Source organism: Rattus norvegicus, chromosome 13 (assembly GCF_021556685.1).
Source record: "Rattus norvegicus strain SHRSP/BbbUtx chromosome 13, alternate assembly SHRSP_T2T, whole genome shotgun sequence".
NCBI classification, from domain to species: Eukaryota; Metazoa; Chordata; class Mammalia; order Rodentia; family Muridae; genus Rattus; species Rattus norvegicus.
The window spans coordinates 96,568,248-96,640,336 of NC_141546.1; the positions used below are offsets into that span (position 1 = coordinate 96,568,248).

At 44.2% G+C, this 72,089-nt stretch overlaps 1 protein-coding gene across 1 annotated transcript; it reads right to left on the reverse strand.

The window, feature by feature from the left end:
* Positions 1 to 21,155: 21,155 nt before the first annotated feature.
* On the reverse strand, positions 21,156 to 46,627 carry Fbxo28 (F-box protein 28). Its single transcript, NM_001107203.3, has 5 exons — positions 46,346 to 46,627; positions 34,491 to 34,600; positions 30,617 to 30,755; positions 22,395 to 22,590; positions 21,156 to 21,928 (listed from the first exon to the last, which is right to left on the reverse strand). The coding sequence occupies exons 1-5, from the start codon at positions 46,610 to 46,612 to the stop codon at positions 21,534 to 21,536; spliced, it is 1,107 nt and encodes a 368-aa protein (NP_001100673.1). The 5' UTR covers positions 46,613 to 46,627; the 3' UTR covers positions 21,156 to 21,533.
* Between the last annotated feature and the right edge of the window lie 25,462 nt (positions 46,628 to 72,089).

Below are 72,089 nucleotides of genomic sequence, written 5' to 3' on the forward strand. Positions count from 1 at the left end.
TTGTGTATAGACAGGAAACAGCCATTCATACATAACTCAAGGAGAAAGATCTGTAACATTCACCTCTCACAGCCTCGCAAAGCCACCAAGCCTGCTAACCCCTCGATTTCTCAGCTTAAACTGGGAGACAGTACACATTGTAACAGGCCCCAGACCTTTTTTTTTAATTTTTTTTATTGATTTTTATTTATATGAGCACACTGTAGCTGTCTTCAGACACACCAGAAGAGGGCACCAGATCCCATTACAGATGGTTGTGAGCCACCATGTGGTTGCTGGGAATTGAACTCAGGACCTCTGGAAGAACATCCAGTGCTCTTAACCACTGAGCCATTTCTCCAGCCCCCAGGCCCCAGACCTTAGCACATCTGACTCCAAGACGGGAGCAAGCCTCAGCACACAGACAGCACCGACTGCCAAAAATGAAAACAAAGACTTAATTCATCAAAGTCCATAGTACTGGGAAAGTCTCTAAAGGAACTAACCTTGCTTCTTGGCTTCTGTAGTTGTTCTTATGAATAACTGTTCTTGCTAAATGAAGTATGCGGATACTTCATAAATTCTGTGCTTAGATACCTTGAGAAAGGCTTGGGGCTACTGGGGATCCTGAATACTCAGTGTATTCTACAGCTGCTTAACTAAGACTTTGTATTGCTTAATTACATGTCTATTGGCTTAAATCCACATCTGAGTAGTCTTCTCTGGTGGACACCCCACAACAGTATCTGTAATTTAAATGGTGACCTAAAAACCAGCACATACCTGTAACCTGTCACCTCTTCCTAATACTTCCAAATGGTCTTATTGAAAGAGCCAGAGTTGGGGGTCAATCTAAAGCCAGTGGGAAAATTCCACCACAAACCTTCAAGCACACAGACCCCTCCCTGGAAGGGCCAGTTTAGTTCCTGGAGCAACTGCAAGCCAAATGGTCAAACAAAGCCACCTGTGACTCCCAACTGCCCCCCCCCCCAAAGTCCAGAATGGTCCACTGAACACGAGTCAGTTTGAAGGTCACTTCACCCCACCAATAGTACCCTGCCTAGTTACGAACTGTTTGATTTTGCCCCAATTGTTTGCAAGGTACATAACTAGCTTTAGAGTCTGCTCAGGGTTGCCCCTCTCTGAAAGGGAGTTGACCCTAACTTGTTGGAATAAAGCTCCTCTTGCTTTTGCATCAATTACTGCCTCTGTGAGTCTCACTCAAGGGGTCCCGGACAGGGGTCAGTTCAGACCTCACTTTTTTTTTTAACCTTGATTCAACAGTAAACATGGCTTATCAGCTGAGAAAAAGGTATAGCCAACTCAGATGAGTCTTTAAGAGATGTCACAGTGAATAAGAAATGCTTCTCAGGAGGGGTTTGTGCAGCAGATATATAACCCATTTGTGAGCATCCTTTCCTGTTGTGGTAGAAATTAAAGAGGATCGTTTGCTATCTTTTCCCTCCAGCCAGATCTGCTCACTCCGGCTGCTACTCTACCACTCAATCTGCAAGCTGCCCTCTCCGAGTGGTAGTTACCATGTACCATGACACACACACACACACACACACACACAGACACACACACAGACACCTCGTTCTTCGGGCCCTTGTGTGTTCTCACTCCATGTAGGCAACAGAACTGAATTCACACAACCCAACTGCCTCTCAGCCATTTCTTCTTCTTCTTTTTTTTTTTTTTTATTAACTTGAGTATTTCTTATTTGCATTTTGAGTTCCCTTTCCCGGTTTCCGGGCAAACATCCCCCTAATCCCTCCCCCTCCTCTTCCTTATGGATGTTCCCCTCCCCATCCTCCCCCCATTGCCGCCTTGCCCCCAACAATCTAGTTCACTGGGGGTTCAGTCTTAGCAGGACCCAGGGCTTCCCCTTCCACTGGTGCTCTTACTAGGATATTCATTGCTACCTATGAGGTCAGAGTCCAGGGTCAGTCCATGTATAGTCTTTAGGTAGTGGCTTAGTCCCTGGAAGCTCTGGTTGCTTGGCATTGTTGTTCATAAGGGGTCTCGAGCCCCTTCAAGCTCTTCCAGTTCTTTCTCTGATTCCTTCCTCTCAGTCATTTCTTTCACACACTGTCCTCTTTAGTCTGGTAAAATCAAAGTTCCAGAAACTTGCAATTTAGCAATTAGATTTACATGTTAATTTCTCAACCCACAATTCATTCACACAACAAATTCACTGCCAATTGATAAAGATATAAACTGCTCACCTAGACGAGATAAAATCTATCTAGTTCGCCATCCTCCTCCGTAGGCTCCATCTTGATCTCCCTCCTTCTCTCTCTTGCCTATAAAAAACTTTGTCCCTGCCCCATTCTCTACTGTTCAATCATGTATCACCTTGACATCAACCTACACTTTCCCATCTGTGTCTAGCTGGAAAACAAAAGTTAGGGATCCTTAATAGGGTACTTGTGTGAGGAATTACTGATAGCAGAGTGTAGAAAAAGACCATTGTATTTTCCACATGCATTCCTTCCTGTCAGTCCTTTAAGAATCTCTCTCTCTCTCTCTCTCTCTCTCTCTCTCTCTCTCTCCCTCCCTCTCTCTCTCTCCTTCTCTCTCTCTGTCTCTGTTTCTCTCTCTCTCTCTCTCTCTCTCTCTCTCTCTCTCTCTCTCTCTCTCTGTGTGTCTCTGTCTCTGTCTCTCTCTCTCTCACACACACACACACAAGTGGGTCAGAGAAATCCTCTTAGAAGGTTCTCGATGTACCTCCTACTCTATAATTTTACCTCCTACTCTAGTAGATAATGTGGAGATTGTAGACTGATACCTCTGACACCTCTCCCAGCTGCTGTGCTCTTGCACAGAAACCTCCCATGCATTTTTAGCATATGCTTGAAGCTGGACTTATGTGGGCCCCATCGTTCTCATTTGCTCACAGGCTAGGGGAAAAGGGGAATTCAGACTTGCTGTGGAATGCTTGGCAGAGTCCGTGAGAACATTGCCAGGCCACAAGTCTATGTGTGTAAGTCTAAATCTATCATATGATTGGATTGAACTTTGGGTTTCTTTCTTGTTTGCTTTTCTTTGGAGGCTTCCCAAATTATGGACATTGGGGCATAGTAAGCATTCTCAGTGTCTCGGTCTATGTGGGTGGTAGAGCGAAAGGCCTTGAATGAAGCAGTGCATTGAAGTCAACATTTATTTCTCATGATTCTGGAGGTGGGAAGGCTAGATGGCAGCCAGAGCCTGGTGAAGGCCTGCTTTCCACAATGTTTGGAGTCTGTTTGGCCCTTTGTCTTTGTGTGCGTTTGAAGTTTGTTGTTGCTTTTGTTTGTTTTTGAGAAGGGCTATTACCATGCGGCACTGGTTGGCCTTCCCATGCCTCAGCCTCCCAGGTGCAGGGATTGTAGGCATGTGGCACTGTGCTGGTTATGGGGCCTCTTTCATAAAGTCATTGCATTGATGCCTTAAAAGGAGAGTGGCAGTCCTCACGCCCAGCCATGACTTCCTTTCTCTCCCTGTCGTTATATGATTTTTAAATCAAAGAACTTTTACTTTGGCCTGTTCAAACGAACAAACAAACAAACAGAAAGGAACTGTAGTGATTCAAGTTTAAAAATTGGTTGGATTTGGAAACAGAAAAAGTAAGAGATAATAATTGGAACTAATGAGGAACTGTGGGTTTTTGTTTTTTGTTTTAATAAGGATGTTTCTGTTCAGGGTGACAGAATTTTATTGGTAACAAATAGGTGGTTCGTGTGCAAGCTTGTGAAATCCTTAATAGCACCAAATAGACTCCCTCTTTATTTTATTTTATCCCTTCTGTTTTGAGACAGGATCTTTCTACGTAAGCCTGGTTGTGCTGGAAATCATTATGTGGACCAGACTGGCCTTGAACTTGAAGAGTTGCCTCCTGCCTGCCTCCTGAGTGCATTACCACACCGAAACATGGTCTTAACGACAATTAAACTGGCAAAATAGGCAATTTCCTGAAATGAGCAAAAGATATGTAGGTAGTTCCTCCCTAAAGCAGATCTGCAGATGGCTCACCAGCATCCTGTTTTAGCTAGGGTTTCTACTGCTGTGACGAAACACCTTGGCCTAATGCAACTGAGGGAGAAAAGGGTTTCCTTGACTTACATATCCCCTTTGCTATTCATCATCGAAGAAAGTCAGGACAGGAACTTAAGCAGGGCAAGAACCTGGAGGCAGGAGCTGCAGCTGAGGCCATGGAGGGGTGTTGCTTACAGTCTTGTTCCACATGGTCTGTTAAACCTGTTTTCTTTTCTTTTCTTTTCTTTCTTTCTTTCTTTCTTTATTTATTTATTTTGGTTCTTTTTTTCGGAGCTGGGGACCGAACCCAGGGCCTTGCACTTCCTAGGCAAGCGCTCTACCACTGAGCTAAATCCCCAACCCCTAAACCTGTTTTCTTATAGAACCCAGGACCACCCAGGAATGGCACTACCTACGATGAGCTGGGCCCTCCCAACCAATCATTAATTAAGAAAATTACCTACAGTTTGTATCTCATGGAGGCATTTTCTCAATTGAGGCTCCCTTCTTTCATAAAACTCTAGCTTGTTCAAGTTGACATAAAATTTGGCAGCACATCAGCTATCTGATAAATGCCAATTTCAGATACAGTGGAATATGTAACATAGCTATAGTGGGCTTAAAAACACAAGTCCAAAGGTGGGCACACACACCTTTAATCCTAGCACTTGGGAGACAGCGGCAGGTGGATCTCTGTGAATTCAAGGTCAGCCTGCTGCTCCAGGACAGCCAAGGCTACACAGGAAACCTGGTCTTGAAAACCAAAACCAACCAAACAAAACCACCACCAAACCCACAAGTTCAAGATCCTGTGGTAGGTATCACTTTAAGAAACTTGCTCCCTGTGGTAAGGACTACTTTTAATGATGTGCCATTTTTACAGCACCTACCTCTGTGGCAACACTTGGATTGACTCCATAACTTATAAGGGAGGTCAGAGAAACCACGGTGCCATCGTTCCCAGCAGGTGCATACATAGTTAAAGGGAGAGTCACGTAGGTATCGGCAGATGGCAGAATTAAAATTCTGCTACAGTACATCTGTACTATGAAGTATTATCCATCAAGAACGCATGTCCATGTTAGAATCCAAGTTACACTGGATACGGGAGCTGTGTTGTCTAGTTTTGTTTTTGTTTTTTAATCAACTTAACACAGGTCAAGGTCATCTGGCAAGAGGGCATTGTTAATCCCCTTGAAAGACCACTGGACCAAACCATCATGGCCAAATTAATTAAAGCAAGCTTTTTAATTTATGAATATGTGTTGTCTTCCCCTAAGGCAGAGCTCCAGAGGGCAGAGTTGGATATGAGGGAGACAAGGTTTTTATAGCTCAGGGGTAGGGGTTTCCAAGTCTGGGGTTTGATAGGCAAAATAGGCAGGGTTACAGGGTGATAGGGTCTAGAGGTACAGGGTTACGGGGTACAGGGTACAGGAGATAAGTAGGTTGGTCATAAAGAGCTCCTAAAACTGAGACATAGTTGCAAGGTGGGCAGAACAAGCTGGTCGTAACACCAGGTAGTCATTGACCAAGTAGTCGACTTTTGGAAAAAAGGTAGGTTTCCAAGATGGTCATTATACCTTTTGAAATCAAGGCATGGGTGCTGTTTCTTGGAACAGGCGATATAGAACCATAGTAGTTCTGGTTACAGGTGGGGCCTAGCCCAATCCTTGAGAAACAGAGGTCGCATCATAAACAGGAATGAGCCTTGTTGGTCTTTACCAGAGCAGAGCTTTTAAATCTAAGACGAAGGCAGGCTGGCTTATCAGATACCTCAACTGAGAAAATGCCTCCATCATCAGATTGGCCTGTAGGCAAGTCGGTGAAGCATTATCTTGAAAACTGATTGTGCTGGCTAAATTTTAATGTCAAATTGATACAGACTAGAGTCACTTGGGAGGGACTTGATAAATGCACACCAGCAGATTGGCCTGTGGTGGAAGATTGATGTCAGAGTACCCAGCTCACTGTGTGTGCTGCTACCCATGGGGCGGTGGTCCTGGACAGTATAAGAATGCATGGTGAGCAATCCATGGTGGGCGAGCCAGGAACCAGCATTCCTCCAAGGCCTCTGCATCAGCTTCTGCCTCCAGCTTCCTTCTCTAACTTGGCTGGATGACGGACTGCAAGCTATAAAAGGAAACAAACGAAGTTGCTTTCGGTCATGGTATTTTCATCACAGCAATAGAAATTCTAAGACAGGGGCTGGGGATTTAGCTCAGTGGTAGAGTGCTTGCCTAGGAAGTGCAAGGCCCTGGGTTCGGTCCCCAGCTCCGAAAAAAAAGAACCAAAAAAAAAAAAGAAAGAAATTCTAAGACAGTGATTGATGAGGGAGGGTCCTGCAGGTGGGCTTGGGTTGTGTAAGAAAAAGGCTGGAAAATGGAAAATAAACCAGTAGCAGGGTTCCTCCATGGCCTCTGCTTCAGCCTTTTCCTCCAGGTTCTTGCTTTGAGTACCTGTCTTAGCTTCTCTCCATGATGGACTATGGGCCTGAAAGCCAATAAACTCTTTCCTCCCAAGTTGTTTCTGGTCTTCGTGTTAATCACAGCAACAGAAAGAAATCTAAGTCAAACAGGAGCCTTCCTCCACAGAGTACATGATCTCCACCTCCATCCACGAAGACCCTGGAAGGTCCAGTGGGTCTGTGCGGCGCAGAGAGGTGAGCTGCTATTCGAGGCTGAGGTAGGACTGGGAATCAGTGAGAACGCGGTGGTAGTTATGGGAAATTTTATAGAGGCAGAACGAAGAAAGTCATAAGTCAAGAGACATTTCGAATAAGGTGGTGGGCACGCTGGGCAGGCAAATAGTAACAAAATGGGGAACATCTGCTGGAGGCCAGCGTCCAGAGGCCTGCGTGGCTACCCGATGACTTCCTTAGCTTTTGGGGTTGGTGGAAGCTGGGGACCTGTTTATACATTCCAAAAGAACCTACCTAATAGTTACAGGATGTTAGATCGTAGACAGGGCCGGCAGTAATTAGCTCTTAGGGCCCATCTATAGCCCAAGATCAATTCTAATCAGCCTGTTATTTGTGATTAGGACTTGCACCATTTTACCTCTTCACAGCCATTAACATTCTAAAGTGTGAATCAGCCTGTACAGAGGCTTTAATAGTGGGTACAGTTTTGTTTCGGAAACTCTTGTTCACAGTACATAAAGAATGTCCTCATTTTATAGCTGCCTGATCTCTTGTCACAAGGACAGACCACATTTATTTAACCATTGAGGATTTCCCTCAGTGATGAACAGGGATATGGAAGCGTGAGTCACATAAATCCTTGCTTCCCCAATTTGCATTCAGACAAGGCGTTTTATCACAGCAAGCCTCACTCAGACAGTCAGAAAGGTACCCGTCACCACGGCTCTTAGCCAATGTTCTCCTGGAGATCTTGTTGGAATGAAGATTTCCACCCAGAATGAGGTCTGAGATTCTAGGTTTCGGAGACGTTCCTCAGTGACCGAAGGCTGCTGGTGTGCAACCGTGACTTGCTGTTGGTCTGCATGCTTTCTTCTCTTTCTTTTCAAAGAAAGAAGCAGCCACATGACTCACCAAGCTGCTTTGTGCAAGCTAATATCAGTTGTCATTGTCCCCAAGGAGAACAGCTTGTTAGAACATTTTTTTTTTTTAAAGCAAAGTTGGTAAACCAGTTTATTAACCTACTGAGTTAGTCATCTCTGGTGGTGACTTTTTCCTCAGTCCCTGACTCAAAACTGGTGGGAGTAATTTGCTTCGTAACCTCAGAATGTCTGTCCGGTGGTCACGCCAGGAGTCTCCAGAGAAAGCAACACAGAGGCTCAGAACCTTCACCACAGTGTTTTTTCCTTTCTTTTTCTTGAAGATGTCTCCAGGTTTTGGTGTAAACGACGATTCCTCCCATGGCCTGAATGTCTTTCTTCCATTCTTCGAAGCCATTGCTACAGGGCAGCTCCTTGATCAACTTGTTCCTCATGGGAGAGAACAAACAGCTGTGAGTCAGAAGGAGTGGAAAAAATTTGCTCAAGATGTACCCACAGGTTGGCTTGGAGAAAGCACTCCCAAAGCATTTGTGCCGGGTGCCTGGGCTACTGGGTTTACTTGAGAAGTTTTAAAATGACTTTTTTTTGTTTATTCTTTGATAAGTTTTATACACAAATACAATGTTATCCTGGCCACACTGCTGTCTGTTAGCTGTTTGTTTATTTTTTATGAGTCTGGGTGTTTTGTTTGAATGTATGCCTATTTATCATGTGCTGACTTGCCTGGTACCCACAGAGTCCAGAGATCCCACGAGACTGTAGTTACAGATGGTAACAAGCTGCCACGTGGATGCTGGGAGTTGAACCCTGGTCTCCTACAAGAATAACCAGTGCTTCTAACCACCAAGCCATCTCCTGCCCCTTGAATTCTTTTCCAAAAATCAGAGGGTCCTCAAGAGCAACAACATTCCTCAGGTGTGTGGGTTCCCGTACACATTAATGAGACCTCAGGAATATCCCATAACCTTTGTGGCTCTAGGATTCTGAGAGATAACAAAACTAAGACGAAAAGGAAATAAACTTTTCAGGAGTCTAAAAAATCTGTAAGAGTAGTTGTGTGGGCTGGAGAGATGGCTCAGTGGTTAAGAGCACTGACTGCTCTTCCAGAGTTCAAATCCCAGCAACCACATGGTGGCTCACAACCATCTGTAATAAGATCTGATGCCCTCTTCCGGTGTATCTGAAGACAGCTACAGTGTACTTATATATAATAAATAAATAAATCTTAAAAAAAAAAAGAGTAGTTGTGTGTGTGTGTGTGTGTGTGTGAATACACTTAGGTAGGGACTACCGTCAACCCATGTAGCATTTGGAGACCACTATCAGATGCCCGTCCCTGTTCCTGGAGTCGAAATGGGCCTGTATCACTACATAGCTTCTATTCTTCCTGTCATTTATCTATCTGCCCATTGACACCACGTTCTGAGTGGTGTAACTGCCTGACAGTCACCATTTCATTGTCCTCTGACAAACTGAGGTAAGCTTCACTCTCCAGCTACTTTTCAGGTAGAGGGAAGATTTGATCCTGGTGCCTAGGGTCATGGCACCTAGCTCTTTAAATTCTCAGGGTCACCCCTAGAGCTGTAATAGACCATCTCCCCATGGCTTTCCCTTCCCTCAGCCTCCAACATCAACAAGCATTCCACGTGAGCTCACCAACAGAGCAGACCTATAAAACAGACAACACATGGTCAACACACTCTCCAAAAACTAGAGAGGAAACGGAAATCAAGGAACAATAGGTAGGTAGCTGTGGATGAGAAGTCCAATAATCCAGTAGTTTCTCAGTCCCATAAGGCTGGGTGTTTCACCTGGTCTTCTGCATAAGCTAGAATCCTGAAGAAGTAGCTGTGATGGCAAGCAAGTGCAAGCAGGCAGAGAAGGAAGCCTTTCTTCTTCCATTGTCCTCATGTAGGCTTCCAGCAGAAGGTATGGCCAGATTAATGGTGTTTACCAGCACACCTGGACCTATGTTATTCTTCGGCTTTTTCCAGAGCTGAGGACTGAACCCAGGGCCTTGAGCTTGCTAAGAAGCACTCTACCACTGAGCTAAATCCCCAACCCCCAGACTTACGTTATTCTTTACTTGGAACTTGCTCTGTCCCAGGCTGGCCTTGAACCCAGAAATCTGCTTTCCTCTGTCTCCTGGAATTAAAGGTAGGTATCATCTTGTCTGGGCCTAAGCTTTTCATGGCCACTATGCCTCAAGATCCAGATCAAAAGCCTGTGTCTTTCAGCCTCAAGATCTGGATCACAGGCATGCCTTCCAGTTCTGGATCGTAGTTCATTCCAGATGTATTCAAGCTGACAACTGGGAGGAGCACACAAGCACCTGAGCCTATAATTACCCCAAACCCAGATGCCTAGACATCGGCATAAGAACACAACAATAGCCAAGGCAGCAGGTCTTGAATATTCCAACACAGCTGACAGCACAAGAAAAAGTCCATAAAACAAACTGTAAGAAGATGATAGAGGTCCTTAAAGAGGAAATGAATAAATCCCTCAAAGCCAAGAAAAAAACAAGAGCAGTTGATGGAAACAAATGAATAAAACCGTTCAAGACCTGAAAATGGGGATAGAAGCCCTAAAGAAGACACGATCTGTGAGAATCCCTGAAATGAAAAACTCAGGAGTGCAAACAGGAATTACAGAGGCAAGCTTCACCAACATCATACGACAGATGGAAAAGAGACTCTCAGGCATTGAAGATATGATAGAAGAAATGGAGATACTGGTCAAAGAAAATGTTGAGTCTAAAAACACTCCTGACACAAAATACCCAGGAAGTCTGGGACACTGTGAAAAGATCAAGCTTAAAAATAATAGAACTAGAGGAGGAAAAAGAATAATCCCAACTCAGTGGCCCAGAAAATATTTTGAACAATATCATACAAGAAAAAATTTCTAACCAAAAAAGGAGATGCCTTTTACAAGGTTGGATCAGAAAAGGAAGTCCCCTCACCACACTCAAGACACTAAACATACAGAATAAGAAAGAATATTAAAGGCTGCAAGGAAAAAAAGACCAAGTTACACATAAATTCAGACCTATTAGAATTATATTTTATTTCTCAATGGAGAGTCTAAATGCCAGAAGGGCTTGGACAGATGTGCTGCAGATGCCAAGCCCAGATTACTTTACCCAACAAAACTTTTAATCACCATAGATGGAGAAAACAAGATGTTCCATGATAAAGTCAAATGTAAACAATATCTATTTATAAATCTAGCACCTCCCTACAGAAGGTGCTAGAAGGAAAATTCCAACCCACAGAGGTTAGCTACACCCATGAGAAGGTAAGAAATAAATAATCCCACATCGGCAAAACCAAAAGAAGGAAAGTGCGTGAGCGTGCACGCTTGCATGCGCAAGCTCCTGTGTGCCAACAGCACTACCAACAAAATAACAGAAATTAATAATCATCAGTCATTGATATCTCCCAGATATCAATGGTCTCAATTCCCCAATAAAAGGACATAGACTAACAGAATATATAGGAAAACAGGATCCATTCATCTGCTGCATTCAAGACACACACCTCAACATCAAGGATAGACATTACCTCAGGGTAAAAGGTTGGAAAAAGATATTCCAAGTAAATGAATCTAAGAAACAAGCTGTCAAGGTCATTTTAATACCAGCACAATAGACTTTAAAGCAAAATTAAGCAAAAGAGATGGAGAAGGACACCACATACTCATCAGGGAATATCCACCAAGATGACATTTCAATTCCTAACATCTCCAAACACAATGCTCCAAACACAAGGGCACCCACTTTTGTAGAAGAAACACTACTACAACTTAGACCACATATTGTCCCTCACATACTGATACTGGGAGACTTCAACAGCTCACTCTCACCAAAGGACAGATCGACCATCCAGACAAAAACTAAAAGGAGAAATACTGGAGCTAACAGATGTTGGAAACCAAATGGATTTAAAGGATATTTACAGAACATTTCAGCCAGACACAAAAGAATACATCTTCTCTTCAGCATCCCACAGAACTTTCTCCAAAACTGATGGCTTACTTGGACACAAGCAAGTCTCAGAAGATACAAGAAAATGGAAAGAACTCCCTTCATCCCTTCAGACCACCAAGGATATCCAAAATAGCAGAAAACCTCCAAGCTCATGGAAACTAAAGAGCTCTTTATTGGATAAGAAAAAAGTGTGTCGGGGTTGGGGATTTAGCTCAGTGGTAGAGCGCTTGCCTAGCAAATGCAAGGTCCTGGGTTCGGTCCCCAGCTCCGAAAAAAAAAGAAAAAGAAAAAAGTGGGTCAAGACAGAAATAAAGTAAGAAATTAAAGACCTTTTAGAATTCAATGAAAATGAATACACAACATATCCACACTTACGGGACACAATGAAGGCAGTGCTAAAAGGAGAATAGCACTAAGTGCCTATGTTAAAACAAAACAAAAAACAACCCAAAATTGTAGAGATCACATACTAAAAACTTAATGCATACTTGAAAGCTCCCAAATGAAAAGAAGTGAGCACACCCAAGAGGGGTAGATAGCAAGAAATAATCAAACCGAGGGCTGAAATCGATAAAATAGAACTAAATAGAAATAAAGAGAACAATACAAAGAATCAATGAACAAAAAGTTTGTTCATTGAGAAAATCAACAAAATTGACAACCTGTATCCTTAACTAAAGGATAGAGAATACTCAAATTAGTAAAATAAAAAATGAAAAGGGGGAACACAACAGAAACTGAGTAAATACAAGAATCATAAGGACATACTTTAAAATCCTGTACTCTACCAAATTGGAAAAGCTAAAGGGAATCACTAATTTTATCACTATTTAAATAGTAGTACATAAATAGGTAATTTACTGAACAGGCAACAGATCAGATAAACAATTTAAATAGATTGATAACCCCTAGTGAAATAGAATCAGTCATTGAAAGTCTCCCAATGATGAAAAGTCAAGTGTCAGATGATTTCAGCATAAGATTCTACAAACTTTAAAAGAAGAGTTAATCCCAATACTATTTAAATTGTTCTACAAAAGAGACACAGAAGGAACAGTGCCCAATTTATTTTATGAGGACACAGTTACCCTAATAACCAAACCACATGAAGACCCAACAGACAGAGAGAATTATAGACCAGTTTCCCTCATGAAAAAAACACTAAATAAAATACTTGCAAACAGAATCCAAGAACACATCAAAAAGATCATCCACCATGATCAAATAGGCTTCATACCAGAGATGCAGGGACGGTTCAGCATATGACAATCAGTAAACGCAATCCACTGTAGTGGTTTGGTTTTGCTTGGCCTAGGGATTGTCACCATTGGAAGGTGTGGTTGATGGACTAGGTGTGGCATTGTTGGAGTAGGTGTGTCACTGTGGGTGTGGGCTCTGAGACCCTCTTCCTAGCTGCCCAGAAGTGGTCTTCTGCTGCCTTCAGATCAAGATGTAGAACTCCCAGCTCCTCTAGGGCCAATGTGCCTGGACGCTGTCATACTTCCTGACATGATGATAATGGACTGAGCCTCAGAACTTGTAAGCCAGCCCCAATTAAATGTTGTCCTTTATAAAAGTTGCCTTGGTCATGGTGTTTCTTCACAGCAATAAAACTCAAATTAAGATATCCATATATAAATAAACTGAAAGAAAAAAAGGCATATGAGCATCTCATTAAGTTTGGAAGAAAGCCTTTGACAAAATCCAGCACTCCTTCATAATAAAAGTCTTGGAGAGATTAGTCATATAAAAGACATACCTAACTACAATAAAGACAATTTACAGCAAGCCTTTCTCTAACATCAAATTAAATGGAGGGAAACTCAAAGCAATTCCACTAAAATCAGGAATAAGACAAGGCTGTTCACTCTCTCCATAGCTAGTCAATACAGTACTTGAAGTTTTAGCTGGATCAGTAAGACAACTGAGGGAGATCAAGGGGATTCAAATAGGAAAGGGAGAAGTCAAAGCATCATTATTTGCAGATGATATGGTAGTATACGTAAGTGACCCTACACATTCTAGCAGGGAACTCCTACAGTTGAAAAGCACTTTCACCAAAATGGGTGGATTAAAAAAAAAAAATCAGTAGCCCTGATGTATTCAAATGACAGTCGGAGAAAGAAATCGGGGAAAGAGTACCCTTCCTTCGCAATAGCCTCAAATATTATAAAACATCTTGGGGGTAACTCTAAGCAAACAAGTGAAAGATCTGTATGGTAAAAACTTCAATACTTTGAAAGAAATTGAAGAAGATATCAGAAGATGTAAAAATCTCCCATGCTCATGGATCGTTAGGATTCATAGAGTGAAATTGGCCATCTTACCAAAAGCAATCTACAGATCCAATGAAATCCCTATCAAAATTCCAACACAATTCTTCACAGACCCTGAAAGGACAATTCTTAACCTCATAAGGAAAAACAAACAAACAAACAAACAACAGGAAAGCTAAGACAGTCCTGAACAATGAGAGAACTGCTGGAGATGTCACCATTGCTGGCTTCCAGTTGTACTATAGAGATAGTACATGTGATATTGGCATAAAGGCAGACACACTGATCAATGGAATCAAATCAAAGACCCACACCTAAATCCACAGAGCTATGGACACCTTAGTTTTGATAAAGAAGCCAGAAGTATGCAATGGAAAAAAGAAAGACCTTCAATGAATGGTCTGGTCAACTAGATGTTGGTATGTAGAAGAAAGCACATAGACCCATATCTAACCCCCTGCGCAAAACTCAAGTCCCAGGGAATCAAAGACCTCAACATAAAAAAGAGACACTGAACCTGACAGAAGACTAAGTCGGGGAACAGCCTTGAGTACATTGGCACAGGAGATGACTTTCTGAACAGAGCACTGGTAGCTTGGGCACTAAGACCAACGATTGATAAATGAAGCCTCATGAAACTGAAAAACTTCTGTAAGGCTAAGAGGACACCATCAATCTGACAACATGGCTCCCTACAGAAAGGGAAGAGTTTTTCCCCCAATCTACATCTGATAGAGGACTAATCTCCAAAACAAAGAACTGAAGAAACAGATGTCAGAAAGCCAAGTCATCCAATTAGAAGACAGGGTACAGACCTAGACAGAGACGTCTCACTAGACAATCTCGATGGCCAAGAAACACTAAAGGCATGTTCCATATCCTTAGCCAAGGGGGGAAATACAAATCAAAACTACTCTGAGATTCTACCCTAAATGGCTAAAATCTACCCTAAATGACTAAAATCAATAACCCAAGTGTCTGCTCCTGCTGGCAAGAATATGGAGCAATTCCTCCAATGCTGGTGGGAGTGGAAATCAACATGGCCGTTCATTAAAAAAAAAAAAATTGGGCATTGTTCTACCTCAAGATCCAGCTATACCACTCTTGGGCATATACCCTAGGGATGACAACAAGGACACTTGTTCAACTATGTTCATTGTGGCTTTATTCAAAATAGCCAGAAACTGGAAATAACCTCAACTAAATGTTCCTCAACCAAAAGATGAATAAAGAGGAGGTGGTATGTTATGCAATGGAGTACTACTCAGCTCTTAAAAAGATGACATCATGGGGCTGGGGATTTAGCTCAGTGGTAGAGCGCTTACCTAGGAAGCACAAGGCCCTGGGTTCAGTCCCCAGCTCCGGAAAAAAAAAAAAAAAAAAAGAACCAAAAAAAAAAAAAAAGATGACATCATAAAATCTGCAGGCGAATAACGCAACTATAAAAAATTATTCTGAGGTAGTCCAGAAAGACAAATGTGGTATGCATTCGCTTCTAAGTGCTGGCTATTAGCTGTTAAGTAAATGATAGTCAAGCTACAGTCTACAGACCCAGAGAGGTTAGGTAAAGAGGAGGACTCTGGAGGGGAAGCATAGACCTCCCCAGGAAGGAGAGTTAGATTTTATGGGTGAACTGCGGGCAGGCGGGGGCAGGTACAGGAGGGGGAGGGGATGGAGGGAGAGAGTGCACACAGTTTACTGAAGTGTAGAGAGCTCCAGCTGGTGCCTGGGTGGAACCCTCATCCCTGCTACTGGTCTCTTTGCACAGGAAGGTACTCTTCAGGCTATGGAAAGAGAAACCTGGACACCAGCTCAGCCAAAAAAAATCCCCCCTACAATCTGCCCTACCTGCAAGATGTGCTGGAGCAATGCTGGTGCTGTGAGAAACTGGCATCTGATCTAACTTGAGGCCCACTCCACAAGAGGGAACCCAGGCCTCATACTACCTGGAGTCTGGGTAGTCTAGAGACCCAGGATAGAACCAAACATGACTGGCAAAAACAAAACGAAAAGCAAAATCAAACAAAAAGCAAGCCAAACCAAACCATGAAATGACTTCTCATGACATTCTCCTATACTCATAGATCAGTGCCTTGTCTAGTCACCATCAGAGAGACTTCCTCCAGTGGCAGACGGGAACAGGTGGATTGTTGTGAGCCCAGGGTTAGCCTGGGCTACCTAGTAATGTGGGCTATAGAGACGCTCAAACAAATGTGGCCAAAATAAAACAAAAACCTTAATTGAGATTCCACCTTACCCACCAGAATGGTATCAAGAAAACAACAAGTGTTGGCAGGAATGTGGGGAGAGGGGCTGGAGAGATGGCTCAGTGGTTAAGAGCACTGACTGCTCTTCCAGAGGTCCTGAGTTCAAACCCCAGCAACCACATGGTGGCTCACAACCATCTGTAATGGGATCTGGTGTGTCTGAGGACAGCATCAGTGTACTTATATACATAGAATAAATTAAGTCTTTGAAAAAAAATGAATTTTTGAGAATGTGGGGAGAAAGAAACGTAACTGTTGGTGGGGATGTAGTCAAGCCCCTGTGGGAGCCAGCAGGAGGGGGTCTAGAGAGATGGCTCTATGATTAAGAGAATGTGGTTGAAAAGAACCTGGGCTGGATTCCTGGCACGCAAATGGAGGTGCACAACTTCCTGTTCTCATTTCAGAGGAAGTGCTGCCCTCTTCTGGCTGCCACAGGCACTGCATTGTGAACAGACATACATGCGGATAAAACACCCATACATACAAAAATAAAATCTCAAAAAACTTTAATTGAAAACACAACTACCATCCATCTTGCAATACCGCATTTAGTTGTACACCTGAGACACCCACGTTTATCTCACTTCCGCAAGAGCCAATAAATGGAATGGGCCTGGTGTCTGTCAATGGGTGAATAAAAGAACATACACACGGAAGAGCTTACTCAACAAAAAAGGGTGCAATTATGTTCTTTGCAGGACAACGCATCAAACCGGTAACCATGCTAAATGAAATAAACCAACCTCACAGCCATGTTTTCTCTTCTATGTGGAAATCCGAAAAACAAAGGACGGCAAATTAAAAGGGGGAGGCTAAGCACGTGAAGAGGTGAAGATGGGGGAGGATAAGATTAACACAGGGGTGAATACATCAACGTGTACTATATGTATGGAAACATCAACATGAAACCTCTGTATAAATTATACTAAAAGTGATCTGTACGGCCGCAGTTCATCAAAAATTCTATTTGGGTTGGATGCAGGAAGAATTTTGAAGCCTCAGGTAGAGCCCCTTACGGACTAACGGACGGTCACAGCGACATACAATTGTGACCTGTTAGTAGCCTTGGGCCTATAAGTCAATAAGTCTTTTACTTATAAACCTTGGGGATACGACTGTCGAAACAATCTGTTCCAAGCTGCCTGCAAGCCTAGCTCTTTCTCAGAATGTTGTAAATACATGCAAATAAGGAAGCCTCTTCTACAGCAGAGGGCTCTTCCCCAGGGCTCCCGGCCTCTTCCCAGTCAGTTCTGCCACTGGTGGGTTTACATGGCTTGCTTTTGAGTATCTAGGGCAACCACCCCACGTGGCATCTTCATGCTTCTTGCCTTTTTAGAAATGGAGTATGTCACTGCCAGAAGTACAAAGCTTCAGGCAGGTGGGTCCAGTTCGAATCCCACCGAGGTCGCTTCCTGGTCTAACATTGTGGTCATGTGGCTTACCTGTGCTAGACTACCCCCGTTCAGGTCAACCCTGCTTTTTATGGTGGCTCTGAGGTGTAAACACAGTGCAGTGGTTTGGGACAATAGCTACACTCTGAACCCTGGTGCATGAAATAAAGAAACGAGTGGGCCTGGTGACAACATGTTTATTTCCGTGTCCTGTTGTGTGACTAGGAGGTGCTTTTTATCACCTTCCAATAATTGATTAGGTCAAAACAATGAAAACTCCAGAAGGTAAACTAGTGGTTTATTGTTGCTCAAGAGCATAAGTAAACAGACACATGGTACCACAGAGAGCAGTTTTAAACACGTCTAACCTTTGGGCAGAATGAACCGCTAGACTTTGGCAACAGCCCGCCTGCTCAGATTCCTAGGCCTCTAAAGCTTGTGGCTATCTGCAGACACAATGGGAAGAAGGTGAATTTAATGCTTGAGCTTTAAAAATTGAACGGTTCTTAGGAAATTGGGAAAGGCCAACATCACTCAAGCCTGCCTTAGTTTTAATCTGTGTGATAGACGGCTACTCAGAGAGCAGCCGGTGGCCACACTCCACCGCAGTAGTTACTGGCTTCTGTAGTCTTAGCGTTTTGTTAAAGAGAATTTTCTGCAGATGGGCTCTACATGTGAGTAGTTTAAACAGAACCTCGTCTGCCCTAAAGGATCTCGTGCAGACCCCAAGCCAAAGCATTCAACGGTAAATTCAGCTTCCTGTTAAGACAGCCAATTCCCAGCAGCTGCAGCGCTCTGAGAGCTCCTTTTCAGGCCTCCTACTCCCACCTTCAAATCGTAGTGTCTGCTTTCTGAGGGGCTGTGACGAATGAATACATGTAACACACAAGTATTCACCACTAGAAGAGGATCTGTGACTGCATGGGTCACCATGGGTGAGATTTACATTACATCAGGATTCTGTGCTGTTGGAAATGGTCGAGACAGGAGTTCTCAGACCCTACAAAGTATTATGGCTAAGGAAGCAGAGAACTCAAATAAGGACGCCAGCTCCAGGAGGCTAACTCCGCAGAGTGAAATAAGTGACGACTCAGGGGTGAGCTCACTAACAAGGAACAGGCACCACACAGCGTTTCTTTGGAGGTCAAAGTGCAGGCTAGGAAATGGCGTAGAAAATAGTGCATGACGTAGTGCAGTCCCAGGTGCCGTCACTTTTGTCCATGACGCATAGCCTAGTTTTTTATGTCCATTTTCTCTAAAAAAATCCAGCTGTTGTGACACCTTTTGGCTTATTTATTTAGGCATTAAACTTTGTTTTACCCACTCTTGGGGCTACATAGAATATTTTACCATTTTAACACATAGAATATAGCGCATACATCTTGAAACTACTGAATTAAGGCAAGCCCCTGTGAGTTCGGTACTCCAAAAACCATGTTTTACCAAAAAAAGAAAAATGTTGACTCAAACCAGTGGCTTTAGACATGGGGTACCCAGTCAATCTTCACAACGGGAGTACTGCTAACTGCCCCCATTACCTCCCGGCTCTCTATACATCAGAAGGGAAGTTTCTAGTTTCTGTAACTCAAGATGGGTGGATCCCATGTGGGCAAAGTGTGTGGGGTAGGGGAGCAGGGCTCTGTCGGACAGGGCCTGTCCTCACCTCCCATCTGTCTTTTCACGTGTGTATGCTTGTGTGTAGTGTGTAGTGTGGGTAAACTTATGCACGGGGTGGCCCCTTCTAACAGGGGACTCTCTTCTGGGTGGGAATACTTTATGAAATGTGCTGTAAACCACCTACAGCACACAAGGCTCTGTTAGGGAATGCGAGCGGTCTCTCCCAGGAGGCTGGGTGAGTTTTCCCATGGCAAGCCAGTTTCAGCTACTAAAATAGTGATTTGGAGACTAAATACCACTATGCTCTCCCAGAGTGAGCGTTACAGCTCCCCGATAGCTGCCTTAATAAAAGGCGAAGACAAGCTTCTACCGTGTCAGCTACTCCGAGTGAAGCTAAAGATCAGCGAGGGGTAGAGCTTTATTCTCGTTACAGATACAAGTACAGCTCCATCTGATGGGCTGCAGAGCACAGGCTCGTGCTGTAGGCCCTCCCTGCTTACTGTGTAAGTGCTCATAAAAGCCATGTACGTAGACTGACTAATGGAAGACTAGAGGTTATACTTAGGCTAGTTAGATGTAGTTAAGAGAAATTTTGAATAATTATTGAAGAAATAATTTGAGGCTTATTTTCTTTGATGCATGAGGATTATACTTTGAAAACCTGTATGCTGACGCTTCAAAGTCTTCCTCTACCAGAACAGCAGACTGGCAAAGTCAAGCTCTGAGTGCTCAGTGGGCCTCCTCCAAGGCTACCGTGAGATGCTAGGATTGCAAAAGTGAGACCTGCTGAGAAAACGTGTTCCAGACAGGGACCTTTATGGTCCCTTGGCTTTATGACCTTGGCTGACAAATCTTTTTAGGAAACTGTTTATTTTAAAATTACCTTCCCAACAAACCATGAAACACCACATTACGGTTTCTCACTGAGGACACACTTTCAAAGTTAGATAGAGACTTGAACAAAACTCAAGGGCAGCATCACAAAAGGACAATACTAAGAATGGGTAGGAGAGTGTCACTTGGTAAAAGTAACCTCAAGGATGCATAACATGTCATATTGGACGGATGACAACCTTGTGCTTTTCTCCCGCTGTGGGATTTACCGAAGCCTTAGGTTTACTCAGGTGCCATGCCAGCTTTCCCGGGAAAGGGATAGTCTTACTATCTCACGCCTACCTTTACTATAAATAAACGAAGTCCAAAGCAACAGATGTTTAAAAGAACAAAACTACATAATTTAGTACATAATTAAAATAAAAACAGGACAGTGACAGTTGAATGTTTCAAATATACAACCGGGAGAGAGAACCATTTCATACAGTTCGGAGGCTGTTAAAGGGGCCACTCAAGAAGGTTCAACAGTGCAAGACGCTTTTCCAGTTACAAGCTCAAAACCGGAGTGCAAACGAGACTAAAGCTTCCACTCAGAGTTGTAATGGGAGCTTGAAAGTGGAATTAAAAGCTTCACTTGGGTCATGTCCCCGAAATAAAATGTTTTTTCATGGTACAATTTCCCTCAGTTGGGTCCCTATTAAGTCATGGTTGATCCATGAGCACAGAGATGAGTCAGATCATGACTGGTTCTCAGAGGTCTCATGTCTACAGAGAGCCTTGGATTTGAGGTTCTGCCTTAGCCAGTGTACCTGAAGCCTACAGAGAAGAGCTACAGCAGTAGACGTTAACAGTCTCCTGTGCCTGTAAAACCGGAGGACAAATGGACTGACACCCTGCCCCACAGGCTGCGCTGAGGAGGATGATGCTGAGTGCTTAAGTGAAGGAAGGCGCAGCTCTCCCGTGGAGGAGAGAGGTTCAAGGCCAGCACCAGCAGGAGCTGTGTGAAGTGCTGACCAGGCAGAGCATGCATCCGTCCATGCAGATGGAGGACATGGCCCCAAAGAAAAGTGGAACTGTATGTGATGCTGGAAACGCCCCTTGCCACTACTGTCGCGCCCACTCTCTCAGTCCTTCCTGCCACCCTTCACCTCAATACCCAAGTCTTAACCGAGTCTCAACATTCCGGACAAAGGGCACTTAGAACAAACAAAAAGTCAACTTTTTTTTTAAAAAACAAGACAGTGTCCATTTAAAAAGTAGATTTTTCTTTCAAGTGAACAGGACATTTTATGTATTAACTTAACTTTTAGTCTGTCAAGAATGGGCTTGTTTAAAATCCGCATGTAATGTGCATATATGCAGAAACAAACAAACGTAACACATCACCTGCACAGGAACATGGTTAGCCCTCCCACAACATGACAGAACGGCACGGTTAGTACAAATCTATTGCAAGGAAAGAGGGTTCTGTGCATCAGCGCCACAGAGAAGCGCGGAGGATGCCAACCACAAGAGCCAAGTGTAAGTTGTGTCTGATCGCCTGGAAGCCTAAGGGACACCATGTTGCTCCGATATCCTGACAGGAGTAACTGCTTAAACTCTCAGCCATGGATGTCTTCCTCTGGAGCTAGAGCCATATTCCAGTTTACTTCCTATTCCGCAGTCGTTTGGATTTCCTAAGTGAGTCTATGGCTTCTGTTGCCTTCCTTCGTTTCCGAGGAGACTCCTCGCTCTGCCCGGACCCTGAGGATGTTCCTACAGCACTTTCCATGACTTCTCGGAGCTTCCGCTCCAGCTCCGCCAGCCGAGCGTTTTGCTCGCCTATGATCTGGGTCTGCTCTAGCAGTTTCTGGTCTTGGTCTTGCAGCTGTTTCTGCTGTTCTTGCACTTTGGTGCGGAGCTCAGAAATCTCACGCCTGAGGACAGTCACGCCAGCACCATTGGTTTTGACCTGCTGCTGCAGTTTGGTAACCTCTTGTCTGGACGGGTTTTGCTTGGAGAAGAGCTGCATGGTTGTCAGGGCTGCGGATGGTCCGGGAACTGTGGAGAAAGCATTTAAAAAGGCGAATCATTCCTGTTTCCTACTGGGAACAGTCTAGCTCACTTTAGGTTCTTGGGTTTATTACAATAGAAAATTCACTTTAAGTCAGCAGTTGTGGTCACATACAAAGAGTTGGCATGACATGGTCTAGAGAGCATAATTTAACCAAAACCCCAAGAAACAGGGAACTGGGGACGTAGCCTTACAGGAAGACATGTACAAAGCATCCTCAGCACAGGTAAACGAAAGATAAAGATGCTATGAAGTTCTACATGATGGTTCTTAGACACTGAAGACGTCATCAAGATGCTCCAGAGAGCGGCTGTGATGGTGCTGCACAGCCATGCTCTCAGCACCTGAGAGGCGAAGGCATGAGCATCACTCAAGCCTGAGGCCAGCACAGGCTACAAATACACACCGAGACCCTGTCTGAAAAAGCGAAAACAAGCAAGCAAGCAAGCATACCTGGAGGAGAGCCCATGAGTCTTCCAGACACATCGGATCCTGGCAATTTCCTCTTCAAGATCGGAACAATCTTCTCATCAAAGTACTCCATTGCCATGGAGGAGATGTCCCGCAACTCCTGCAGGACTTCATGAGCTCGCTGAGGGGCTCTGGTAGAATTGACATATCTCAGTACACGGTAAATCTCATCAATCACCTACAACATGAATTCTCATTAGTACTTTTTGAAGTTTAAAAAAGAGATTAGCTAAATAGCAAGGTTACCGTCTTATAGTTGCCGTGAGGACTAAGGCATTTGAAGTCACTGCCTGGAGAACCCGCAGCACAGGCTTTGGACCTTCCTACAGTATTCTGTGCTTAGACTTAGTGATAAGCATATCTACTGTTCAGGGTGCTGCAGAAGCCAGAGTCAAAACAAGTGAGATGCAGCCCCTGCCTGCCCGAGGTGGGTCAGAACATCTGGGAGACACCACACACACTGGACGAGAAGAGCTGCACGGCTTGCCAAAGAAGCTAGAGAACCAAATGGGCATTCAATTCTGCCTGGAGTAGTGGGAGGGCAAAGGATCACCCACAGCTGCAGTCCAAACCCAAGTCTGTCCCCAGCTCCCAAGGACTTGGTCTGACTCCTTTCTCTTGGGTGCTGCCACCACAGGCTTCATCCCTTAAAACGTTGTTTCTCTAGGAGCTGACACAGCTTGGAATGAGTTTTCAGACCACGCTTTCCCATCGTGACGAGAGGGCAGCAGAATGTGCTTTCTTAAGTTTAGTGACAACTGCAATGGGGAAGCTGCCAGCCCTGGAGAAGAAACGTGCTCAATGAGTGGCCTAACTCCCTCCTCCCCAACTTGAACAGTAACCGAATGGCCTACGCCACGTGTGCTCTCAGCTCTACTCCCCGGGAGGGCACTGCTCACACTTCAAGGGCTTCAACACAGACCTGGAAACAGTGACTCATGTCTTTGAGGACCACAGTCTAGATAATGTCTATTGCAATGAGACTTCATCCCGTGAGACCTGGGGCTCTCAGGCAAACCATCCAGTCTCAAACCTCCTTGAATCATACATAGTCCTCTCACTGCATTTATTCTAGCCCTGGGTCAGTCTTGTAATCTGCCTTCTCTTCTTGATAAGAACACACGTACAATACTTACTAGTTACAGGGAAACACAATGCCTAGGCCAGCCCTTGCTGTTCTACACTAGGTTCAAGGAGACGCTCTTTTGTACAGTGATGACTTCACCAAGTGGCCAGTGTTGTGGGCAAGCATGGAAAGAAACTGAATGAGGTGAAGCAGGGTGTCAGGCAGACACACTGTGTTGCATTCAATCAGCAGCCAGAGCCAGGTCAGGAGTCCAGGAGACAAACTGCATATATGGGTGGGTTCAGAACAGCCCAAAAAGGTCTGAGCCCACAAAGGGAGAACATAAGGACCTAGGAGTCAAGGGTGCAACCAAGGACCCAACGGCTGGTGCTGTGTCTCTACCATTACTATTCCACACAGGCTCATGTCAGAAGAACATTAACTTTTCAGGAGGCCATTCAAGTATCATGCTAGAAAGCCAGTAAGAGTAAAATGGAGTTCCCTTTCTTGGACTAATTGCAAGCATAGTTTAAAATAAACACAAGTATTTCTACAACATTTCAAAGCACTGGTGTAAAACCAGTGAACATGGATGACAGCCAGGCGTGGGGTGCACACTGCTACTCTCAGCCCTCAGGAGGCACAGGCAGGTCAGTCTCTGAGGCTGAGGCCACCTGGCCTCTACATGCAAGTTTCAGGTTAGTGAGGGCTACAGTGAGACTCTGTCTCCATAACAAGATTCTTATTCTTATGAGGCTTGGGAAAGGAAAAACAAAACAAACAACCCTGCCTCCCCTGCCCCAAGGCTGAATAGTGTCACAAAGTAAAGAGAGGGAGCGGAGGAAAGAGCACAGGGAAGCATTAGAGAAGGGCCAGGAAGCTCTTAGACATCTGTGACATCGAGTGAGGAGACAGGACTGGCTCCCTGAAGTCGGAGAGGAAATCTAGGCCTGCAAATGGAGTACTTTATACGACACACACAAAAAATGTTAAGACACAACTAGGATCCCACACCCTTCGGCAACAGTCACCAGTGCTAGTAACACACACGGACTCTGCATATTCTGAATACATTCAAAGAGTATATATAGAAAAATTTAAGAAATCCAAGGCAGGAGTCCAGCTTTGTAAAAGATTGTTCATGTTGACTGATATTTTACATTCTTGGGCTAGGTTAAATGAGTCACTTTATTAAAATTGTTTGTGTCCAAGCAGTACATGTGGGTTATAAGTAAGAAAAACATTGTGACAGTTGATTTTTGGGTTTTGTTTGTTTTTATGCCATCTCAAAATCATGCCCTCTGCTTTAATTTGTCCCCAGGCTTTTGTATATTCTGATCTTTTGATCCCTTTTCTAGAGTGTTTTCCTTGTATATCTTTTCCATAACATCTTCACCTCTGGACATTCTTCCAGGTTAAATCATATAAACATCCTCACCAAAGTTTTTTTGTTTGTTTTTGTTTTGAGACACGTCTTCTTTGTGTAGTCCTGGCTGTCCTGGAACTCTGTAGACAAGACTGGCCCTCAACTCACAGAAATCTATCTGCCTTTGCCTCCCCAGTGCTGGGATTAAAGGAGTGCGCCACTACCTCCTGGCTTCATCAGTTTTTTCTCTTTAGAAAACTACACACTGTAAACACACCTTTCTGTTAGTCTGTCTTCCTCATAATATGTAAGCTAACAGAAGAGATCACAGCCAGCTCACTACTGGATACAGGGAGCTCCCCAATGACTGGAACATGCCAACTGCTTCTGAGTAGTAACTAAATAAGGGATGACAGGAATCAAATATTTGTCCTGTGTAATAGTGACTTAGCCAAATGAAACTGTTTTGGGGCAAGCTACATGTTATGTTAAATTAAGAACATGGGTTTTAGAGGGCTGGTTGCTTTGAACACAAAATTCAAGACTTAACAAGATGACTACTGAGAGTAATTTCTCAAAATACACAATTCTTACATGTGCTTCTTCTATGTTTAATCAAGTATCCTCAGTCTTATGGCTAAATCTCAGATATTATATATACATGCATGGTAGATTAACATTGGTACCACAGTCAGTCTAAAGTGACTTCATTTTGTGCAGGTGTGGGAAGCCAGCTCCTACCCAGCAATAACTGAGTGAACGACTCAGAACAACGAGCTCGCAGCAGACGGATTAGAGCTCCATGCGCTGTGAGACACAGAGGCAGAGCTATGGCCTGCTTTAGTCTATGGTCTGGGCAGTCTACTGAAGGCACGAAACCTCAATGGTAAACGTCCAGCAAGCAAGGGAGACGGGTAAGGCAGAAGGCTTGTCAACACCCGAATGAAGAAATAATGGAGTCAGTATGCTAGGTAGCCCAAGCCCGAAGCCTCCGTGTTCAAGGGACTAAGGCAGGAAAACCGAGAGTCTAGGGCCAGGCTAAGTTACACAATGAGATCCTGTTTGAACAGGCACTGATGAATGAATACACGAACACAACCAAACAAGGAAAAGTAAAGCAATGGAGCTGAGACAGGCAGAAGGTGGGAATGGACAGGTGACAAGATGGGTATTAGCATGTGTGATCCGCATTCCAGCATTTAGTCTACGGTATGCGCACAGAACAAGCATCAGCTGGGCATGGTAGCCTGGCTTTAACCCCAGTCGTCCAGTGGCAGAAGCAGGCAGGTCTTTGAGTCTGAGGCCAGCCAGAGCTACCCAGTGAGACCCTGTTGTCAAAGTAAAGACAAAAGCCAACAACCAAAGCAAACAGAGTATCATTAATGTTTTTCAGGACATACCAAAGGGTACGGCTAACAGACATTAAATTATACTTGTAAACTAAACTATCAAACATTTTTACCTTTATTCTATTCAGTTCTCTACACATAACAAAGTATCTCTCTGCATATAAGTTTCTTCTAGGAAAGCTCACCTTTTCAAACCTTATTATACAGAGATGTTAGTGCTGTGGGATAACCTATGTTTTCAGTAAACTCTCAAGTGACTTCTCTCCTCTAACAGTCAAGAACAGACGGTATGATGGAAGACAAGCAAACCAAAGCCCAGCACTGCGTGGCAGCACTGCGTGTTTTGTCCACTCGGCCAGGCAGCTGCAAGGGCACAGGCTGAGAGAGCACAGCATTCACTACATTTAAAATGTAGTTCAGGGCTGAAGAGATGGCAGAAGGCTTAACAACATTTCTGTTCCCATAGAAGACCAAGGTTTGGTTCCCTGCAGCCAGCCTATGGTGGCTACCACCTGACTGCAGCTCCCATTCTCAGGGTTCTGGTGCCCTCTTCAGGTCCATGTGGGTACTGCATGCATATGGTACACCATGTGTACACCACATGGGTGCTTGGAATTGAATCTGGATCTGTCTGATTGTTTTGAGACGGGGTCTCACTCCATAGCCACGGCTGAACCCTTTCTCCAGCCCCACAAATTAAAATCTTAAAAAAAAATTCTTTTATTCATTTATTTGTTTTGAGAGAGGATCTACATAGTCATGGCTGGTCTGAAACTTGATATGTAGGCTAGGTTGACCTTTAACTCACAGAAATCTTCTTGCCTTTGCCTCCCAAGTGCTGTGATTTAAAGGTGTTTGGTCTTAAAAACCCTTCAAAAACTTAGTTCGTTTTCAGAGCACATCTGGTCGCCTCTCATACACTGCTCTGGAGCCTGGTGGAACACACCTGTGACCTAGTGTTCCAAGGCTGAATAGAGTCAACGTGGAGATCCCACATCAAAGTAAACAAGCAACAATAACAAAACCAAAACAAACATATCATTTGAGATGTACTGAAAGACAGCAGGCCTCATGTAGGCTCTCTTAACAGCTGTCTGTATGACTTTCAAGTAATACACCCCATACAAAATCCTACCAGGGCCTTACGCTAAGTTACCAGAAACGTCTCAGCGTTTAAAAGTGTGGCACAGCCCCAGTGTGAATCACTATCCCACGTTCAAACTGCAAAGTAGTAACACTGACCCCTTGTGCCTCCAAGCATCTGTGGGCGAACGTTTATCTGTTAGAACCTACGGGCGAGCCATCACCAGGAACCTTCCTACTCCCATCTTCATGTTACCTACCTCTGTCTTTTCACTCAGGACTCCTTTAAATCAACTTCACGCTTCCAACTCTTTTAATTTTAAAAATGTCTTCCACAGTCAAAGTGGTTCTGAATTATCCCTTATAAAGCATGTGTTTGTCTGAATAACTTTTCTTTTTTTTTTTTTTTGGTTCTTTTTTTCGGAGCTGGGGACCGAACCCAGGGCCTTGCGCTTCCTAGGTAAGCGCTCTACCACTGAGCTAAATCCCCAGCCCCCTGAATAACTTTTCTTATCTCACACTTTTATTCCTTGCATGAGTTCCTCAGTGGTGAAATCCCAATACTGTGCTGTCTGGCAACCTAATTTAAATTATATGGTTCTTCTCTTACACAACTAACAAAGTGCTGACTGGACAGCTCACTTCCAGCGAAATGGATCTATTCTAATAATGGAAAGGAATGTCATCTTAGTGGGCAACAAATTATATACTAAGCCAAGATTACATGTTAGGAAGAGAATTTGTTAGAATGTTTATTAATGTTTCTCTCTAGAGTGACTTCCAGAGCCCCTCGTATGAAAGGCTTGGTCCTTAGTTAGGTGTAAAACTGTTGGGAGGTGAAGCCTGGTGGAAGGGACTTAAGTCATTCATTAGGGATGTATCCTCGAAGGGGCTGCTGTGACCGCTCCCTTCAAAGATGGCCTCCTCTTCCCTTCCTGTACACAGCGGCCTCCACTGGCCAAGCTCCTCAGTGCTGTGCTGCACAGCAAGGCCAAGCCACTGTAGACAGAAAGCTGAAACCTACAGGTTAGAATGAACCCTTTCTCTTTAAGTTTATTCATCTTGGGGACTGGGTACAGTGATGCACAGAGAATGCAAAGTTCTGAGTTCAGCATCTAGAAATTAAACGCTATACTCTGTTATTTTGAAGAGAGTATGCGGTTATGTCTAAGGATAAGAAATCCTTAAAAAGAGAATGGCTATGAAACAGTCTAAACTAAGCTTGTTAAGGTAACTTTCTTTGAGTGCTTTTTGCTTGTTTTGGTTTCTCAGATTAGCTATGGCTGCCCTTGGACTCAGATCTGCCTGCCTCTGCATCTCCACTGATGGGTTAAAGGTGTGTGCCACCAGGCCTGGCTTAAATAACAATTATGGAGTATATATCCTGCTGTTTTAGAATAAGCTATTAAAGCTCATTTTAAGAAACAGAAATCCAAGTATGATAAAACATTTATCTGAATAAAAACATTTTTGGTTCTTTCCAGTCAAGTACTTCTTTGCTGGAGGAGAAAGCCCTTGTGGAGGAATGGGCTGCGGTGCAGAAGGCCGTGAGCAGGCAGTGGGGGTGCGAGACCACACGCTGGAGTCAGCCCTGCACCAACAGCTTCCCTTAGGCCTTGGTTTCCTGCCAATGAGTGACAGTGAAGTCTGTCCCAATGAGTGAGGACAGTGAAGTCTGTCCCACCTGCCATTCGTGGATGGGAATGCAAGGAAGGAAATGCACAGGAAGGTGCTCTCCTCAAACACACAGCACAGCACTGGCAAGAAAGGGGACAGAGGAAACCCCTACTCCGAGGTGATGGTCATAGAAAGTTCCTCTCTGGTGAGCTCCACTGTGGACGAATGAAGGTCAAGCCAGGGGGCTGCCTAGCAGTGCTGAGGACACAGCATCGCAAGCCTCAATATGTTTACTAGTGCCTGCTGCTTCAGTACTGAGGAGCCGTTGCCGAAAGGATTGGGACTCAACTGGACTCCACTGCAGTTGCTCAGGCTGACCCGTCTGTTTCAGCCATGTGAACCCACACCAAAACTGGCAGCAACTGTAAGGCCAGATACACAAGACTCATCTTTACAGGCCCCCAATCTAGCCACAAACTGTCTGTCACAACTGGCTGCTCGTTCTCTGATGGGAGGAGATTGGAAGTTGTGTCTCGGATGTGTCTATTAAAAATGAGACTTGCAGTGACAACTATCTACTGGACTCAAAGGACTTTTCAGTTGCACATAAAGAATTAAAGACTATAAACGGATAAGATATGGTATATTAATCTGAACCTGAAACTGTTAGGTAGTCATGCTTTCACAGTATCTTAAAAAAGCATTTGTGGGTCATATAAAGAAGCAGAGATAAACAAGGAAGTGAAATAAAATTATAAGCCACCAAGAAAGATGTTATTGCAAACTAAGAATGCAAACAGTAGGGCTGGAGAGATGGCTCAGCGGTTAAGAGCACCCGACTGCTCTTCCAGAGGTCATGAGTTCAATTCCCAGCAACCACATGGTGGCTCACAACCATCTGTAAAGAGATCCGGTGCCCTCTTCTGGTGTATCTGAAGACAACTACAGTGTACTTATATATAATAAATGAATAAATCTTTAAAAAAAAAAAAAAAGAATGCAAACAGTATCTACATATGATATTGCCTCTGTAAACTGTTTATGGAAATAAACTCATTAGGTATTAAGAAGTTCTAACCACGGAAAGGACGCTTTTGCCAGTCTAAGAAGCAAAATGTTCTTTAAATGCATTTCCACCGCTTCTATAGCTCACTCGAATCCACACTGAACTTGACATGAAGACAGTCCTGAAGTTTCAGGCCATGTAGTGTGTGGTAGGGGAGGGGAACTCATTTAGTAACTCAATGCTATACTTAGTGTGGTAAAGGGGCCCACTCCTTTGCCGTGGTGTATTGCCACAAAACAAATATTGCTGGTCAAATTTGAAAACTTCTAAGTCTATCATTTCAAAGCACTTCTCAAATAAAACCACGCCCAGCATACCCTCTGCCCTACCTTCCCACAGACGGCAACAATTGGAAGACAGCATAGCCTCTGTCTTGTTCAATGCAGCAATTCTAATATTTTGACTGTAAAAGTCAAATGTTTCCTTAACTATGAGCCCTTACCAAGCCTTTCACTTCTTTTTTGCATTCTATAATTAGAATTTTAAATGTTAGGGTCACATGAATGATACATTTAAAAACGGTACAAAAAGTTAAATATAGCCACTAATAGAAACTCCTTCAGGTTAAGTAGTTCTATATCCCAAACAGTGCGTCAGTCTCTGCCTGCACTCCGTCTGCACTGAGCGGCCAGCTTCTGGGTGTGTAGCACCGGTTACCTTTCCTGGGATGAAGCAACAGAGGTTGGAGTCCACATACTTCATGAAGGTCATGTTTAACAGTGACAGCCGCGTTTCCACAGCAGCAAGGATGTCTGCATGGCGAGCTAAAGAGTGGTTCCTCCTTTCTGACTCCCTCCTAAAATAACGGAAGAGTCAGTCAACCAGTACAGCAGCAGCTCAGAGTCAAGGGCTTGCTATCAGGGTGTCTTAAACAGACGGACTTCATGCTGGTTCAGACACTAGGAGCAGGGCCATAACCGTGATGCTCAGCTATCTTTAACAAGAACCACTGCTAATAAGACATCTGTTTAAAAAAATCACTTTGAAGACACAGTGATGGCTCAGTGGTAGATCATTTGCCCAGTGTCTCTGAGTCCCTGGGTTTGAACCCACCATCACACACATACATACGTAGAAACATCAGATTTCTTTTGTGGGCTACACTAAGCCCAATAATTATCAGAATCAGAGAAACATGTTAGGTAAAGGAATTAAACGCATATACATGTGTAAGTGGTTTTCTCATAAGACTTGGCTCCTTTAATTTTTTTAACAGTTGATTTTGATCACTGTAAAATTCAGAATCTTTTTACTTAGGAGCCACTGTGCATAGACTGAGCAGTACCACACCCTATTTAGTATGTAGTCATTCAGAGTGGGCTGTGTATTTAGAGGGGCAGAGCCATTCCCATTCTCTTAGCTCAGCACAGCCCGGACCCCATGAGGTACACCCGTCTGCCAACCCTTCACATCCTTCTGTGTCTACAGTGTCTACTCTGAGCACTGGAGGGGGTGGGCCATGCTGGGCAGCCCTCAGTGCCTGGCTTCTCACACTTGGTGGTGTTCACAGGTTACTGCTGCTCTAGCAGGGACTTCCCGCTGCTGAGTGACAGCCCCTTCTACCGACACCGCCCCCTACACATCTGGATTGTTTCTACATTCAGTTATGAATAAAGATCCCGAGAACATCTGTGTGCAGTGTGTTTTGGCTGTGCTGGAAACCACATCAGGTGTACATGCTAGTCACGTGTCCCACTGAGCTATAAACAGTCCTTGCCTTCAAGTTTTTTATGGATACACATTTTAATTTCTCTTGAATACACACTTGAGGCAAACTACTTTAATGTGATGTCTGTTTTACTTTTAACTTGGCTATCTCTTTTTGTTCATCTTGTCTTTTACAAAAGCATTTATTTAATTTTATGTTATGAATGTTTTGTATGCATGTATTTATGTGCACCATGTGGATGCCTGGTACCCACAGAGGTCAGGAGAAGTGCTGGATTCCTTCTGACCTAGAGTTTCAGAAGGTTGGGGGCTACCATGTGGCTCCTAGAAACTGAATCTGGTTCTCTGCAGGGGCAACAAGCGCTCTGAGCTGCTGGGCCCTCTCTAGGCTCCCGTCTGTCTTCTCGAGACAGGTCTCAGCACTCAGCTCAAGCCAGCTTCAAACTTGCTCTGTAGCCCAGGAAGGCCTCAAGCTTCCGATTTTCCTGCCTCAGTCTCTTGAGTTCTGAAATTAGAAGTGTGTACCATGCCATGCTTATAACATTATGTTCCCTTAGGGTTCTCGAACAAGTACAGTCAGCTGCAGTCCTTTCTCTATATGGTTTGGCACTAACCAGTTTTATATGCACAAGCTTTTGTTCTAGCTCCATTTTTAAAAAAAACATTTAGTGTGTGTGTGTGTGTGTGTGTGTGTGTGTGTGTGTGCGTGCACATATGAAGATCATAGGACAACCTGTGGGAATGAGTTCTCTTTGCATCATGTACATTTTAGGGACAGAACTCAGGTCATCAGCACCCTTACCTGTAAGCAATCTTGCTGGCCCCAAAGTCTCTCTATTCCCCCCCGCCCCCTCCTGAGACAGGCTCTCTCTGTGTATCTTGGATGTCCCAGCGCTTACTATGTGGAGCAGGCTGGCTTTGATCTCATGAGAGCTTCTCCTGCTTCTGCCTCCCAAATGCTGAGACTGAAGTCATGCATCACTGTGCCTGGCCAACTTTTAGGAAACACCATTCTTTCCCCAACTGAACTGTCTTGTCACCCTACTGAAAACCAAGTACGTGTACTAGGATCTATTTTATCCCACTGATCTCCGTCATTGAGTCTGGTGCCCTACTGTTTTGATCACTGTACCTTAGTTCTATGTTTTATACTCTGGAAGTATTAGTCTTCCAACACTAAGACTCAAAATTGTGTTAGTTATTTTGGGTCTCTTATATTTCCACAATAATGTTAAGATTAGCTGTCCAAATTCTCAAATATAAGGTTGTGTAGATAAGATTGCTCAGGACTGTACAGGACTACAGAAAGACTCGAGGAATACTGTCGCATTTAACAATATAAAATCTTCCAGTCCACAAACATACGTGCCTATTTATTTGTGTTTTCTCATGTCTATTTTCTTTCATTTAAAAAAAATAATTTGTTTACTTTATGTGCATTGGTATTCTGCCTGCATGTCTATGAGGGCATCAGATCCCCTGGAACTGGAATTAGGGACAGTTGTGAGCTGCCGTGTGGGTGCTCAAAATGGAGCCTGGATCCTATGGAAGAACAGTCAATGTTCTTAATTACTGAGCCATCTCTCCAGCCCTCTCCTTCTTTCTTTTTTAGAGACAGGGTTTCATGCAGGCTGGCCTGAAATTTGCTTACTTAAAGCTGGCCCTGAATTTCTGATCCTTTTTTTTTCCAAGACAGGCTCTATGCACAGAATCCTGACTGTCCTTGAATGCACTACATAGAGCAGGCTGGCCTCAAACTCACAGAGACTCACTAGCCTCTACCTCCAAGTGCTGGGATTAGAAGTGCACACCAGTACAGCACTGCCTGTGCCTTGTTCCCTAGTAAAGATTTGTGTTTGTGGGTCTTGTGCCTGCATGTGTATCTGTGGGTCAGAGGAAAGGGTGGAGTTCCCTATAACTGAAGTTATGGACAATGACGAGCTGCTTTTGGATATTAGAAATCCAACTCAGGCTGGACAAGTTAAGAACAAGTGTTTGTAACTGCTCCAGCCCTCTTTTTTTTTTTTTCTTTTTTTCGGAGCTGGGGACTGAACCCAGCGCCTTAGCGCTCTACCACTGAGCTAAATCCCCAACCCCTCCAGCCCTCTTTTTTTAAAAAAAAAAATTTAGACAGGGTTTCTCTATGTAGCCCTGGCTGTCCTGGAACTTGCTCTGTAGACCAGGCTGGCCTCAAACTCAAGAATTCGCCTGGCGTGCTGGAGAGATGGCTCAGTGGTTAAGAGCACTGACTGCTTTTCCAGAGGTCCTGAGTTCAAATATCAGCAACCACATGGTGGCTCACAACCATCTGTAATGAGATCCGATGCCCTCTTCTGGTGTGTCTGAAAACAGTTACAAGTGTACTTATATAATAAATAAATCTAAAAAAAAAAAAAAAAAAAAGAATTCGCCTGGCTCAGCCTCTCAGTGTGTGGGTTGCCACTGCCCGGGAAGATCATTCGTTTCTAGTATACTTCTAGTTGATCTCTGTGCATTAGAACCCACTAATGCACTCTGTGCATAGAACCCACTATCCTTGCTGATCTTACTGCCTCTAACAATACATTATCTGTGTGCTCCTTGTATCCAAGAACATATCATGCTGGCACTGAGGGACACTTAAGGTCCTCTCAGTTTTTGCCTCTTGCCCTGGCTACAACCAATAAAATGTTGACCAAAATGGCAATAAGAACAGATGACAAGAGATAGTGTTTATTGTCATGGGATGTCCTTCACTATAAAGAGTTGAAACTTACATATGAAAAAAAAATCTGTGCTAAAAAAACAAAACAAGAAACCAAAGCTCACCAAGCAAGCTACCGTGCCGCAGTGTGAGTCAAGGCCGGGGCTACCTTGAACCTACCTTGGTAGTTGTGCTTTAACTTGTTTCTGACACAGGTTATGGTACCTCTCCACTTTCAGAAAGCCCTGATTCAGCATTCTCTGACAGACCAAGTCCATTCTTTTACAAACCTATAAGCAGAGGGAGACAGAATTTAAAAGATAAATAAAACCAACAACAAAACTATCAATGATGAACTTGGGTGGGAAGAAGGTCTCTGTGCTGGTACTGTTCCCAGAGCTGTGTAAGCTGAGTCACTGCCAGTGTCACCAGTGCTATTTAATTACTGTGCTGTCTCACCAAGAAAATATTAATGTTTGGGCCAAGCAGTACCGCTTACTTAGGTGTAAAGTGAATATCCTGTCTGCAGTATGAAAGACCAGTAAATGATGTACCTCAAAGTTTTAAGTTTGAAACATTCCCTTTTATCAAAAACAAACAAATAAACCCCAGGTAAATTCAAACTTCAATCCCAAAAATCTAAGCACAATGAGAATTTATTTCTTCAAGTGATTTTGGCTTCTGATGTCCAAGGCTTGCACATGAGACACTGCTGTTCTCCAAAGCATCTTAGTGATACACTTCAGAAAGGCAACCACCAGAAGCAGCGCGCCACGGGAAAGCCCCAGAGCCTGGTCTGTAGGGTGAGTGGTGGATTAGCCCAGCGACAACTCAGACAGCAAGGAGAACCACATGAAGTCACACATGCCTTTGAAAAACTCTGTACTGAGGCATAACAATGTTAGTTCTTTTAAAAGATGAACTTGGAGTCTCTGTTCTGCTGATTTAATTTGTATATTTCTGAGTAAAACCTAGTGTCCCCCTCCCCCAAAAGTTTTGCGATGGTTTGGTCTGTGGGCTCTAAAGCACTTTAGACACTCAGTACTCTGATCTGCAACAAACAGATCACTGCGACACGAGTACTGAGTATTCTGTGAAGTGTGAGGGACAAACAGTGTATTTGAGTGTGAAATGAAGACAGAGAGGACTAAGTTCTCATCCTCCATGGCAAGATGCCATGGAAGTCAAGAAAGCGTGTGAAATAAGTAGTCAAAGATTTCAGAGTGCTGTGCCTGGACTAGGAACTGAGTTCAGCAGAAGCAAAGGTAATTATTAAAAACCCTCTACTATTGTAGGATATTTCTTGTCTCTGTAGACCCTGCAACATTGCTAAGTTCTGAGACTGAATACTTTTTTTTTGAACAACCACATATTCACACTCCCAAGGTCAGTCGATTATTAATTACTGTAACAATTTGAAGGTATTGTTGAAATTATTTGCTACAAGTTTTGTTCCACTGGATCTAGCTAGTTCTAAAGGTTCCACAGTCTTTCCTTAATCATGTAGACATTCAATAAGGAGTGCTTTACCAACTTGAGAGTCACGACGAGAACCTGAGTAAACACAAAAGTCAACCAAGGGAAAAGGCACATGACTAGAATTAGGCTCTGAAGGAACAAAAGCCAAGACTGCATACAGCACTACAGGCTTTGGTGTCTGCAAAAGGAAAACGTTGGACAGAGCAAAGTACCAAGCAAATACTTCCGAAGACACATCTGGTGTACAGGTAAAGGTGAGAAGAAATTTCCCTAGTCTTGACCTTGGAAATCAGAAAATGAGAAATCATTCTAAAGAGATGACCCTCGATCTTTTAAAAGATTCTGAGACAGCTGTTGGCTGGTTACTCTTGTAGGTTCTATAATATCAGGGCTAAAAGTGTTCTGGAAACCCACTGGAGACAGCTGAGATCAATATGGACGAATCTCAGAGGAAACAGTAAAAGTAAAAAACAAAACAAAACAAAACAAAACAAAACAAAACAACAACAACAACAACAACAAAAAAAACCAAAATAAACCAATGCTTATAAATGACACCTCCATTGATGTCTGTAGATGGAAGCTAACAGAAAGGACAAAAACAGGAGAGAGAAAAAACAACCCACGTCACAAAGACAAATTAGAACAGTGCCACAGAAGCCAACATCAAAACCACATTGAGCATTAGTCAACAGCGTCTGACACGCAGTGCTTTATTAGCCTTCTCCTTTCATGACTGCTCAATAAACACTGGCAATGCACACAAAAAAGGGCACACGTATCCTGTATCCTTTGTTCAGGATTCACAATGGGGCAAAGTCATCTTTAAAAAACTGGATGATATTAATTTCCCCATGGCAAACAATTTAATAATCACTGTTGCCAATGTACACTAACTTGCAACTCTAAATTACCTAACTTAGGGTGAGGAGGTAACACAGTGGTAGAGCAAAGGTGTGGGTTCAATACAGAGCAGCACACAGAGCACAGCACACAGTGCACAGCACAGCACACAGTGCACAGCACAGCACACAGTGCACAGCACAGAACACAGCACAGCACACACAGCACAACACACAGTGCACAGCACAGAACACAGCATAGCACACACAGCACAACACACAGAGCAGAGCACAGAGCACAGAGCAGAGCACAGCACACAGTGCACAGCACCCAGAGTGCAGAACACAGCACAAACAATTCCCGAACTGCCTCATCGGAAGTGTAGTTCTGAATTTAGGGGTATGTCAATAATTTTTCCAAGGCTCAAGGGAAAAGTGTTGTTTCTCTGGCTATTAACATCATAATGTTAATCCTACCAAATTGGTAGTTTCCTTAAGACACAAATTAAAAATACAGCACATAATGAACACAGATGATGCCTATGTTAGAAACTATCAGGACTCACAGGAATGGCTACAATGGTGTAAAGGAAAGGCTGAGAAGGGTTGAGTGGAGGGGAAAAGGCTCATCTCATCAATGGTCACTGAGCTCCATTCTGAGGTATAGAAGTCCTGGAATGCAAGATAACTACAGACACACATCATGTACAGTGCACATTATGAAAAGATTGAAGAGTTTTCCTCTATAAAAGAAACTACAAAGGTTTGAGGTCTATGTTTAACCTAATTTGGACATGACACAACACATTTGCTCAACCCTGCTCCAAGCATGATGTACATGCCTGTAATGTCAGTATTTGGAAGGAAGAGCCAGTGTAGAATTTATGGCCAGCCTGGGCTACAGGTCAAGTCCCGGCCAGCTTGGACAGCACAGTGAGACTCTGCTGCAGTAAACAAACTAATAGTTTTTCAAATATATACAAGATTTATGCATCAACTTAAAAAAGAGCTAAGGCTGGAAACACGACCCCAATGATGGAGGAGACAGTTTTTGGCAGCGCTCATGGTTTTTTAAAGTCACAGTCAATTTAAATGTGTCAGGTGTAAAATCAAACATACATAACAGATGTATACATCTGCTAATTAGCAGCTTCCATCGCTTAAAATTATTTTACATGTACAGGTTTTTCATGCACATACATCTGTACACAATGTTCAGGCCTGATGCCTACAGAGGCCAGACAATACCCTGGAATTGTAGTTATGCATGACCGTGAGCTGCCATATATGAGCTGGGAAGAGAACCGAGGTCTCCTGAAGAGCAGCAAGTGATCCTGATGCTGTCTCTCCAGTCCCAGTTTTTCTAGTTTTATTGAGAAGGAAAAATAAACACTACATGAGCATTCTTGGAAAAACACCCCCACCCCCCAAAATACCCAAGGGAGTTAATGAGACTCACCATTATACAGAGAGGACACTCGTGGGCTTTTTGATCCTTGCTGTCTTAGAATTAGAAATGAATATAGGTTTTCCTAACATATTAGTGCCTTCAGGATTTAAAATGTCTTATTTGTCCTTTTCTTTTTTTTTTTTTTTTTCTTTTTTTCGGAGCTGGGGACTGAACCCAGGGCCTAGCAAGCGCTCTACCACTGAGCTAAACCCCAACCTCTTATTTGTCCTTTTCAAAAGTCACATTTAACTTAAATGTGGTAATGAATTTTTTCACATACACTTGTTTAGAAATCTTTTTGGATTTCTCAGTCATCATGGCCTTTCTTACAGTGCAAGGCAACTGCACAATAAACCTGTGAAACTTGAAATTTTCCCTTCATCTCTCTCAAGTCAAGCTTTAGTGACTCCTAAGGTGCACACTGTAACACGTGGCTGCTTATACGACAATACATGATGCCTTTCATTTGCGGCATTTTCTCCTCTGACACCTTAGCTGCCTTGAGAAATGCCACCCTAGAAGTCTTCAATTTTGTTCAGGATGCTGTGAAGACATTCAGATGCAACTCATATGTCACAGTAACATATACAGCACATCAAGATACACTCTGATTATTCATAAGTGCTAAGTTGTGAAACACTAGCTTGGAATAAGGAAATTGTATAAATCTGCTAAGTTTTTAATAGAACATTCTTTGGTACGCTATAGTTTTTTTTTTTTTTTTAAAGGCACTTGATGCTTTTCTCTAAATAACTCAAAAGCTGTCATTACAGAGTTAATGCTGAGTTCAAACTCCTAACAACAGTCTGCAGTGTCTGTGACATTCCTTTTTCACTTGTTTGGACTGTTTGGGACAGGGTCCTGTAAATAGCCCAGGCTGAATTTAAACTTGGAGCAATCCTCCTGCCTCAGCTTTTCAAGTGCTAAGAATATAACTATTTGCTACTATACCTGACTTGAAACAGACTTTACAAGTTCTATGCCCCACACTCTTCAAAAGAATCAATAGAAGAAAAGAATGAAAATGTGGAATATTCTAGAATTTAATTCTTTTTTTTTTCGGAGCTGGGGACCGAACCCAGGGCCTTGCGCTTCCTAGGTAAGCGCTCTACCACTGAGCTAAATCCCCAGCCCCTAGAATTTAATTCTTTATCAGAACTAAGATGCTCCTCCCCCCCCCCCCAAAAAAAAGAACTATAGAGGCTAACTTTGAGGGAAACCGAGAAGGTTAAATATAAGCTGGAATGTGCAAATCTCTGGAAGTAGATGGTACTGTGGTTCTGAGACAAGTATTTAGAGGTCTGTTTCTTATTTGAGCTCTTCAAATGGGTTAGGAAAAGGCAAGCTACATCTTTGCCCGTGCTTGTGCACTTAAACTGTTCGTGTGCTTGTGCTAAAGAGAACAAGCACACCTGTGAAGACAGCAGACAGATGTACGGTACAGACAGATGTACCGTAAAGCAGTGACAGGCGGGACCATCTCTAAGTGAGTAATGAATGAGCTTGTCCATTCTGCCTGGTTTCTTTCCTATTTACTTTCTCAGGACCTCCCTTTCCCAAGTCTTACTAATAGCATGTTAGTGTTTCCAAGACAATTCTCCCCACTTTACTTACACTGTCCAATGGTACCTGTGCTAGTACACGGTAATCTATGTGTGGGTGATCTGCTTGCACACATGTCTGTGCACCATGTGTCCTTGAAGCCAGAAAAAGGCATCAGATCTCTTGCAACTGGGTTACAGACAGTTGTGACATGCCAGTTTTATGGGTGCTGGGAATCAAACCTAGGGACTCTGGAAGAGCAGCCAGTGCTCTTAAGCACTAAACTGTCTCTCCAGCCTCCAGTATATTACATATACCACAATCCTCAATCATCAGGTAGAATTATAAGAAATATTCTATTTTGGGTGATTTGTCCCCTAGATATTTACTTGAAAGAAAATTTAAACTCATTTTACATTAGCCTGAGGAAAACAATTAGAAAGAGTCTGTCCCAAGCTCCTATAAAGCACCCAAAAGTCAAACTAGAAGACTTTTTGGTGGTTTTCTGTGGTCTGCACTGCTCTCAGTAAAGGAAGTGAGCATCAGTTAAAATGAGGGTGCGCTAATGAGACATTGAAAATGGCCATCTTATTTATATACGAGAACTTATTCTCAGAATTTGTCTTGAGGAGCAAGAGATGATGACTTAGCAGTTTACAGTGCTTGCTGCTCTCCTGGAGACCTGAGTCTGGTTCCTACACCACATAAGGGGTCAGAAGTGCGTGCAACTCAGCTCAAGGATCCAATGCCTTGTCGCCTCCACAGCTCCCGCATAGATGTGGCTGATACACACATGCACATATAAATAAAAGTAAAGTAAATCTTAAAATATTCTTTCCTTGAGCTAAGAGTGGTGGTACATGCTTGTAATCACAGCATTTGGGAGGTACTGGCAGGAGGACCCTGAGCTCAAGGTTAGCCTTTGTTAGTTTGAAGTCAACCAAAACTCCACCAGATCTGTCAACCACTGGCTTCCACACTCACAAGCACATACGTGAACGCACTGGTGTATATGTGCACCTGCACAGACATGTCGATACACTACACCTTCATACATATACACAAAGAAGAATCTTAAAGTCGTGTAAAACATTAACTTCATGCTAGGGCGAATTAAAAACCTAAAAAAAAAAATTCTCATGTTTCAGGCAATCTATAAGCATCACTTTTTTAGTAGTTGTATATGTTTCGCAGAAAACCCCTTTATTTCACAATGACAGAAGTGAGATGTTTAGAACTATTTTGTTCAATACGCTGAAAATTTCTACTTATCACAGGCTCTGGAAGGCCCAAATGATACAGGGTGAATAAGGTGGATTAGACACTGACTGTATTTTTCTTCAGGTATGTTTACCTACATAGGTAAACACGTATGCACACAAAACATGCAAAGTATTATTTCATAGAAGAAATCAGATGTACTTGCACACCTTGAACTGTCATTTGGATCTGAAATGCATTAAAGACTTGGTTAGGCCACTGTTAGGAGTTGTCCAAACTTTAAGGAGGGCCTACTAGTGAGTTGTAGATCATTGGAGGTGATGTCGTCAGGGGACTGTGGACACCCAGGCTCTTTTTCCCCTTACCCACCAAGAGTAAACACCACTGCACTAGCACCTGTGTAGGTTCCTGCATAGAAAAGAATGAGAACCCCAAGACTCTCACCACAAGCCACGGTCCTCATTAGTCAACTTCCCCCAGGCTTCTTCCACTGACAGAAACCCGAATAACAAACACCTCAACAAAGTGAACCATATGATTCTCACACAGCGAACATGGCGCTGTATTAAGATTATCGCCCCTGCACACAGACCGAATCATTTGAGAAACAAAAGACAACATTTAATAGAGGTTTCTCCCAAGCTTCTGGTTCTAGCATTTTGCACTTAAGATCGGGTAAACCATCTGACCATCACAGTCTGATGAGCACACAGGCTCCTGTTTCCCCTTGTAGAAAACATGGCTTCAGAATGTGAGGTGATGGCACCTTACTAAAGCCTTCTGTGACTCTTCTCTGGACTTCATGCAGTATTTCTAACTCCTTTTGTATCATTACCATATTAGAATTCTTTTACAATAGCCTACAGGAGGGTTCAGAGGATCCAAGGTTCAGGGTTACCCGTGGCTACACAGCAAGTCTGAAGCTAGCCTGAGCTACTTGAGACCCTACTTCAAACAACAATGACAAAAAAAAAAAAAAAAAAAAAAGGCAAAAATCCTTTGCTTGAATTGTTCATTTTTACAATGGTCTTGGGAGAGCTGGGGAGAGAGCCCAGTGCACAAGGGTCACCAGCATTTACTTTAAAGTCTGTGCTTATACAAACAACCCTAAAACTCAGTGGGCCAGAAAAACAGAAAACCAGACTTGAACGAGATTTGTTGGAATGAGGGTTCCTGAATCCCCTTTAGGCTACAGCTCCACTGAGAATAGGTGCTACTTCTTAAAAGTTGTGGGCAGCTCTTATCAATGCCAAGCTAGAGACCATGGCCTTTTGGGAGACATTTGAGATCTAAATGACAGTATAGGGGATACAAACCCATCTGGCTTCTATAAAATAATTAAAAAACGTTTGATCCTTCTTCTGTTTTATGTGCATACATGCTAACCTGTGTCAGCACATGTGCACGCTGAGACATAGGTAATTTTCTATCATCTCTCTTTCTTTCCTTTTTTTCTTTCTTTCTTTTGGTTGTTGTTGATCTTTGAAGACATGGTTTCTCTGTGTACTCTTGGAACTCACTTTGTAGCCCAGGCAGGCTTCCAACTCATCGAACTGCCTGTCTCTGCCTCCTGGGGACTGGGATTAAAGGCATATGCCACGCCAGGCCACTTTATTCACATTTCTGCTCACCAAAGGTTGTCAATTCTGGAGAGCATCAAAAAGTTTCTCATATGTCACTATTTGTGGAATAAAGCTCAAGTATAGGTGGAAACCACCTAGCAGCACATTTAAGACTTTATCCTTCCAGATTTAAGGTCATCCCAATCCTCCCCATTTCTTCAGCACTCTGCAGGTTTTTCTGCGGGTAGTGTTCTGTTTGTGTAGCTGACCATGGTCCCGCTTACCTTCTACACTTTTATCTATGCTTTGTGCTTCATTATTCTGACTCTTTGTAGATGTATTGGGAAGAATATGTCCATTTTGTCTCCATAACACACTGTGACAGGATTGCTGACTGAACTCCTTTACTTTGTGAGTTATCAGGAAGAATTAGTAGAAGGGAGGAACTGTCCTCAAAAGGTTATAATCCCTCAGCTTTACCTAAGTAACCCCTAGTAAGATGGAGAGTCCATAGGAAAGTGGGAGGAACCCCTCCACACACAGGAGCACCCCCATACCGAGGACTACCGCCCTGTGTGTGGGGAGGAGGAGCCTCACCTGCTCCTGGGTATCCAGCTGATGCTTCTGCAGCGATACAGCAATATCACAATGCATCCTTACCTTGACAGCTGATGGATGTGCGCTTTGTATTCTTGTGCTTTATAAAATTTTCTACGGTAAACTGTTGGGATCATGGCTTTTAAAGAATATAAAGGTTACTGACTCATAGAGGGTCAGAACTTCCAGGATGCAGTGAGAAACAAGGCAGAGAAGATGCCTAATTCAAAGCAAAAGGAAAAGGCGTCTTCATTGCCTGTTAGATTTCCTACCACCAACCCAGTCCATAACTCTCAGGTCTCTAATGCTGGAAGGAAAATCATGAAAGAAACTATGAATAGCAGATTCAACTCTCTAGAGTCATCTAGGCAAAGACCTCAGGACGGAGCATGGTTTTATGTACTTGGTTGCTAACTGGAAATTTCTATTCTAGATAATAAGCAAGAGAATTCTTGTTACAGTCATATTTACATTCTGAAATGCCAATAATTCCACTGTATTTCCATGAGCACCACTTGAATTACAGGGGAACCAATGACAGCATCTCTACTATCTTGGGAGTTCTCCCTGGGTTCATGAGACAAAGTAGCATGTTCAAAGTTAAGTTTGTTCTGGTCCTGAAGGGTGAAATATCTGCATTCTTACCCTTGGTACTTGCTCCAAAGCATCTCAGGTACTTATTAAGGGGTCTGTCTGCTCTACACACTAAAGCTGCTCCTGTACTAATCTGACTATGTTACTGGGAAAGCAACCAACTGAGAGTACACACCTTTCCATTTGAAAAGCTGTATTCAGCCAAATACACTTTAATACATTATAGGAATTAACAATTATTTATTGTTACAGGAGGCAAAGACTATCATCAACTCACCTGAACAAGTAACTGAAATGTGACTGAAGCAGCTTCAGGTCAGAGATCTTTCACAAAAGTAGAGACTATTAAGTACTTGAATTATGTACCTGCCACTTAAGTTAGGTGCTAGGAGTAAGGAAACTTGATCTCTTTCAGGATAAGGCAAGAAAGAAAACCGGGAAAGAATTAAAAAGAGAAGATGTCTATCTCAGCAATGCATAACTAGCCCAGGGGTCACAGTGCTGCTGAATGGAAGCCAGCTGAGCTCTTAACGTTGCTCCCTTCCAAGCTTGGCCAGCTTTACTCTGACTCAAGAAAACACAATAAAAGGAACGTAGGCAAGATATATAGCGATGCCAGCACACACTTAAGTCTCTTGATTTTTTTGGCAAATGGTTTAGGTAGAAATAACCACTTCAATTTAAAAGATCTGTACAAGGAGCCTAACGAGGCAATTTCTCTTCTCTATCAATTTCACAAAAAGATCATAATTAAATTAATGCTAACACCTAGTGACAGGCAAGTACATCTGTATTTTATGTCACCTGAATTGTATTTTCTGAAACCAATGAATCTAAAAACCTTAATTTCCATAAAAACCCAGTAACATCAGGTAAAGAAAGGACGGGGCCTGCTGTTTCTAAAACCACATGTGTAGGTATAAACCTGGTCGGGATTGGGAAAGGAGCCCTATAGGGGCTCCTTAAGAAAAATGCTTTAAATTACAAATCTGTAACACTAAGGGCCAGGGAAAAGGCTTAAGATATATAATATGCATCTATACATTTCACATGAAAGAGATGCCAATGGTCAAAGAATTGTGGGACCCATTTTATCTCAGGTCTCCAAGCACAGTCTATTTTCTCTTCTTTAAACTTTTTTTTTAAAGGAAAGAAAAATTAAAGTTCATAGAGCATTTGTCTAGCAGATGCAAGGCTGAACTCCAGAATGGTGGCAAAACAGTAGCACTCAACACCAAACAACAGTGAATGAAAAAAGGGAGGAGAGTGACTAACAAGCCAATAAACCCAGTTTTCCTCAACATTTAACAACAACAACAAAAACAAAACAAAACAAAGCTGTGAACATTCCAAGCTCTCCAAAGCCATTGTCTGGCTGACTGGCTCAATTCAATCAAATGCTACGTACGACCAATTGCCAAACACCATGTACATACAGCATAAATTTTGGTCAAGCAGCATTCTTTATAAAATATAAAAGAATTATTTACGATTCCACATGAAATTCCAGGATGATGCTCTGAAAAATCTAGGACACTGTATTCTGAAATACTTACTCTCAACAGATGAAAATTTCCACTCTACAGTAGGGGAAACACACACAAAACCTGCCCCGCGTTTGAATGAATGACAGCAAGCTGTTTTTAAAGATGACTTTTCCTTTGAAACATAATTACGGTCAATTTAGAGTTGGAAGTATAGGTCTAAAGGATGGCATATCGATTAATAAGAAACTGCTACCCATAGCACATTCAGAAAGATGTCTTTGTCCTTTTATAAACAATCCCGAGCAGATTTAGTGACTGCACAGAAACTGGCTCACAATCACTTCAAAATGTCCACCTCCTCCAATTTCCTAACCACTTAAGGAAAAATTCCCTGGAAGGAAGTGAGATATCTTCCCGAACCAAGGAATTCATCAAATCTTCAGTCAAGCCTCTGGGACATAGTAAAATTCCAAAGGCAATTTCTTTTCTTTTTAAATCTTGGAGAGGATAACGTGTTGTTTTTAGGGTATAAGTAAACCATTCCGATGGCAGGAGGGTGGGCTTGAAGCACATCAAGAAAAAAAAAAAAGATTGTAAGACCAGGGGGAGGGGGTAGTAGCTTGTCAAGGGGCAAGTTGCTCCGCTTTGGGCAGGGGTGTCAGGGAGGCAAAGCCGGACTGGTCATTTCCCAGGGCTCTACCTTAGTGGCCAACTAAGGCTCTGGGGGGTTAAACCCACAACACAATTGCAATTTTAGAAGCCTCAACTGGAGCTCACCGGGGAGGGGAAAAGACCAAACCTACTTCATCCTTTTCAACCAGGAAGCTTGGGTTGGAGGAACAATACACTATTCTTGCAACACAGCCCAAGCCTAGCTGGGATCGTCCGCCTACTTGGGAGTGAACTCAAAGGGCGGCAGGGGCTAGAGTCAAGGCGGGCAGGCGCCTGTCCCCTCGGGAATCCCTGTCCCTCCAGCCGGGCGGAGGGGCACCAAGCCCAACTCCGTTACTTCTCGCAGACGGGCGCGTCCCAGGCTGGGGACCAGGAGACCCTCAAGGCACGGAGCCTCGGCCGCCGGGCAGTCAGGATGCCAGTGCAGCAGCACCGGGCCGACGGTCGCCAGGGACACTTCCCGGCGGCCGGAGCACACTCCGTGCCCGTAGCCGGCGGGGGCTCCCTCCCCAGGAACGCGCTGTCCTTGCCCGCCCTCCCCAGACCTCGGGCCGGGGGGCGCAGAGGCGGGGTCCCGCGGGAGCCTCACCAGGCGGAGCTGGCTAATTTCGTCGTAGGACATAAAGCTGAGGATGTTCTCGATGGCTACGATGGGCAGCGCCACCAGTGTGTTGTTTTGAGGCAGGTGGTCCGGTGCCAGCGCGGGCGCGGCGGGTGCCTGAGACCCCGGCTGCAGGGCCTGCGACGGGGGTGTCGGGGGTTGTCGCTGAGCGGAGCTGGCGGCCGAACAGGAGCCGCCGTCGCCGTGGCCGCCGCCTCCTTCCTCAGCCATCCGCTCCTCAGACGCCGCCGCCATCTTGGGAGTTTGATTCCTTCCTCCACTGTAAGGGGGATCAGGACACTTCCTGTGCGTCACTTCCTCCTCCTGCCTCCTCGGGGCGGAGGTAGCTTAAGGAGAGGGAGGAGCTGGTGGGATGACAGGAGGAGAGAGACGCGACTTCCAATGGAAAGGAGGGAAGATAGGGCACACTTCAAGAAAGGTGGGCGTTGTAGCTCTCTAAAATCAGAGACTGCCTTGTTAGAGTGGAAACGATTCCTTAAACTCCAAGAAAGGCGGTCGACACAGTCTCTTTCATCTGATCTATTAAATAAATGACAGTGGAACAGTTTTCCTTAAAAGCAACTCGCCAAAGGATGATTAAAAACCATGTCATCCTCACTTCATAAGTTTAGACGAAAATTTGTATTTGGATCAGCATTTCCTGAAAGTCATAGTGATAATTTCAGCATATTAAAGGGAATAAAACACCACTATTTAAAAACTACAAGACAACAGATAAACCCTGAAAGCACATTAATGAGATAAAAACACAGAGTCACATACCACATGGCTACTTTTATATGAGATGTCCCATGTAGGCAAATCCTTAGAGTCAGGGGAGAGAGAGAGAGAGAGAGAGAGAGAGAGAGAGAGAGAGAGAGAGAGAGAGAGAGAGAGAGATTAGCTGGGAACAGGGAAGTGTGGAAGAAGACAGACAGTAAAAAGTAAAACTGTGGGCCAGCAAGGCAACTTCGTGGGTAGGCACTTGCTACCAGACCTGACTACTGGAATTTGATCTCTAGGACCCACATGATGAAAGGAGAAACCCGGCATATCACACAGACAAATAAACATAATTTAAAAATGAGATTAGGGGCTAGAGATATGGCTCAGTGGTTAAGGAGCATTTGTTCCTGTAGAGGAATTGTGGTCCATTCCCAGTGCCCAAATGGCAGTTTGGTGCACAGACTTGCGGCGTCAGCAAAACACTCATACACATGAAATAAATCATAGGTTTTAATGGAATTAAGTAGTGGTGGAGGGTGTCTGCAACCTTGTGAAAATATTAAAAGCACTGTATTGTATGCTTTTGAGACTTAGTTTACTTTTAAATTTGTGTATATATGTGCATATGCACATGTAGATATGGGTATTAGGAGATGCTAGAACTCCTGGAACTGGAGCTATAGGCAGTGGTGAGCCTGCTAGTGTGGGCGCTAGAAACCAAACTCAGGTCTTCTGGAAGACTAGCCAGTGCTCTTAACCTCTAAGCCATCTCTCCTGCACCTGAATTGTGTGCTTTAAAAATAACAACTTTGGGGGCTGGAGAGATGGCTCAGCAGTTAAGAGCACTGACTGTTCTTCCAGAGGTCACGAGTTCAATTCCCAGCAACCACATGGTGGCTCACAACCATCTGTAATGAGACCCGATGCCCTCTTCTGGTGTGTCTGCAGACAGTGACAGTGTATTCATATAAATGATAAATAAATAAATCTTTAAAAAAATAACAACTTTTATTATATGTGAATCCATTCAGAAGAGAACCACGGAAAAGACGCTAAAACTAGAGGGCAAGCATGTGGTAAGGTGCAGTGCACAGTCACAAAATAACCCACTTCTCATGGGTTGCATTAATCACAAAATATGAAAGGCATGATGCAGCAAATCTTATAGTTAGGGAACAGGCTTATAGTCAAATGATTAGGAATATCACCACAGGCTGTGGGAGAAACCACTATCATGGGTCTTTACTATGATGCCCCGTAGGTGGCCCGTGCATAAAAATACATAATCTACATCTGAACAAAGTCAAGTTGGACTTTGTGGTGGTTTAGATAAGAATGTTTCGGTGGCTGGAGAGATGGCTCAGTGGTTAAGAGCACCGACCGCTCTTCCAGAGGTCCTGAGTTTAATTCCCAGCAACCACGTGGTGGCTCACAACCATCTGTAATGGATCCGATGCGCTCTTCTGGTGTGTCTGAAGACAGTGACAGTGTACTCATATAAATAAAATAAATAAACCTTTAGATAAGAATGTTTCCTATAAATTTAGATATTTGAACACTCAGTTCTGGGTTGGCCTTGCCTTTTGGGGATTCTTTGGGAGGTGGAGTCTTGCTGAAGGAGGTGTGTCCTTAGTGGGCTTTGATTGTCTATCCTCTCACCCAACTTCCAAGGCGCCCTCTGGCTTGTGAGAGCTTGAAGATGTGGCCTCCCAGCTTCCTGCTCCTACTGCCGGGCTTGCCACTTGATACCACGTCTCCTCACTGTGATGGATTCGTTTATCCTGCAAGTTGCCTTCGTCGTGGTATTTTTATCACAGTGACATTAAAGTGGCTAACGTGCAGACTCATTAACGTGCAGAAGCATTAACCTGTAATGCTTCTGTCTTTGCCTCCCGTTATTCCATTCCTCAGAAGTTCCATCCGTGATGGCCAAAGTTCCAGTGCATGAGCCGTCGTTAACACACTCAAACCACACACACGTGGCAGAGGGCTGGTTAGTATTCAATAAGTATTTTATGTCTGTTTCCAGATGCTTGCATATTTATAATGTGTTGATTTTCTCTCTACTAATAGGCTGTAATTTTACTTTTGTGCTTCAGGCGTTGCTACCTCTTCAGAGAACCAGCTTCAATTAAGTCTAAATGGAAATGATGTTCTACCTAGTTTTATTAGAGTTGGAAGCTTTCTTGGTGGGTTAAGTTGAAATAGAATTTCTATAAGAGGAGATGCATTAAGTACATTATGGGAACTCTTGCCCAGAAGAAGCGCCCAGAGAATTCTGTAAACATGAACCATCGTCCCCTCAGTTAGCTCTTGTATTTTGTCAAGCTACAGCTGCTTGTGTGAACAGAGCCTACAAACTGCAATCCTTTCCCCCTTAAGGCTCCTTATGTGGACCACTGGTTAATAGATCTTTTGGTCTGAACGACAGAATACAAGGTTGGGACTGATTTTAAACACTTCCTGCCACTCAGCTCATTCAATTTTTTTCTTTCTTTACATGCACTGGTTTCCTACCCTTTCATTTCCCATGCTTGTTTGAGGTCAATATTATTGTTGCTGTTCTGGAAGCATTTGGAATCGAACTCGTGGTCCTGTAGGAGCTAGCCAAGCACTCCACCATCCAGGCATAGCCACGGCCTCTAAAAATGCTCACAAAGAGAATCTCAAAGCAAATGGTGGTTTTGTTTTCATTTTTTTGAACCCCACCTTTATCTGGGTATAGTTACCAACCAAAACAAACAGTTGGTGCTCTTCAGAGAAGTTGTGAATTCCAAGTGTAGTTTTATGCCAGCCAGCTATCAAAGGTGCTTTACCAGACAGCGGTTCCAAGTAGGAAATGGACACATACTTCTCAAGACTCACATGTGTCTAATTTCATGCTTGCGAAGACGTGAAAGAGAATAAAATCTTCCTTTGTAGTGGATATAAGGATAGACTGAGGCAGGAAGTGAATGGAACCTTTACTTTACCGACGTATGTAGACACTTGTTCAGCGACAGGGATGGAATCCAGGGACCTACATTTGATAAGCAAGCACTCCACCACCGAACTACCTCTCCAGCCTTGTTTGTTTATCAACTATTTATCTATTTGCCTTGTTTTGTGAGATAGGGATTTACTGGCCTCAAGCTTGCATTCCTCCTGTTACGCTAGGACACAGACTTGCACCACCATGTACACCTATGGATGGGGACTCGTATTCTTTTGATTCAAAGCGTTAAAGTCAGTTCACGGTAACGCTGACACTGTGTGCTATCATTGTACCCACTGCTTTCCCATCTTTCTGTCTTTCTGATCAGGGTGTGTGTTGGGGGCATGTGTGGTGAAGCTGGGTCTGCTGGATATGGTGAGAGATTTCACTTGTTCAATGACCCTTCCACAAGGAGTTGGGTTTATGTATAAAAGAGAACGCTATAACCATACCTTTTTATCTGCTACATGTTAGCGGACTTGTAAAGTATTTAGAGGGGATAAATGAACTCTCATCCTAAATAATTATGAGGCTTTAAGTTTTTGTGATTTTTTTTATCACCTACATTTAAAAATGGATTTATTTATTTAATTTTATGTGTGGGTGTTTTGACTTTGTGTAATTGCGTACCATGTTCATCCAAGGCCTGCTGTTCTGGTGCTAGGAATTGTATTTGGGACCTCTGGAAGAGCAGCCAGTGCTCTGAACTGCTGAGTCATCTCTCCAAAACTCCACCTGTATTTTTAAAGATTCATCTTTGGTGAATGAGAAACAGCGTTTTTTGTAAACGGAGTTTGCCAAGCAAGCACAAGAGCTTGATTTGAGATCCCCAAGACCCACATAACAAGCCAGACACTGCAGCGTGCTAGCAGTGGGGAGGCAGAGATGGGAGCTTGCTGGCCCACTGTCTAGCTCCAGGTTCAGTGAGAGGTACTGAAGAGAAAAGGTAGAAAGCAACTGAGAAGGACACCAAAGGGTGACCCCCGGCTGCCACATACATTTGTGCACGCATGTGTGCACACAGCCCCCCTCCCCGGTCTTTTGAGTAGATTTGACATTTCCTATCTTTGCTAATATCTAAAATTGTATCATTGGATGCATTTTTTTTTTTAAATAAAGTTCGACTTTGGAGAAAGGAATCCACAAAACCTCCAATCCAGGACATGTTCCTGGCCGCTAGAAGGGTGAAGCACTAGGAAGATGCTAAGGTAGAAGTAATGTTTCCTGCAACGAGGGATGCCAGGAGTCTGGCTGCAATCTCACCCCCTACGGAACAGATGAGTTGATCTCGTTGGCTGGGCTAGCTGGACTGACATTTCCTTATTTCTCCGAGAGAACCCTTTCTGAAGTTAAATACTCAGAAAGTGATTCAGCCAACAGCGTTTCCCTGCCTTTGGAAAGCTGTGCAATCACAAATCACAGAGAACATGCAAATGCAAGAGTCTACTTCTGATCCGAGAGATCAGAGAAAGCTACACAAAGGAGGTCGTATGTTCCCTCGGCCTCAAGGGATGGAGGCTACCATTTTGTTGCTGTGACAAAATTCCTGAAGCAATCAGCTTAGAAAGGGGAAAAGTTTGCTTTGACTTCACTGTCTCTGAGGTCTCTGCATGCTTAGGTGGCCCTGCGGCCTTGGGCTTGTGATGGTGCATATGTAATCGGAGTAGAATAGAAAGTTATTTCCTAGTTCTAAGAGCATTTTCATGGACAAAAGTGAGAAATTATAAATTGGTATTTGGATTTGAGTATCTTAATTTAACCCCAGACCAACTAGTCACAATTTGTCCCTGTGTCCTCTTGTTAAGAATTAGCGTAGCTTAAAACTGTAGTCAGAAATTAGTGCCAGAAGTGTCTGAAACATTCATTTAAAATTCAGGTCCCCAGGCCTTGCTCAAGATCCACTGCATCAGAAACTGAGGTCTTTCATGCCCCCCGACCCCCGAGTCTCTTTATCCTGCACAAGCCCACACCCGTTTCATCAGTAGATCACCGAGTCCAACTTTCTGTGTTTGTGTTTGCCTCCCGCCGTCAGTGAGAGCTGCTATTTTTAGGTTGTATAATCGCCCAATTTCACAGTGCCATAGAGCTCAGATTTGCTGAGAGTTCTCTAAGACTGTTTCTTCTTTCTGCCATTTCCTTTTTGATCTCAGGCCATGGTACCTCAGCCTCCACAAAGCTCTGGGGAAGAAGTACATCTGACCTTTTTAAATTAAATAAATGTTTAATATTCCTTTGTACGGATTTGTAATTCTTCCCAAAACCATGTCTGGTTTGTCTCTGGATGCTCAAATATGTGGCAGGAAGCACTGGTAAGCAGACGCTTACAAATCTCTGGGCTGGGCATGGGGACATGGCTCAGTAGATAAAAGCACTTGCTATACAATCCTGATGACCTGACTTTGAGCCCCAAACCCATGTGAGGAAAACCAGAGTGAGATGCAGTAGTGCATGGCTGAATCCCAACGCTCCCACCAGAAAAAAAGGCAGAGAAAGAAGAGTTAGCTGGAAGTTCCTTCAGACAACGTAACGTCAGAAAGGAGAGAGACCCTGCCTCAAAACAAGGGAAGAGGGAACCAACCCCTGAAAAGTCGATCCCCACTTGCATGTTGCAGTATGAAAATACACACGTGTACACACACACTCACACGCAGACAGATACATATACATACCTGCACGCATGCACACCCACCCACACGCAGACTGATATATATACACACATGCACACACACCCACATGCAGACACATGCAGACACGCCTATGTATATAGAAACAGAAATCTACACACATGTACACACACAGATGCACATGAGCACACACAAACAGACAGACATGTTCACATGCGTGCACACGAGCATACACACACACACACACACATCCATACCTTTAAATGTCTATGGATTTGTTGATAGAATGTTTGGTTATTAGTCATTGGTCTAGAAAGGAGTTGGAGTGCCTGCTGTGTAACAGCAGAAGGCTCAGCACAGTGGCCTACCATTTCCAAGGCTTGAGCGATAGTAAAGTTGACGTCAGCAGTATGGACCACAAACAGTGGGCAACCAGGAGGACATTATTCTCCAGTGCAAGTCGTAACCAGCACAGGTTTAGGGTCACAGTGTTTCTGATGTAAGACTAACCAAAAAGTGCTGTCTACTGAAACTTTGACGACAATTATGGTCCCAGAGATGACATGTCTCATTAACTTCTTTTTTTTCTTCTTCAAATGTGACATCATTGTTTGGGTTGCTAAGCCACAAATAACGGTTTAGCAACTTGGATGACTCTATAGTTCTAAATGGAAAATAATCCCTACAGCAGCTGGTGTCTCTGGTGTCTTCTGTTCACTGCCCTGTACCACTGATAGGGGCTTATTTTCAACTTCAGTAATGAAACTAGGTGCAATAGGAGCTGGAGAGATGGCTCAGCAATTAAGAGCACTGGCTGCTCTTCCAGAGGACCCAGGTTCAATTCCCAGCACCGGCACGGCAGCTCACAACTGTCTGTAACTCCAGTTCTCCAGCTCCCAAGTATCCGACCCTGTTGCACAGACATGTAAGCAGGCAAAACACTACTAATGCACGTGAAATGAAAGTAAATAAAGTTAAAAAACTATGGGCAGCAGGAATACACGAGAGAGCAGATCAAGCCAAGTGAGTCCACCATGTAACAAGGAGAGAAAAAGCCAAGAGCTGATAAAGATGGGGTACAGAGCTGGAGGCCTGGAATAAAAGAAGTGATAGGAAAAACTACAGTCAGAGGTGTCTTAAATATTTCGCTTTTAAAAAGTTAAATAAATCACCTTCATTTACTGTGTGTATGTATTCTTGTACATACAGGCAGGCACACACTATGCCATATGTGCAGTGGTCAGAGACATCTTGCAGGAGTCAGTTCTCGCCTCTGACCATGTGGATCCTATGATTTGAATTCAGGTTGCCAGCACTTGTGGCAAACTCCTTTACTCACTGAGCCATTCTGCAGGCCCTGAAATATTTCTTGATTTGGCTAATGTGGTCTGAACTAACAGTTATGGTTTGGATGTGAATGCATCTCAGAAACAGAGGCCATGAGAGCCTTTTTTGTTTGTTTGTTTTTTGTTTTTTAGTTGCCTTTTTTATATTAAAACATTGTTCTATGTTTATTCGGTGTGTCTGTGTATGTGTGTCGTGGGCTCAGGATAGGGGCGGCCTTGTTCTGCAGGGTCATCAGGCTTCTGGCTGTCTTCCATGGTCTTTTGGGGCTCTCCACTCTTCTTTCCTTCTGCAATGTCTGCTTCATGTAGGCATAGCACATGGTTTCCGCAACACCTTTGCCCTGGTCATAGCAGGCTTGGGGTCCTATGGGATTCAGGTGGCTCCAGTAGTCCTTGCTTTGGGGGTGGACCTCAGGATCTCCATATACCTCAGATGTGGAGGTTAGGAGCAGACAGGCAGCCACATGCTTTGCCAGTTCCAACATGTTTAGTGTTCCAACTGTATTTGTCTTCAGCGTCTTGATCTGGTTGTACACGTAGTTTGGAGAGGAGGCTGGAGAAGCCAGATGGTATATCTGGTCATCAAAATCCTTTTCCGGTCCTTTTCTGACAAAAACTTTACTGGTGGGTATTTCTAGGTGAAAAGGCGGTGTAGGCGAACAGCGAGATGCCCTGCAGAAGCTTCATCCTCCTGCGATTGACTGAAGAGACAAGGCGCGGCAGCCCCCTGCTCACCATGCCCAGGAACCGCACCGGTCTGGGTCTGCCCCGCCGGCTTGGCAAGGCACAGCACAAAGCGCTGAGGCCCGAGCTCCCCATGAGAGCCTTTTAAAAGAGCTAGATGCCTTCTTCCCTGACCAAGTTCTAAGCTTCTTACAGCATTGTTTGCTCTGAAAGAGAAGGTAGTCATTACCCTTCAAAAGGTATTTTTATGCATTGCACTGCTTCAAAATGCTAGGTGTGTGGAGGGGGCTCACATTCTGAGTGGCGCTCAAAAGGCTTCAGTGTATCAGTTACCTTTTATGCTGACTAAAGAAAGGTCAAAGGCAGGGATAGAGGGCACTAGATGTAACCCAGTGGAAAAACTATTAGGATGGAGGGTCGGGCAATCCAATATGGTAATGGAGAGACTCAAGCTTAACCATGTTATTCTTCTCACCGGACATTTTACTCAGTGGTTGAGAGCACTGTTTGTCAGAATGATAGTTTAAGAAGTTGCCACCAAGAATGTTCAACCACAAATAGCACAATATCACCCTTCCCCACCCAAAAGAAAAGCACGAAGATCATCAAAGAAGACGGGGTGGTGACATGGTAAGAGCCACAGGTCCAGGAGGAACGGAGCCAACCAATGTGCGTGGACATGGCAGGACCATTGTGCCCATGAACTCACAGCAGCTGTGGCTGCCTGAACAAAACCGGCACAAGAGCAAGCCAGTCAGCATCCTGAACGGACTGGGAAGAGTCATGAGCCCCATCCCTGTCTGAGGAACTATTAACAGCTTTTGGAGGAGGGAGGGTCACTTTTCTTTAAGGGCGTGGCCTCTAGGACGTCATCATGCTCCAGTGGATGGCACTAAAGCACAGGTGTATGGACCGTACAAGTTGTACTCAGCGGGGTATAGAAAAGATAGAGGATTCGGAGTTAGGAAGGGGTTAGGGATAGATGTGAAAGGATTTCGGGGTGAGTATGAAGGTACATTTTATGCAAGTACAGAATTCTCAAATAGCAAGACATTAACGACATCATCATCAACAACAACAACAGCAACAACAACAATAACAGAATCACTGCAAAGAGCAGGAGGTGAGGGGCTTATATGAAAAGCACTAAATGTGGATATGCAGCAACCAGGGCAGGAAGGGCTCTAATTTTACTGGCTGGCCCGGCAAGATAAAAGAAACAGGAAGGTCTTGTACACTACTGGGAAAGACACCAAGTAATTGGTCACCCTTACCATCAGTCAGTTCATTCTCTCAGAAGGGAGGGTGCTTCCTTCAAGGCCCTAACCACTGAACTCCTGACCTGTTACGTACTCTGTTCTTTCTCTCCACTCTTTTCTTTTCTTTTTCTTTTTTTTTTTTTTTACATAGTGCCACTCCTTGGGCAGAGGATATACAAACCATCACAGGTGGGCTTAGATTTCTTTTTAAATTGGATATTTTTATGTACATTTCAAATGTTATCCCCTTTCCCGGTTTCCCATCCATAAAACCCCTATTCCATCCCCTCACCCCCTTCTTCTATGAGGGTGTACCCCCACCCACCCACCCACCCCTTCCCGCCTCCCCACCCTGACATTCACCTACACTGGGGGTTCCAGCCTTGGCAGGACCAAGAGCTTCTCCTCCCATTGGTGCCCAACAAGGCCATCCTCTGCTACATATGCAGCAGGAGCCATGGGTCTGTCCATGTGTACTCTTTGGGTGGTGGTTTAGTCCCTGGGAGCTCTGGTTGGTTGGCATTGTTGTTCTTATAGGGGTGCAACCCCCTTTAGCCCCTTCAAACCTTTCTCTAACTCCTCCCAAGGGGGCCCCGTTCTTAGTTCAACACAGCCCCTCCCCGTTTTCATGGGGGAGCCCTGGCGCAGAGCCTTGTGCGCACTAATCTACATTCACAGCCTTTTGCTGTTCATTTGACCGGCAAGCAATCAGCTTCATAGCACTTGAGGTGAGGTGCTGGGCAGGCTTCAGTCACTTGGCCACGCAAAGCTGGTCTTGGGTCGCGGATGTGGAGGAAAGGAGGCAGATGGACTCTCTTCGCAGGAAGATAAGTTCCGCGTTCGTATTTACTCCCATCAGGCCCTCTTCTTCAATCGACACAATCTTTCTAACAGCATTTAAAGAAGCAAGTAGGTTCCCCCCCCCCCCGCCCCCGCCTTCAAATGCCTTAAATACTATTTTGGTCTACTCTGCGCCTGTAATTCAACCAACTAACCCAAGTCAAGCTCAGATTTCTCTCCTGTTACTGCGTATTATTTGAGAACATTGCTACCTTGTGAGCTCCCGGAAGAACCAGGTTGTGGTTCTTTAATAAGAGGGAATGCAGTAGAGTGAGAAACGTATACTTAGTGGGGAAGATCAATTGGTGGACTGAAGATTATATTGACTCTTTCAAGTCACGGTGACGTCATTTGGTGCCCTAAATTAGTGGTTACCAAATCATCTGTGCTTATTAGAGACAACGCTTCCTGGGTTCCTCCCTTGGAGATTAAGGCTCAGTAGATCTGGCTGGTCTGGGTCCTGGGAACCTGTATTGAACTAGAGGAGAGTCTTGGGTCTCAGCAGGTTTGGAAAACTCTGTCTTTTTAGGAACGCATTTGCTGAGTAGTGGCCTCAGGAACTGAGTGTGCACTTTTATCTGGCACTCACTTGTTTTCTTTTCTTATGAAATTGTATTGAGTCCAACGCTAATGGAAACATTTTAAACCCAATCTACTTACATTCTACCGCTCTTCTGTATCAGTTTCACTTTTCTGGAACTCCTTGTAACAATATTCGTCTGTACATATAAAGACAAAAAGATACCAATAACGATTCTCGTGGTGACACTTTCTCTTTTTTTCCCTTTTAGAAAAGAGGCTGGCCTTGAACTTGCAACATAGCCTTGAGCTGGCCGTACAGCAGAGGCTGACCACGCTGAGTTGATGGGATGCTGGGAACAGAACCCGAGGGTCTGTGAATGCAAGCAAGCGCCCTAGCAACTGAGCTACGTGCCTAGCTTCCGAGTCCTTTACATTCAACACCAGGGAGACTTTTCCTCTGATGTCACATTAGGTTGGTGGCTTAGTCTACTCAGGCTCCTGCCATTCACGGGCACCAGAAGTGTATTTCTTACAGTCCTGGAGGCTGAGGAGTAGAAGACCAAGGTGCCAGCTGACTCAGTGTCTGGAGACAGCCCACTCCATCTCATGAATGATACCTTCTCATTGTGTCCTCCATAGTGAAAGGGAAAACAAACTTCCTTGGGCATCTTTTGGTTGTTGTTGTTTTGTGTTTCACTTTATCTTCTGAGACAAAGTCTCCCTATTCAGTCTTGGCTAGTCTGGAACTTGCTATGTAAGCCAGGCTGGTGTCTAACTCTCAGAGATCTGCTTCCTTCTGCCTTCCAAATAGTGGGATTAAAGAGGTACACCAAGGGCTGGAGACACGGCTCAGAGGTTAAGAGCACTGACTGCTCTTCCAGAGGTCCTGAGTTCAATTCCCAGCAACCACATGGTGGCTCACAACCATCTGTAATGGGATCTGATGCCCTCTTCTGGTGTGTCTGAACACAGTAACAGTATACCAACATACCTGAAATAAATAGATAAATCTTTAAAAAAAAATAAAATAATTTAAAAAAGATGTATACCACTATTTTTGGCTCTCTTGGGTCCCTTTGATAAGGCTCTAATCCTATTCATGAGGGCCCCACACTCATGACCAATGAGTCATTAATAATTAGGGTCATGTTAATAACTTATCAAAGACCCTCACCTTCTTTTTTATGTGTATACATATTCATGTGTGTACACACATGCATAGGTACGTATGTGAGGTTCAGAAGTTTGATGTTCATTGTCTTTCTCAATGTCTGTGAACTTTCTCCCTATATATTATTATTGTTATTGTTAGCTTTTGCTTTGTTTCTTGATACAGAATCTCTCTACATAGCCTTGGCTGTACTGGAACTCACTATGTACGGCAGGCTGGCCTTGAACTCACAGAGAACCTCTTGCCTCTGCGTCCTGAGCATTGGGATTAAAGGTGTGCACTACTATGCTAGGCCCTTATTTTTTAATTCTTAAAATTATGTTTATTTATATATCTGTGTGCACATGTGAGTGTGTATGAGAGTGAGTTTCAGGGCAGCCAGGACTACACAAAGAAACCCTGTCTCCAAAATCCAAACAGCAAATAAATAAGCAAAAGAGAGTTGGTTCACAGGCTTGCCAGCGAGTGCATTTACCTTTGTGCTACCGACTTTATTGTTTGAGACAGGGACCCTCAGTAAACATGGAGCTAGCTGATTCAGCTAGACTGCCATGCCAGCATGCCCTAGGCATGGATGCTGGAGACCCAAATCCAGGTCCTCATGCTCACACAGCAAGCAGTTTGCCGACGGAGTCCTTTCCAAGTCTTCCCCAGCTTTCAGTATAATCCTGTTGGTGATTAGTTTTGACGTATGAATTTTTAGGAGAGCACAAATATTCAGACAATAGCACTCAATCATTGCAACATTAGGTATCTATGATTAATCTGTCCATTTACCAAGTATTGAACACCTTGGCTGTCATGTAAGGCTTTGTTGTCATTGTAAATGATGTAATAGCTTATACCTATACATAGAGCTGTTTGCAGTATTGAGGAGCAATTTTGGAATAATCATTCAGGAACAATATTAATAAGTCGAGGAGTCTTAATATCCTAAATTTAGAATGATTAATGTTGGAGCATGCTCTGTTTCATCGCTGATAGAAATTGGGTAACTAGTCTTGGTCTTAAAATGCTCGTAAGCCTTCGGCAGCACATCACCCCCAACTTTTATATTTAAAATGCGTTCCTTGTGGGGTTGGGGATTTAGCTCAGTTGTAGAGCGCTTGCCTAGCAAGCGGAAGGCCCTGGGTTCGGTCCCCAGCTCCGAAAAAAAAAAAAAAAAAAAAAAAAAAAAGAGTCCTATGGAGCTCAGAGCAGAGCAATGGAGACGGTGGGTGACCACACGGATGCAGAGGGAAGGCACTCTTAGGTAGCAATGGCAGAGCCGGTGATGTGTGGAGTGTAACAGAGACCGGGTGGTCTCGGAGGGCAGCAACAGGGAAAGCAAGGTTAGGCTGTGACCTGAGTAACAAAGAAGGGGCCAAGTGCACGATTATGTTAGAGTTCTTCAGAGCGGAACCAAAGATCGTGTAAAGATACTCAGCTGAACCGGTGTGGGCACGTGTATACACACGACAGGTGTGGGCACGTGTTATACACACGATAGCTCACAACTGAGAATTGTACCTCACTCAAAGCTCTGTGCTCCTTGGAGTTCATTTCCATTTCTTAGCCTCTTGCCACAAGCAACCGTTGCTGGCCATATTCATTCCATAATTGTTCTATGCTTTATTTGTTTGTTTGAGATGCGGTTTCACTGTGTAGCTGTGGCTGGCTTGGTACTTGCTATATAGCCCAGGCTGGCCCCAGACACATTGTCAATCCTCCTACCTTAGCCGCCCAAGTGCTGGGATTGTAGGTGTGAGGCATTATGCCTGACTGTCCTAGAGTTTTGCTTAATTAGAATTGTAAACACTTGGGAGACAGATGAATTGGATTCCAGGCGGTCTTCACTTTTTTCTTCCCAGTCCTGGGGCTAGATAGAGCCCACGGCCTTTAGTACCTTATGCAAGTGCTCTATCACTAGCCACACTCCTAGAATTTGCCTTTTGTTTTTTGTTTGTTTGTTTGTTTTTTTCGAGGCAGGTTCTCACTGTGTAGCTCAGGCTAGTCTAGAGCTCACCCTGTAAGCCAGGCTGACCTTGACCTTGAAATTCTCCTATCTCTACTTAGTGAGTGTCGATCCTACAGGAGGCAGGCGCCACTGTGCCTCCTTGCTCACAGTTTTTAGCTTTGATGCCCTTGTCCTCTCTGGGTATGGATAAGAATGTCAAGTCTTGTCCTGAGAGACTGTGCATGACCCCGTTACTCCTACTCTCTTATGACCTTCAGAGTCAATCTTTCTCTGCATTTCCTTTCTCCCGATATGAATGGTATTTGTACTGGCTGGTTTTGTGTGTCAACTAGACACAAGCAGGAGTTATCACAGATAAGGGAGCCTCCCTTGAGGAATGCCTCCATGAGATCCAACTGTAAGGCATTTTCTCAGTTAGTGATCGTGAGGGGAGGGCCCCCTTGTGGGTGGTGCCATCCCTGGGCTGGTGGTCTTGGGTTCTATAAGAAAGCAAGCTGAGCAACCTAGGGGAAGCAAGCCAGTAAGAAACATCCCTCCATGGCCTCTGTATCAGCTCCTGCTTCCTGACCTGCTTGAGTTCCAGTCCTGACTTCCTTTGGTGATGAACAGCAATGTGGAAGTGTAAGCTGAATCAACCCTTTCCTCCCCAACTTGCTTCTTGGTCATGATGTTTGTGCAGGAATAGAAACCCTGACTAAGACAGTATTGTACCATTATAATGTGAGTTCACACCTTTGTAACCCTTCCTCGGCTATTCTAATGATCACGTACTAACCGCAGGCACCGACCTACTTAAAGGATGTTCTGAAAAGACATGGAGTAGCATTCCCACCTCTCCTTAAGTGCTCACCTTTGATGGATACCACATATTTACCGATCCCAAACCAAAGCAATTGCTCATGTCTTTGTTTTACAAAGCCCTTGGCTTCCTGATATTATTTTTAATAGCTCCTCCATAACTATATAACAGCTTCATTTCTAAAAGGTCACTGGGCTCCAGGAAATAATGACCATTTAAATAGGCTAGCCAGTGACTTCAAACAGCTCCATGGGGCAGGACAGTCCCCAGCTGGGCTGTTGAAGTTGGCAATGGAAGATTTAAATTTCACAGCAGAGATTTAAAAATAATCGTGTTGCAGACACAGAAAGAGAAGTGTTGGAATCTAGTGTGTCTTAATAGAGACATTTACAATCTGACTAGTGAGATCACAGCAGGCAGGCAGGCAAGCACGTATGCACGCACACACACACACAATGTGCACACACACACATACATGCAGCACACAGCTAGACGCAACACTGAGAGGAAGTTTTTTTTTTTTTTCCGGAGCTGGGGATCAAACCCAGGGCCTTGCGCCTGCTAGGCAAGCGCTCTACCGCTGAGCTAAATCCCCAACCCCTTGAGAGGAAGTTTAATCTAAACGAAGAAGTTAATTTCTTTAGGGAAGGACGTCCTCTTTTCCTTCTCCCTCTTCTGTGTGGTATGTATGTGCTCATGTGTATTGGTGCAGGAGGCCAGAGGTCAATGTCAGGTCTCTCCTTCAATTACTTTTCACAAGGTCCTTCACTGAGCCTGGAGCCCAATTTAACTGGCTGGTTAGCACCAAAGATCCACCTGCCTGCTCCTCCCCGGCACTGGGGTTAAAGATGTGCTCAACACCCTTGATACACCTCATACACATGTCCTCCCTCAGCAGGCACAGCAGGCACTACTCACTGAGCCTCCTTGGCCCCTTGTCTTTGCTCTTTGTAAGAACCCTGCTCTAACAGCAGTTTCAAACTTCTTCTCTTTCAGCTCTAGCCTGGCAGTTTCTCAACCCATTCTCAAACTATCAAGCAGCAGATGGCAATAGTCGGAAGATTATTTTTTTTTTCAAATTGAGAAATAAAAAGAAAAGGAGAAAAGATACTCTGGTTACTGGAAGATCTGTGCAGGAGAAAGCAGCTGGAAGATTGTTTCAAGCCTCCTATATACTGCTTTTGTAATGATGACTTTGTTACAAGGTCCCTTCTGCCAGAAGGGAGTTGATACAGTGTCTTGTAATATAGAGCTTTCAGGAAATTCTCCTCTGGTTTCATCCAGGAATACATTTTTTTCCCCTCCGAAACTAATGGCTTTAATCTTTGAAAGCACTGTGCATCCTGTAAAATTGATCATATGCTTTTCCTTTGTCCTGGAATTGCTAACACTCATAGTTAGAGTCCAGCTCTGTGGCTGACCTGGGAATAAGACGTTACAGCTTTCATTTTGTCCCTGGCTTCATTGTGCTCTTCAAACTTTCTATTCTCCTCATTCTGGTGTATCCCCTTATTTTTATCGTTATGGGTTATTGCAGAAGAATTCTGATGCTTTACATGGTCTTTGTAAACAATTACATAGAAATAAAGAAAGAATTTAAAGGGAGAGCTACGCACTTTAATAGGGATTTTGGGACCTGTTTAATGAACAAGTAATTTACTATAATTTGACTCTTTATTGGAGTAGTGTATTGTAGTGTTTTTAATGACACTCTGAATTCTAGCTAATGACAAGTTTAAATCTTTCCTAATGCCAGGGCAACATAGTGAGACCTTATCTCAAAAAACCAAACCGAACTAAAACAGCCCAGACCAAAACCAATCAGATCTTTCCTAATTTCCTGATGGATCTACGGTATTTAATCCTTGCCTCAATTTCCTTGTATGCTGTAGCAAAAATAACAATGATGTTTTAATCAAATTAAATTGGATAAAAAGCATTAAGCACATAGAACTGTGGCTGGCACACAGTTTAAGGTGAACATTGTTATGTATCAGGAATCACTGCTAAGCGTTTCCAACTTTTTTTGTAAGACAGGAAGCCCAGACTTCTGATGGTTCTGTGGTACATAGATCTGTTTGCTACTGGAAGTCCTTTGTGCATTAGGTTGCATTGACTTTTGGTCATGACATAGCTAATACATTAGTTATGCATATTACCGTGTGACAAATTACCTCCATTTTTTTTGATGAAAATATAATATAGAGGGTAGGAGACATGGTTCAGCATCAATTAAGAACACTGGCTGATCTTGCAGAGGACCTGAGTTCAACTCCCAGCACCCAACTGTCTGTAAATCCAGTTCCAGGAGCTCCAGCGCCCTCTTTTGGCTTCTCCAGGCATTGCCCACAAACGGTGCACAGACACACATGCAGGCAAAACACGTGACAATTTAAAACGTAATTAAAACCAAAAATCCCATAGTTAGCAAGAGCCAGCGATCTGAGAAGGGCTTCGTGCGGCCTTCTGTTCCCGAATCTCACAAGGTGACAGTGAGCCTCAGCTGAGGGTTACACTGTGGAAGAGCTGCTTCCAACTTAACTGGACTCATGGGATTGCCAAGTTTCAGTTCTTGTTACCTGAGGCCTCCTTCAAACCTTGTTATTGTTCATCGGAACCAGGACATTCTGCTATCAAGACAACAGTCACAGGGTTTGGTAACTTAATGTTTTGAAATTAAAAAGTTCTGCTACCTCCTCGGGATCTCCTGAGCGTGGGAGTGAGTTTGCTAGTCACTGCGAGCGCCCTTAACGGCACTCGGCTTAACTAAGGAACTGAATCATTACAGACCCATCCAGGCTACTATGCTAGGAAGACCAATGGTGTGATCGATTACACGATTAGAGATTTCAACTTGACCTTCAGGAAATAGACAAGGTTAGTGCTCGAAGCCAGTCACACACGTGACCAACAGTCCAGTCAATCATTCCGCTACAAAGAGCAGATGAAATCTCCAGACGTTGAAGTTCAGGCACAGTTCCTAGCTCGTGATCGATCGTACTGATGTACCAGTTGGCTGATACATTCCGACCCTACAGAAAGAGCCCAGCACTTAGGAAACCGAGGCAGGAGATTCTTGAGCTCAAAGCCCATTTGAGTTCTGAAGTGAATTTGAGGCTAACTTAAAAAAAGAAAACAGCAGGAAACAAAACAAAACAAAACAAACAAACAAACAAACCCCAAATACACAGAAAAAGCAAAAGCAAGAACTCCAAACTCACAGTGGCTCTGAAGAGTCATGACATGTTCAGAGACCAACACAGTGACAACCAAAAAGACATCAGATGAGGAGTTTATAGGAAATACTTACAGCTTTACTGTTTGAGAGAAAAGAAGGAGTAATTGTTATTTTGGACTTTGTACCGGTCAAAATGTTTTGAGTTTTTTCTTTCCCTTTCCCCTGACTATGGGAAGTAAACTGCTACAACATCCCCTTGTCTCTTTACACATTTGGCAACTGAGGCAGAGGGAGGTGAAGTAATTTGCTTCAGGTCATAGGTCATAGGACAAACCTAGACTTGAAGTCTATCGGACTCCACAGGTGCCCAGTTCTCTACTTATCATTTTATTTCCCTGTTAGCCTGGCAGCTCCTGGGAACCAGCCTTGGAGATGCTGTCACAAGAGTGGCTTCTCTTAGTTGTTGCTCTCTAAACATTGACAGCATGGACACATGATTGTCAGGCCCATTTCTACCAGACAAGTTGGTGGATGGCTGCTTACTAACCACCAAAGCCTATATGTACTCATGGTTAGTGGGAATATCTTTGATTATGACTCGAATATGGAAAACCTAAACTGAGATTTCTATTCGAATCCAGAAAGTCATGCTACAAGCTTCCCGAAGGCTAAAACCCATTTTCCTTCCTGTTTACATTCAAATAGTTCCAACACCGAAAATGTCACTCAAGCTTGAGCCTTGGAGAGGCAATGAAGGTTGTCCTCCAAGAGCAAGGCTTCTAGCTGGTCTCCATTGCACTGACCTAGGAAAAGTAGCTTTGTCCTCTCAGGCTTCTGTTTCCTGTTCACCAATCACACACACACACACACACACACACACACACACACACACACACACACAGTCCACCAGTGTAGTGCTCTCCCTAGGGAAGTCAAAGTGACAGATGTCAGAAATGTCCTTAATGTAAAGGAAATTTGTGAATAGCTTAGGCTAAGAAGCCGTCAAGTGAAAAATGATGCTCTGAGTCTTACGAAGAACCGGTTGTTGTTGGGTAGTTTATTGTAAGTGGCTTATTTTATGGCCACGTTCTAAACTCTTGCAGGAAATGGCTCCTCTCACAGTGCTTGACACACCCTCGCATCGCAGCACTGGGTCTGACAATATTACCTTCATCTTTATAGCTTGAAAAGAAACCCACTTCCTCTCAGCATTTGCATAGCACGCAGTGTATTTAATCTGCAAAACACTGGCTGTCCTGTGCATAGTTTGAATGCTACTCTTTTGACACAGAGAACTGCGAGTGCCATTTATGTATGTTCCTTTGCTGGTTATTTCTCTTCCTTCTTCCTCCTTCCACCTCCTCTTTCTTCTTTGTACAGATCCCGTTTTGAAGGCTAGAGAACAGCACCCAGATAATTCAGTCTCTCCGTGTTATAGTAGCGTTCTATCTTAAGTGTTTTGTTTTTGTTTTGTTTTGTTTTTTTTTTTTTGAAAAAGACAAGTCTCAGACAAACAGAAAGTGAGCTAATTATGGCTCCAGAGTGAACACTCCCAGAGCATCCACAGGAACGCACACCCGCAGGAACCTGCCATCTTTCTGTGGCTGAGGAAGTCAAAAGCTGTGGAACCATAACTCACAAGAACCTCGGCTCTTGGCGTAGGCAGTTGTACTCCTTCAACATGACAGGGACTCTCGTAATGTTGCAGGATTAAGATTCCTTGGGATTAGGGTTAGGGCTGCTCTTTGGCTCACACTTATTTTCCCTGCTAAACTGTGTCGCTGAGGTGCTGATCAGCACTTAAGGTGGATGAGGCAACATGCCTGGATCTAGGTCAGGTGAGGCGTGTACTGTCCAGAGGAAAGTTCAGTGGAGTTTTAGGTCACCCAATGGAGAGCTCATTTTGACGTCCCATCTCATGCCTATCTCCCTGTTTCTCTTCTGAGAAACAGCCACATCTTGAAGAACCATAGCATGAAGTGGATGGATGGAAGGGGCTTAGGGAGACACTGCTGTGTCGCTAGTGTCTATGCCTGGTTGAAGTTGAAAAGATCCTTACTGAATGACTGTATAACCTTAAAGGATAAGTCTCGGCCACCATGAGAAGCCAATGTAGTCTGCTCTGTTCTCATTTGCTGTCTAAAATCTTTCATTCTGTTTGTCAGTCTTCACCTTTCTGTGACTTAGTTAAAAGAGAGGGTAATTTGCTTCGAGGGACCCTTGCTTGAGGCTCACTGCAACCCAGAACCAAGTGTTTGCCAAGGCAAGGAGAGGAGAGTGAAATAACAGCAACAACAAAGGATAAAGGATAATGTTTTTAGTTTGGTGAATGTTCGAACTCCTAATACCTTGAGAGGTGGAGATAGGAGGATCAGGAGTTCAAGCTCATTCTCAGCCACACAGTTTAAGGTACCATTCATTTAAAAACAAATGCTTTTGGGGTTGGAAGGATAGCTCAGTTGATAGAGTTGCTTTGCTACATGAGAGGAATTGTTCCCTGGAGCTTGCTGACCAGTCAGCCTGGCCTACTTGACAAATTCCAGGCTAATAAGAGACCCTATCTTAATGAAAAATGAATAAGTAGGGATGATAGCTAAGGAACGTTACCCAACATTACCTGCTGGCCTCCACACATGAGTAGACATGTGTTCATGGACATCTCCCAAACCTGTGGACGGACACGGACACAGACACAGACACAGACACAGACACAGACACAGACACACACACAGACACAGACACAGACACACACACAGACACACACACACACACACACACACACACACACACACACGAGAATACTTTAATTCAGGGGAGCTTTTTCTGTGTGATTGATGACTTGGTTTCTGTGAGGAGAGCCTGGTAGGGCATGGCCACGACCTGGGGAGTGTTCCCTCAGAGTCTCTCCAGCCACTGGTGAGTCCGTGCAATATCTTCTGGCTAAGGCTAGATCTGGTGTTCACAGTTACTTGTTCCTCCCGCCTCCATGACCTCCAGATTCCTCAAGCATATCTGCTGCCAGGCCCTCCAGGTTCAGGAACTTGGATACACTTCCAATTTCAACAGCGTGAGTAGAGTCCAGGGCATCAAGCTATTTTGCAGATGAAGTAAGCGAGTGCACAAGAAGCTCTTGGAGTCATGCCACGAGAGTTATATAAACATTGGAGACCAGCAGTTTTACTTTGTCCGATTGATTGTAGCAATCTAACATACCCCCTTCCTTTTGTTTTTCCTTCCTTCTGTGGGAACCCAGAATCCCATGTGCACTAGACAAGCTAACCACTGGGCTAACATCCCCACACCTCTTTTGACTTTTTGTTGTTGTTCTTTTCACGTGTTTGAGTGTGTGTGATCTGCGTATCTAAGTATGTCCTTAAGTGCCTGGGGGTGGGTGTGAATGCATATGTATGTACATTCACATCAAGGCCTAAGTTGGATGAGCGACATCTTCTGTGATCATCCTTCTGCCTTATTCTTGTGAGGCAGGGTTTCTCAGTCAAGCCCAGAGCTTTTAGATATGGCTGGCTCACTAGCGTCTTGCTCTGGGGATCCCTCATCATTACCTTCTGAGCCTGGAATTATAGGTACAGATAGGCTGCCACGCCTACCTGGCATTTACACAGGTTCTGGGGATTCAAACTCCAGTCTCTTTGCTTGTGTGGCAAGTGCTTTGACCACTGAGCAACCTCCCCTCGTCTTCTTGTTTTAAAGGGACTTTCTTTTGAACTGGTCCCACTAGGTTTCCTAAGCTGACCTTGAACCTGCAACCCTCCTGCCTCAGTTTTCCCAGTAGCTGATGTTATAGATGTGTGTCAACGCATTTGAAAAAAAAAAAGATGATTCTGCTACATTTTCCTCAGCAAACAGAACAGACACAGTAGCAGGCACTGGTGGGCACAAAAGCAGGTCTATTCACTAGTCACAGGACATTTACTTCCTGGGCAATGGGGGACATAGTGAGTATGGCAAAATGTGTTCCAAGAACATTATCATCCTTCTTCTGGCCAATAGATCCAGACCTGGCCAATAGGATTGTCCAAGCAGTCCTTTGGGCCATGATAACCCAAGGCTGGTCCATATACTTACTCCTTTGTTCAGGTACTGGGGTTGCCTCCAGCAAAGTAAACAAGTCCTTCTCAGGATTGTTCTGGTGGAGTCACAAAGGAAGGCCATGTGGTTTTTGAATTCCTGAATCTTACAAATAAGAATGGTTTGGAAGAATAAGAAATGATGGAGAGAGAGAGAGAGTAAGACCTACCTGTAAAACAGAATGAATAGGAAACCGAGGAGGGTAGCTCGTCCTCATTCTGTCATGGTGAGATCGACTCCACTTCTGGATACAGATGAGTCGATTTCTCATCTGGGAGCTGCTGTGAGGTGGAGAGGAGGCATTGCGGCTAGTCGACTCATGACTAATAGACTCAAACAGATGCCATCTGGGCTTTTATAGATTACTGTCCATTGGATGAGTTCTAGAAACTGGAGTCAAGCTCTAAAAGCTCTGATGGGTGCTCCAGAGCCCTAGGTAGGGGAAATCTCTAGATCAAGAGGTCAGAGAATGGATTACAGAGCCGCATCCTGAAGGATGCATAGGAACTAGGGAGGTTATGGAGCGAGTGTGGAGAGGGACAAAGGTCACACCGAGGAAGGGCTCCATCTTTGCATGATGAAGACGTAGAGGGAAAAGAGAGACCGACCGTTCATGGATTCTCATCTCTCTCTGTGGTCACTCGGTCTCCCATGGAGGTAATGAGAAGCCATTAAAATACTCGGTCTGGGGATGGCAAGCTTGGGTTTCTATTTTGGAAGGGACATTCTACTCAGCATGCATTGGAATGAGTGTGAGTCTAGAAGCAGAGGACATTTCCAGCTATGCAGGACATTGATGTCACTGACCTCAGCTGAGAGAACAAGATGGAGTTAGAGCGAAGTGCATAAAATCAAGAAATATCTGGAAGGTGACTTGGTAGTCTGCGGTGATTGGCCCTGCCTCCTCCTTCCTGCTGGTCTAATGTCACAGGGTTTTACTGCTGTGAACAGACACCATGACCAAGGCAAGTCTTATAAAGGACAACATTCAGTTAGGCTTACAGGTTCAGAGGTTCAGTCCATTATCATCAAGGCAGGAGCATGACAGCATCCAGGCAGGCATGGTGCAGGAGGAGCTGAGTTCTACCTCTTCAGCTGAAGGCTGCCAGTAAAATACTGGCTTCCAGGCAGCTAGGATGAGGCTCTGGAAGCCCACACCCACAGTGCCATGCATACTCCAAAAAAGCCACACCTACTTAAACAGGGCCACCTTAAACACCTTCTAATAGTGCCACTCCCTGGGCTGAGCATATACGAACCATGACATCTAGTTATGTATTTAAATGTGAGCTTTACTCCGGGTTTCATTGCTGGCCCCTCTCTCGGATGTGAAATATAGGGCTGGTTCATTTTCCTCTTCATTCACCTCTGTAGGCTCCCCCCATCCCCACTCCCACCCCATGCCCCCTGCCCCACTAGCTATCTGTTTGTCTGTTTTGGTATTCTTTGGCAATCAATTGTTTTTCGTTAGATGACTTTCTCGGTTTCTTCATTCACTTATTCATTCTTGTTTCAAATTAGGGTTTTTGATTTTGTGACTTTCCGTTGGGCATAGCGACTGATGTCTATAGTTCTGGCACTCTCTGAGAGGCTGAGGCAGAAGAGTGGCCCTAAGTTGAAGTCTGGAGGGGCCTACAGATTGAGACCTTATGTCAGAGAACAGACAACCCAGAACTTAGTTTAACATTTTTGCTGTAGCTATGGCACAAGTAGAGTCAAGTAATCTACACTAAACTAAACATGGCTACTAAACATGGCTCTCCAGCCAGAGACGGTTGGAAAATCTTTCCCCCTTTGATGGTTGCGTCTCTCCTTCTCCCCTTCCCCCTCCCCTCCCCTTCCCCCTCCCCTCCCCCTCCCCTCCCCCTCCCCTCCCCTCCCCTCCCCCCCTCCCCCTCCCCTCCCCCTCCCCTTCCCTTCCCCCTCCCCTCCCCCTCCCCTCCCCCTCCCCTTCCCTTCCCCCTCCCCTCCCCCTCCCCTCCCCTTCCCCCTCCCCCTCCCCCTCCCCTCCCCTTCCCCCTCCCCTTCCCCCTCCCCTCCCCCTCCCCTCCCCTTCCCCCTCCCCTCCCCCTCCCCTCCCCCTCCCCTCCCCCTCCCCTCCCCTTCCCCCTCCCCTCCCCCTCCCCTCCCCTTCCCCCTCCCCCTCCCCTTCCCCCTCCCCCTCCCCCGCTCTCTCTGACCTCAGTCACACTAAGGATTTACTCTCCCACTGAACTGCCCCCAGTCCAGTGTCCCGATTTCTAAATACTACATCCTGCTACTCCATATTATTTCTGTTTTGCACATTATCTACCGACTTCCTGCCACGGAAGAGAAGCATTTGAATGTCACCACTGCTCCATCATGACACTGCCCTACACTTGCTCTCATCCCAGCATGAAGCTGGACCACTCCCATATCCCATTCTGGTTGGAGCAAGATTTCATGTTTTTAATCAGAACTCTGAAAATAATCCTTGCAGGGGTTGGGGATTGAGCTCAGCGGTAGAGCGCTTGCCTAGCAAGCGCAAGGCCCCGGGTTCTGTCCCCAGCTCCGAAAAAAAGAAAAAAAAAATCCTTGCAGATAAGCCACATGGCACGCTGTACTTACGTATCCTTTCACGCACGACGTTTTCTTCTTCTCTGAGGTTAATAACTGCCGTGATCTTCTTCCCTTAATGTCTACTAAAGTATAATTAATTTAACCACAAGCTCTCCATGGTAGCCAAAATCCTTTCCCCATTGGCTCAGACTTAGCCTTAAGCTATGATTTTCATCTTAGAGAAATCTTTCCTGTGCTCTCCCAGTTGCTTCGACCTGACTAGGCTGTTCCTGATGGCTCTTCTATCCCCCGACACATCCTCAGTATGATTCCGGTGAAACCTTGCCTGCTTGGAGTTGAATTTTATTCCGTCTTCTTCTGTTCCCTCCTTGTCTTGCTGTGTTCTACTCTCGCTTCCTGAGAAACCAGGCCCAGGACGTGAGTTCAGACAATCGATGTCTGAAAACTGGAACCGTCTTCTTCCTTTATATTGAAAATCATTTAACATTTTTGCTCCTGCGTATGTGTGCATGCCTGCGTGAGTTTATATGAGTTTATGTTCACCACGTGTGTACAGGGCCTCACCGAGAACAGAGGGTGCTGAGTTCCCTGGAACTGAGTTACGGGCAGTTGTGAGCTTCTGGGGTGGGTGCTAGGAATCAAATTCTGGTCCTCTGAAGGGCAATAAGCACTTTCAACCACTACGCCATGCCTCCGGCCTCCTGGCTCTACACTGAGTTGGTGTACAAGGTGGAATTTTGAGCCGTAGATAATTTTCTCCCAGACTTCAGAAAGCAGGGCTCGCCCACCCCAATCCCCAAGCATTCTATCTTCTGTTTCTTTATGTGTGGCCTGCTCTACTCTGAAAGCTTTTACAGTCTTGTCTTTATCTCTTTTACTGTCACGCACATGTGTTTTCCTGTGGCTTTCCTTGTTTCTTTTAAAATCAGAACTAGTTATTTTAATTCATTTCTGGATCATTGTACAGCATAGGTCCACGTACAGCAATCGTTCTGTCCAGTATGAGCTAGTGTCATCTTCTG

Coding starts and splice junctions, on each gene's coding strand:
- Fbxo28 (NM_001107203.3), bottom strand. CDS start 46,612: ATGGCGGCGGCGTCTGAGGAGCGGATGGCTGAGGAAGGAGGCGGCGGC. Junction 34,601..46,345: donor AAATTAGCCAGCTCCGCCTG/GTGAGGCTCCCG, acceptor CTCTGCTTATAG/GTTTGTAAAAGAATGGACTT. Junction 22,591..30,616: donor GTTGCTTCATCCCAGGAAAG/GTAACCGGTGCT, acceptor TTCATGTTGTAG/GTGATTGATGAGATTTACCG.